The 72,089-nt window shown below is 37.3% G+C and overlaps 1 long non-coding RNA gene across 1 annotated transcript; it reads left to right on the top strand.

Moving 5' to 3' along the window:
- Positions 1–12,878: 12,878 nt before the first annotated feature.
- LOC134484756 (uncharacterized) lies at positions 12,879–69,124 on the top strand. The gene is made up of 5 exons (XR_015647311.1): positions 12,879–12,976; positions 57,031–57,222; positions 57,858–58,432; positions 67,417–67,518; positions 68,262–69,124. It is a non-coding gene; the product is annotated as an uncharacterized LOC134484756 (long non-coding RNA).
- The last annotated feature ends 2,965 nt before the right edge of the window (positions 69,125–72,089 follow it).

The raw sequence follows: 72,089 nt of genomic DNA, 5'->3' as shown, positions 1-72,089 counted from the left end.
CAGCATTCGACTATTGTAAGTAAGGCTGCTGTGAACCTGTTCAACCACAAGTCTTTGTTGTATGTGGATCAAGTTTGTGTATATGTGTTGAAGTGAGTAGTAAAGCCCGGTCTTCAGGTAAAGCTATTTGCAATTTTCTCTGAACCTCCCCATTGATATATAAAGTGGCTATCAGCTACTAATCCCACCAGCAGTGGTGGAGTGATCCCCTTTGTCTACATCCTAGTCTACTCTGCTACTGGATCTGTTTTTTATCTTAGCTATTCTGATTCGTGTAATGTAGAACCATTGGTTCATTTTGATTTGTCTTTCTCTGATAACTATGGATGTTGAACATTTCTTGATGTGTTTCTCAGCTATTTAGATACCTCAGTTGAGAATTCTTGGTTTGGCTCTCTAACCAATTTTAAAACTTTGATATTTGTTTGTCTGGGGCAGTAAGGAAGGGGATATCAATGTAGAGGGGACAACCACTATAAAAGGTGATGGAAGAGGTTAGAGGTGATGGTCAGGAAAGATAAAAACAATTGAAATGCAAATAAATACCCAATTTAATAAAAATGGAAAAAAGGAACCTTCCACTTCTAAAATCTTACTATTAATAAATATAGCTTTTGAGATTTTAAAAAATTCATTTCCTATGGAAATTAAAATTGCATATGCACAAGGAAGTCAAGTGCTCATAACTATGTGAGCTGGTTATCTGGAGCCTGAGAATTATACTTGTTTTCTAGATCTACCTTTTAGAATATTTTAGGAGTGTTTTTTTAAATCATTTCTATAAAATATCTGAGACTGACACTTCTATGTTGAATATGTCCAATTGTTTTACAAAGATACAGAAAAGTTACTTAATCTTTTCACAAAAATTGTCACATATATTTCAACACTGACTCAATATGAATTAGGGTGGATGTATATTATTAACTTATTTTTTCCATATTAAAGCAAATTCTGTACCTAGTTATTTATTGGCTCTTTTTATTTATTTTATTGTATGAAATATCAAAATTTACATTTGCATCCCATTAACATTTAAATAAAATATTAATTTCATTGAATGTAATATGGCGCAGATGCAGTGGAAAATGGGAGAAATATGAGGTAGGCTGAGAAGCGTACAGTCTCCTCTTTGTGAAGCTTGGCATTTATCAAAATCAGAAAAGTAGAGTGACTGAAAGTCACATGTAAAAACGAAGTAATTACAAATAGTGTATATGTTGTGAAAATGATAAGGAAGCTTCATATTTAAGATTTTTAGTATTTAAAGGGGAAAGTTACTTTAGATTGCTTTTATTGGATGTCTTTCTGAGGAGATTATTAGGTCTTTATAACAAATGCCCAAAGTACGATAAACTGCTATGTTTATTATTTTAAATTAGTAACACCTGGATTAGGCAAACGTTGGAAGAAGTTTCATCCACTATACTCCTGTCTGTTTAGAGATTGGATATGCCAAAATGAAAAGGGTTACCTTCTGTTACTTATTGAATTTTATTTAATTAAATGAGTGTTTTCAAAAAGAAATATTAAAGAATATAACCATAACTGAACAGATTTTTGTCACAGATTATTGTTGTGTTCTCAGTATAGAGTAATTTCATTAGTCATGCAATATTGTTAGTTTATCTGAGTCATTCATCAGATTAAATCATCCAATAACCTTCAGCATGTTCAAGTCAACAACATCCATATGGTAACCTGTACCAAATTTCAACTTTATTTTCTTTTCTGCTCTATTACACTTTGATGCCATTTTTTCTAGTATTTACCATGGATTTATAAATAAACCCGATTATGTAATCCATTCAGAGTCACTTGTAAATATTCTTCAACAACTTTCCCTCATATGAAAGTTCAGGTCTTTTACACTTTTTGTTTAAAATCGCATGAAGCACTTCCTTGTATGAGATCTTCTTCTACAACTCTGCTTTCTATTCCAGAAGTGTTCCTCTTATGATTCCTGTCACATAGACAGCTTTCAGTTTTAGGACTGAGTAGAACTAACACATTGTAACAACTTTGTTTTTCTTGTCTAAAGTTTCAATTGAACAAACTGTTGGTACATAATTTACTAGGAAAAAAATAGATCATTTTGTGCTTGGGGATTTAACTTATTTGTAGAGCACTGCCCTAGCAAGCGCAAGGCACTGGGTTCGGTCCCCAGCTCCAAAAAAAAAAAAAAAAAAAGATCATTTTATTATCTCATATAATGAGCACTTATAAAATGATTGATGTTGAAAATAGTACTGAAAGATAGTGATCACATTTGTGACAGAGAAATAATAGTTACCTCTATGAGAGCAATGTTAATAAAGCTTAAAAGAGAATCATCATTAATAATTGTCATGATAGCATATGAGGATTTATTAAGACTTAAATATAGTGATAGGATTTGAGGTAGAATGCAGAGCAGGGTGGAAAGTGACTGAAGATTTGAACATGGATAAAGAGTTTGATGTTATGCATTTAAGGAACAAAGACAAAATGATGAAAGAAGTTGACATTTTAATGCAAAGGAGGTTAAGTATTTCATGTCTGTTATCGACCTTTGTGGAAGTGTCAAATAGACATTTTATTTTAAAGATTATGGCTGATAAATCTCCCTTTAGGTATTAAAATGTGATCACAATTCACATTTTAAATTTTATTATTTTAAAATTAAAAGATATTTTTACCATTCAATACTAATTATTTCGTGACTGATTATTTTGAGTACGTGCTTTGTCTACTTATCATCTGTAATCTTTCATCAATGTAACTATCCATGTATGAATGTATGTATGTATGTATCTATATATCTATATATCTTTCTATCTATCACTCTGATCTATCACATATTGAAGTCATTTGATATAGTTTCTACCTCACATAGGTCTAATAGTATCCTGAAATTATATCACATGCTGGAAAAGCTAATTAGTTATGTCTCATGCTAAAACCTATATACAGTCACATAACTAAAGTAAATATTTGTGATTTTATGAAAAAGATAAAAAATTTGATAGTAAAAAAATTAATGACCCATATTGAATCTATTTTCTGAGCAGTACTTTAAAATGAATCTAAATTAATGAAGCAGCTTTTAAAATTCTTGAGTCCTGATAAATATATGAGAAAAATTTCATAAAATTAGAAAAGAGAGTGCATTTGTATGTTACATATATATACACATATACACATACAAATATATATATATATACACATACAAATATATATATATATATATATATATATATATATATATATATATACTCATGTGGCCACATACACATATATACATATACACATATATAAACATGTATACAAAATATAAACATGTCTTTATGTACACATACAAATATATACAAATATACACATACATACATACATACATACACACATACATACATGCTTTTATAAAGCAAAATACTTGGTTTTAAAAGAATTTGTCTAGGCATGATGTTTATGGTTTAGCCAAGTAAGAGAAAAATGATGTTTTTGCTAAATGGCTCTGTCTGAGGAATCATTTCTGCTGGTTTAACATGATGATGGTTCTACCAATCTGAATTCTATGTATTTGGGGATTGAAATGATGTCCTTTGCTTCTCTAACTCACTCATACACTTTCTACAAAAATAAGTAATCCCTTATCACCACAACTAGATGGCATGTGCCTTTAGCCACACATAATAGGAAAATAAACGGAGGAGCTTCATGTCCTACAAACATTATTTTATAAACTTGCTTGAAATCATAGTTTTGATAAATATCATCTTGACCAAAGGAACCATCAGAAATACACATTCACCTTTTTTTAACTAACTGTACTTTCTTTCATACAAGAGTAAGAATAAGTAACTGCAAATGAGGTGCTTTTAAGAGTTTGCAGTACCATTACAGCTCACAGGTTGTTTTTAAACTTTTTATATTGGAAACATGTTCAAAGGATCTACTCTGTCTTGATTTTTCTTCTCTGAGCACATACTGGAATTCCCATTTCAACATTAGCTGCAATAGTTGTAAATGATTGGAATAGACGCTATCCCTCTGAGGAGAAAATGATGTACAGGACTAATCAGCTACAATAATATGTTTATAGCAGCAGGAAACCTTTCAAACATCTTATATTTTTCAAAGAGAAATCTGGCTATATAGACTATGACAAACAAATAAAGCAAAAGCAACAATGTTTGTGCATCTTGAGTCACTAATAAACTTCAATTCCCTGAGAGAAGCACAGCATAGAACTTCTATCTGTCTAGGCTACTGACAGAAGCCTTGGCTGTTCTTCTATGTTGTGCCACTGCTGCTCTTCCCAGTTTGTTATGACAACTCTACAGACCTGAACTACTAGTGTATTCATGAAATGTTTGTTAATGGAACAAGCTGCCTATTCCAACTTGAGAACTGAAATTCTGGGATTTCCTCCGATGAACCTTTCTAAACAGGGCCAGCACCCCCACTCCCATTGCCCCACATCCTTTCTTTTACCTCTGGTGCCTGGTGGGCTACAAGGGAGGTTAAATCTTTTAAGAGTCATTAGCTAATATTTATATTTGGAGAAAATATAATTTTAGTTTGAAGAGCTATCAGCTGTGGGCTCTTCTTGGGCTGTAATATCACTCAGGCATGTGAGGTATGCTGAATGAAGGGACCCTCAGGATGCCAAGTTAATATCAAAGGACAGGTATTTTCTGGTCCTGCATATATCAGTGTATATAAAGTTTTTATCAACAGTGGTAAGAAGCAGGAGGTTTGGGGTCTGGAAGGAGAGAGAAGGAATATGGTTACTATGTTTAAAATGCATGGCTTCTCAGCTCTATGAATTCAAAGAGACCTGGGTCATTGAGGGAGTGACATACACACACCAGAGATGCTGAGCACTATACCAAAAATGGTAAAGTGCTATGTTTTGTGCTGTATATATTTTAATACCAAACCAAACCAAAGAAAACAAAAAGCAAATAAAGAATCATGAGTGTGTATAAAGATCTGCTGGAAGAACTTTGTCTGAGGCCCTCAATATTCAACACTAAATAAATAATGTAAAATAAATTATGAACACTCACTCATGGAGCTGGCCACCAAGTAATATTGGCAATACTATTGTGAAACAGCATTGAATCCCATGGCAAGTGTTCATTGCACAATATGTGGAAAATATTTGCATGCTTTTTTTTTTCAGTGGGAACCAAGCTCTGGTTACATGTGTTCATGCATTTGTGTGAATCTTCAGCTTCCTGAGGTCCAGGCTCACTGATCATTGATTTCCTGCTGCAAGGACAGCATTGACAGCAGTGAATCATAATAAGCTGTTGTCCAGTGAATGAAGAAGGAAGTTAGGGACTAAATACCAATCAAAGAGTACACATGGAGGCATCCATGTCTCATATATAGAAGATGAAGGCATTGTCCAGAATCAATAGGATGAAAAGCCTTTGTCCTGTGAAGTCTAGTTTCTCTAGTGTAGGGAATGCCAGAGTGTTGAAGTGTGAGTGGGCAGGCAGTATTTGTAGCAAACTCACAGAAACATGGAAGGGTGGATGGGAGAGAGGGGAACCAGGAAAGTGTATAACATTTGATTTATAAATACTTAAAATATTCCATTAAAAATGAAGATAGTGGGGGAGAAAGGAAGAGGAGGCTATCCTCAAAGGAATGAAAGAGCTTCTAGATGGTGGTTTAAGTTAGAAGATTCAAGAATCTTTGTTATGTACAAAAGGTAAGGGTCAGCAGACTATAGTGATTTATGTTTTTTTAAAAAGTTATTGAAATAATATTTCCATTTTTTATATGAACACACAGTCATTGGAAAGAAAAATAGACAGCTGGTATTGGGTTTATTGGTTCAGGAATCATTGGCATATCTTCCAACATAGCTTAAACCACTCTCAGAAAGATTTTTATGGGATAAGACAGGAATAGAGAGTATTGATTCAGTGTTGGGATACAAGTATCTTCCATGTATTTTCAGTCACATACAAACATCTTTTTAAACTGTGAAAATATAAAATTATTAATTGATTGAATGAAATCATACGGTTTTAATTACTTACATGAAGCAGTTCTGTCTGTGTATATGACTTTCACAATTAGAATAATTTTAGGAGATGAATTCATTTAAGAAATTGTTAAAGGTGCTGTGGTATAGTGGTGGAATACAGCATCTAAAGTCTTACTGTTTGGGATGGAATACTGGCTCTCCATTATCTAATCATGAAGCAAATAAGAATGTAAAGAGACAAGTGCCTCTGAAAAAACACTCACTATAAATATAAAATGCCCGTATACATTCAAAAGAATACTATAAATATTTTAGATCTTCTAAAAGGACATAAGGATGATCATTTTAGACTGGGTTCATATTGCCATACAATATAGTTTATTTAAAATTTAAAGCTCACACGTGTGAAGTTTTGTTTTATCAGAACTGTTTTCCAGCTAGCATGCTTTAATTTTCTACCTGACATACTACTTTAATTCTAACCGATTGATTTTTATTGCAACATTTTATGTTGCCAAATATTTGTCTGCTCTGTGATAGCAACAACAATTTGTGTGCAGGTGTATTTGTCAAACATGTAGAACCAGAATAAATCTGATTCGTCTTGGTGAATGGAATTACAATAGGAAAAGTTTACATGATATATTTGGATATTAAGTACATGCATAAAGGAAACTCTGTAGTACATATATTTTTGCAAATTTGTTTGTAAATATTTTGAGATAAATATGTAGAAGCATGCTATTTGAGAAAATGAGAATACCCAATTGGTAAAATGCAAGAAAATATAAGATAATTATTCTGAATTGCAAGGGAATGTAAAATCAAAATTAATAAGAGTAATTTAATGGGATGGCTATTCTTTATGCAATATTTCTATGTCACAGAATTATTCCTTTACATTAGTACTGACCAAACTGAATTTTATTTCTTGTATGACAGTTAAAAAATAAGAAATAACACAAATGTTATCCTTTTAAATTACTTTAAAACTTAGTTACCATTAGATACATATCTCCTTTAATTAGGGTAGAATGACTTTTTTCTAAAATGCTTTTGCTAACTTGAGACATTCAAAAATGAATTTTGCTTTCTTTTTCCAAAAGCCAATACCAGTGTACATGAAGAAAGTCCATCAGTAGTGAGAAAGATAATTCCAGTAGTTATTCAATAATGATTTCCTTTGGTAAGTGAAATTTTATCCAAGTGTTTGAGAATTAATCTAACTATTGTCATTTCCATCAGTAGAGGTAGAAGAAACAATGATATAAACAAATGGAATTCCCTGCTACAGTAAACTCATTAAAGGTAAACCATACCTGCAAGCTATAGAAACTTTTCCAAGCAATTCCAATTGAAATTCTTACACAAATTCTTTTTATAATAAATGTAGTAAGCAAAATACTCCCATACAAACAGTAATATCTTTGGAGTAAAGTTCACATTAAATACAAACTTTCACTCTAGATATAGAGTCTTATTAATTAATCTATTATTACGTTGGAAGGAATAAAAGAGAATATGGATTGTGTTGGGTAGCAGGCAGCAATCAGAAGTCTCAACCTCTTTGTGGTAATCTAATAGATATGAATTTCATTTCTTCCATGAATATTTCAACAAGATTCTTCCCTTTTAATATTCCCAGTCTTTTGAATTGTTTCAAGATATCACGGATCCCAAAATTGTTGGATTAAAAAGGGTTCACTGTGTCATGATAATAAACTTAGTCTTAGAAATTCCCTGTTAGTTGCTACCTCTGAATAAGGACGTTTGAATCAGATCATGCAACTTGACTCCACAGAGATGTCATCCTTCTCTAATTAGCATTTGCCCACTTTTGTCCAAAATACCATGTCTTAGCCAGAGTTTCTATTGCTGTTATGAAATACCGTGACCAAAAGGGAAAACAGAAAGTTGGGAAAGAAAGTGTTTATTTTAGTTTACATCTTCTTTTTTAAAATTTTATTTAATAGAAATTTATAATCCAGATCTCATCCCTCTCCCAGCCCATTCTCTGACTGTTCTACATCCCATACCTACACCCCACATGCCCATCTGAATGATGCTGACTCCCACACTGCCCCCAATCTCCCAGCCCTCTCCACTCTCTGGGAACTCAAGTCTTTTGAATATTAAGTGCATCTTGTGTTGTGTCCAGAACCAGCACTCCAGTCTTCGAGGCCTCATATCAGCTGGTGCATGATGCCTCATTGATGACTCAGTGTCTGAAAAAAAAACTGGGGTCCAGCTTAGTTAACACTGCTGGTCCTCCTGCAGGGTTGCTCTCCTCCTCAGCTTCCTCCAGCTTTTCCCCAGTTCGACCACAGGGCTTAGCAGCTTCTGTACATTAGCTGAGTGTAATTATCTGCATCTGATTCTTTCAGCTGCTTGTTGGGTCTTTCAGAAGGCAGTCATAACAGGTCCCTTTGTGAACATGACAAAGCATGAGTAATAGTGTCAGGGCTTGGGGGCCTTTATTTAATCTGGTTCCCAGATATGGCTGGTCACTGGAATTCCTTTTAATCAGGCTCTTCACTGGTTTTGCCCTGAAGGTCTTTCAGACAGGAACACATATGGGTCAGAGTATTGATTTATGCATGGCAACCTTATCCCTCACTTGATGCTCTCTCTTCCTCATGGAGGTAGTCTCTACAAGTTCCCTCTACCCACTCCCGGACATTTCACTGAGTCCGGATAGTCTCTTACCTCTCAGGTCTCTGGAATATTCTAGAGCCACCACCCACCGCCAACATTTTAGCTCCAGAAGTTGCCTCTTTTCATTCATTCTGCTGACACTCAGGGTTTCAGTCCTACTCCCCACCAATAACTCTGTCCCTCTGTCCCTACTGTCTCCTTTCTCACCCAGGTCCCTCACACTTCCCTCCTGTGGTTCATTTCTTCTCTCTCTCAAGTGGAATTGAGATTCTGCACTTTGGCTGTTCAGCTTGTTAAACTTTTATTTTTCCTTTTAGAAAAATTGGATATTTTTGTTTATGTTTCCAATATTATTCACTTTCCAAGTTTTCCAGTAGTAAGCGTCCTATCCCTTCCCCCACCAGTTCTTCTATAAAGGTGTGCCCCCTCACCAACCACTCCCTTTCCCATCACCCCCTGACATTCCCCTACGCTGGGGGTCCAGCTTTGGTAGGCCTAAGAGCTTCTCCTCCCATTGATGTCCAACAAGGCTACATATGCACCTGCAGCCATAGTTCTGTCCATGTACAGTCTTTGAATATTGTTTTAGTACCAGAAAGCTATGGGTCATTGGTATCGTTGTTCTTATGGGATTGAAAGCCCATTCAGTCCTGGTAATCCTTTCTCCAAATTTACTAACAAGAGATTCGTTTACATTCCACTGGTTTGCCAATAACCTTCATTTCAATAATTGGCATGCTCTATCTGTGTCTCTCAGTAAAGATCTATATTGGTTTCCTGGCAGCATGCACTTCTTAGCGTCACCAATCTTATGAAGTTTGTGGCAGATCTATCTATCTATCTATCTATCTATCTATCTATCTATCTATCTATCTATCTACCTATCTCTTTCTATCTCTATCTATCTCTATCTATCATATATATATTTATATTTATATATATATATACATATACATATACATATATACATACTCACACATTAACACACACACATATATATATATGTACATATATATGTATGTACATATATATATATATATATATATATATATATATATATATATATATATAATTTCGTGGCTCCTACAACTATGTGGTAGGTTGGAACTTTAGGATAGATTCTGTGCAACTAGTTCAAAAATGTAGAATCAGCAAAGGCCAATGCCAATCAGACTCCCTCTTGTTATTTTGAACCTATTGAAGTTGAGGTTTCTCTGGACATCAAGTCATTCCTCTTCCTGCCCATCCTCCTGAGTCTTGTGCTTGGCCTGAATAAAGAATCATGGTAAAACCTCCAAAACCCTTAAGTCTGTCCCTGGGAACAGGAAGGTAGATATTATAGAACTGATATCTAATTGGACTAGACATCCACATTCTATAGTCCATGATGTCCTTTGCTTTACTGCTATCTCCTATTTTTGGATAAAATAAGGATTTTGGACTTCATTATTTCAAGTAGGTACAAAAAATTTACACTGTTATATTCACTCTATAGATTGGCATGCTTTATTGCTTATTAATTGCAAAAAATGGAATTGTAAAACATAATTTTTGAGTACACATTCAGGAATGACATATATATATATATGTATATATATATATGTATATATATATATATATATTCTCCTATAAGGATAGTAAAATATGAAAATGAAATACAATATTCAGTCAATTAAAGGTCTGTAGGGAAAATACTGGCCTTTGGGAAACAAAGAAAACCTAGGAAATTGAAGTGTATGTCACAGGAACAGACCTGAGTGTAGAATTGTTATCCAGAATAAACTCCTCCACTCCATGTTCCTAGACCTTTTCTACCCATGCCAAGTGCCTGATTAACTTTCTCCATTCAGAGCATGAAACCATTAATGAAGGAAAAAGTCACTACGTTTAGAGTGATGGAGTACATAAAGGTTTCCCCTGAGTCACAGGAGAGATACCTGGAAAAGGCACTCTCAAATCTGGACAAGGAAAGGAAAGCTGTTCAGCAGGTAGGCCATGGCAGTTCTCAGAGACATCATCATTAGGCCCTATCTGAAAAATATCTTGTACCTGGAGATACCTATCTTCTGTGATGTCACATTTGATGTCGTGACTGCAACTGCCTCTCATATATTCCTTCAGTACCTCTAGGTTTTACTAATTGACTTCTAATTCATAATAAACAGCCATTTGGGAGGGAGAACAAAGAGGATGAAAAGATCAGATATGTGGGGAATGAAGGAGGCTGGCCATCTGTCTTGGTATAAAAAAGGAAGGAATACATGGTCCTCGGTATAGCTCAGTGAGTACCTGGTAGGGATTTAGTGGGAATGCTAAAGAGATAGCCTAGATCTGAGCCTCCAACCTATGGAAATCAGGATATGGGAGCCTCTCAGAAGCATCTGGACTTCCCTGTTTTTATGTTTCCGAAATCTGAGAGTTTATATCATTAATTTCTTTATTCTAAAAGTCAAATGTTGGTAAGGGCACAGTTGTTTTTCTGAGAGCTCATAGCCTTTACTCTTTTTGATAAGAAGAAAAAGGTCCTAAGGAAAAAGGGAGAGACAGGTATTGTGTCCTACCTCAGAGTAAACTCCTCCATGTTTTGGATATCTATAGTGCAGTCTGGGAAGCAGCAGTGCTATTAGTTGAGATTTCATCATCTCAGTCTTTCCACTAATATTTCCACTGACTACCACTTTACTTCTCTGTGTCACTAGGTATGATTAACTGTCAGTTTTCTCTTCCTTTATTCCTTTGTTTTTTTTTAATGTTTTAGCAATTTGTATTGCTTTTTTAACTTGATTTTTCTATATTTACATTCAATGTTATTTCGTTTCCCATTTTCCTGCCCATAAGATTCCTACCCGTACCCTTCCCCTTCTTCTCTAACACCACTGACTGTGCCTTCACATTCCCTTGAACTGGGAGACAAACCTAGAGAGGACCAATAGCTTCTGCTTCCATTCGTGATGAACAAGGTCCACTGCCACATGCAGTTAGAGCAATAGCTCTGTCCATGTACATTCATTGAATATTGGTCTAGTACCAGAAAGCTCTGGGTCATTGACATTTTTGTTCTTATGGGATTGAAAGCTCCTTTACCTCTTGAAATCCTTTCTCAAAATTTGCCAACAAGAGGTCTGTTTCAGTTCACTGATTTCCCACTAGCATTAATTTCTGTAGTTGGTATGATCTATCTGTGTCTCTCAGGAAATTATACACACACACACATATATATATATATATATATATATATATATATATATATATATATATATATATATATACGGTTGCTGGCAGAAGGCACTTTTTAGCTACATCAATCTCATCTAGTTTTGGTGGCTGACTTATATATATATACTTTTGGTGGATCCTAAACGTATGTGGTTAGGTGGAATTGTAACATGGATTCTGAGCAACTAGGTCAAGAATGTAGACTTCAGAAATGACAGTGCCAAATAGACTCCCTCAACTTCTTATGAACCTATTGAAGTAGAGGTTTCACTGGTCCTCAAGCCATCCTTCTTTCTGCCCATCCTCCAGTATCGTATGTTTGGCCTTCAGAGAGAATCACGGTAAAACATCCAACCCTAATTCTAGCAATAGGAACACAGGAAAGTAGATAGTGTAGTACTGCTATCAAATAGGACTAGAGAACTGAATTCTATAGTCATTATGTCATTTGCTTTGCTGAAAATGGAATTGGAAACAGAATTTTTGAGTGCACATACAGGAATATTAATAAAGTCTCATCGTGGAATGTACAATGAGAAAGTGAAATACAATATTCATTCAATTAAGTTCTGTAGGCAAAATATTGTCCTTTGGGATATAGAGAAAACCTGGGATATTGAACTGTATGTCACAGGAATGAACCTGGGGAAAAATATTATCTAGAAGAATCTCCTCCACTCTATGTTGCTAAATCTTTTCTAGCCATGCTCAGCCCCTAACTTTGTCCATTCAGAGCAAGTAACCCCTAATGAAACAAAGAGAAATCTCTACCTTTAGAGAGATGTAGTGTGTAAAGGTTTCCACCCTTAAACAGGAGACTCTCCTGAAAGTGTCACCCTCAAATTTGGTCAATGTAAGGAAAGCTGTTTAGCAGGTAGACCATGGCAGTTTTCAGTGACTTCATTAGGCCTCCCTGAAATAACTCTTGTATCCTGGAAAGCCTTAGCTTCTTCTGTGATGTCACAAGTGTCCTGACTGCAACCGCCTCTCAGATATCCCTTCAGGACCTCTAGGGTTCACTAATTGTCCTTTAATGCATTGTATACAGCCATTTGAGAGGGAGAACACAGAGGATGAAGTGATCAGACATGGGGAATATGAAGCTGGCCTTCTGTCTTGGTATGATAAGGGAAGAAATACGTGGTCAATGGGAAATCCCCTTGAGTCTTGGGTAGGGGTTGAGTTGATCCATTGAAGAGATAGCCCTGATCTGAGATTTCCACATATGGAATCAGGAGCTGGGGGCCTCTCAGAAGCATCTCAACTTCCATGCTTGTTATTTTTCTTGGTAGTCAGATAGTTTATATAATTCATTTCTTTATCCCAAAATCCACGTGTTGGGAAGGGCACTATAATTTTTCCTGAGAGCTCATAGCTTTTACCATTTTACCAAGAAGGAAAAGGTCCTAAGGAAGAAAGATAAGGCAAGTATTGTGTCCTCAGTACAGAGAAAACTCCTCCATGCATTGAATTCTAATGATGTAGTTTGTGTCTGGCATTGATATCTGGGAGGGACAAGTGCTTCTTGATGAGACTACATCATATCAGTCTTTCCACTAGTATTACTCTGAATACCATTCCCTGACAGTGACCCTTTAAAATTCTGAGTCAATAGTTGTGATTAACTGGAAGATTTCTTTTCTTTTATTTCTTTCATTTTTTTAAAATTTTTAACAAATTGTATTGCTTTTTTAATTGGAAATTTCTAAATTTACATTTAAAATATTATTTCCTTTCCCAGTTTCCTGACTATAATATCCCTTACCAGTCCCCTTACTCTTTTCATTATAACCTCTCTTACTGCCCCTGGACATTCACTTGAACTGGGAGTCAAACGTAGGCAGTACCAAGGATTCTCCTTCCATTGTAACCCAACAAGGCCATCCTCTACAACATATGCATTGGAGACATAGGTCTGTTCATGTATATTCTTTGAATATTGGTCAACTACCAGAAAGCTCTGTTTCATTGGCATTGTTGTTCTTATGGGGTTGAAAGCACCTTCATCTCTTCTAATCCTTTCTCAAAATCTGCAAACAAGTAGTTCATTTTCAGTTCACTGGTTTGACACTAGGGTTCATGTTGTGGTTTGCCCTGAAGTTATCTGTGGTAGAAGCTAATTCCCCGGCCCCAAGGTCAGCTGCATAGTCCTGTACTCAGAATTCAGGTTTCTTCACCAGAACCAAGACCCCATTGAATTTGTAAAGTATATGTGAGTGGCAGGAACAGGACAGAAGGAAAGTTATCATGGGAAGAGAAGGAAGAATGTGCGGAAGAGAAGTTTGAAGGAAGAGGAGGAGACTAGAGGAAAAAAGAGAGAAAGGAAGATGACAGATTGAGAAGCCATGGTATGTGAATTTAAGATTCTGCTCTGTGTATTTACAGGTCGTTGTTAATGTTCTTAAGGGATGTATGGTACCTGGCTTTGTATGTTTAAGTGGGCTATTATATCTAACCAACTGGATCAAAGATTATTGTGTTGTATGTTTTTTATGTGAGGGTTTGAGTATAGGAAAGTGTGTAATGTCATGAAACACTGCGCAGCAGGAGAGGGATTGTGTTTCTGCCAAGAAACTAAGTCAAGAATGTAGAATACACAAAGGACAATGCCAAATAAACTCTCTCCTGTACTAATGAACATATTGAGTTGAGGTTTAAATGGACCTCAAGCCATTCCTCTCCCTGTTTTTACTCCTGTATCTTATTCTTCCTGAAGAATAAATCATGGTAAAATATACACAACACTCAAGTCTGACCATGGGAACACAGTAAGTTAGATAGTGCAGAATTGAATTCAAATGGGACTAGAGAACCAAATTCTATAGTCCATGTTCTCCTCTGATTTACTGATGTCTGGTAATTTTGGGATAAAATAAGGATTTGGGTGTTTATCATTTGAAGTAGGTCCACAATATTTACACTGTTATACTGATTCTATAGCTAGGCCACTTTTGTAGCCAAAATTATTACAGAAAATGGATTTGGAAAACAATCATGTACACAATTAAGACAATGAATTAGGGAAGATCCCAGCAGGCAGTACTCAGTGAACCATTGGATTATAAAGAAAATAAAACAGGAAAATATAAAGGACATGTAGCTGGAAAGGGAATGAATCCAGAGAGAGTAGAACAAAGTTAAGGATTGGTGTGATCAAGGTAAATTGCAAACATGTGTGAAGAATAAATAAAAATTCTAAAATAAGAATAAAAGTTCTGAAAATATATTGAGGATTTTTATATCCTATGGAAGTCATTTTTCCGTAAAAGTAGAATAGAGTATCCTAACTTTTGTTAAGTTGCAGAAAAGTCAGTGAAAAAACATAGTTACACTGGTTTAGTGCATGCTGTCTGCATTATTGAAATATCAAACTGAGGCTCATTAATCTGTACAGTTAATTTATATCACCTGTTCAAATAAAATAAAATGAAACACTGTGTAATGATCCACAAAACCAAACTGCACACTATAGAAGTAAATGCAAACCAAAAAAATGTCCCGTTCCTAACCTCAACAATTTTACTCTTTGAAACTCTGAATAAATATGAATATAAAGGTTCTAACCTGATACATAGCATATATTATGGTGTCTTTGTGACTTATATGGTAAGATTTTTAGAGTTGCACATTGCCATCAATTATGTCATTCATTTTTAAACACCTAGGACAACAAAATTTAAAATCCTTGGGCTTTGGTCCTGACAGCCAGGGATTGTACTCTGTACATGATCACTTTATATTAATTAGCTAAACTCTGAAAGGGAATTAGGTGCTTCACAAAATTATATTGTTTCATTGCTATGGTTATGATAAGTGTTTCTTGTGAGAATATATATATATATATATATATATATATATATATATATATTTCTCATGACAAATTTTGCTTTCTCTTCTGGTGTTTTGTGAGCTATTGATGAGCTTAAACCTAGCTTCCTTACCAACCTAGCACTTACAATAGATTATGTTTCAGTGTTGAACATAGACACACTAAAGATAGGGAAAACACTGAAAATAGTATGGGCTTTGTTCACTGTTCCAAAATATCGTTTTCTGACTTCTTCTTCATCATCTTCACCACCACCACTATCACCACCACCACCACCACCACCACCACCACCACCACCACCACCATCATCAACATCATCATCACCATCATCATCCAATTTACATGAAATTGAATTTGGAATTTTGTTACACCAAAGATGAAATGAGAAGTATTCTGCTTGAAGAAGAGATACTGATGAACACTAACTGCTGTGCAGTCATTTTAATGTCATAAAGACATTGCCAAAGTTGCTTCAGATGATTGAATGAAATGGTAGCATTCTATACAACAGGGTTTGAGAGTCCCTTAGTAATAGAATGGTCTTTTACAGTAAGGTCTTCATTATCAGACTTTGATTTAACCCATCTACCAACAAAATGAAATTGTCCCAGAAATATTATAGTGCCTCTACAGAAAGAGATTTTATCCACTGATACACATCTACTTCTATTTCTTAATTGTCATGTTGACATGGGCATAGGATACAATATGTTCTGATTTACTTATGGCATTTTAGTATTATTTGGGTTAATTTTGAAAATTTCAAAGGAAAAAACCTATGCCATGATTGTATCCCATACAACTTTTAATTCGATCTTGAAGAGTTTCATGAAAACTGAATGTATATCTTCCATTTAAAAAATTGTAACATCCATCATGTGAAACTCCCACTGAACCTCAGTGGATTGATGTCTCTGGAAGCATTTAAAGACTCTCCTACTGCATTATTGCAACTCTATAGAGGCTTCACTCCCATAGTGGCAGTCCCAGATTGGCTGTAAAAAAATCATTGTCTGTGCCTTGGAAAGGGTTTAAAATTTGTGAAAATTGCGCAGACAGGCCCTAGAAAGTATGTTTTTAAAATTATTTTCTTAAAATTAGACTTATTCATGCAATATATTTGAGTTATGACTTGCCTTCCCTCTATTCCCTCCTTCTTCTATTCCTCTCCTGTCATCTGTATCTACATTCTTCCGACTCTCACTAGAAAACAAACAGTCATCTCAGCGATAAAAATAAAATGCAAGTTAATGAACTGGAGTAGAACAAAACAAGCAGATAGAAAAGAACCAGTACAAGGTACAAGAATCAGGTACAGACACAGGGACCCAGACTTCTAATCACACACTCAGGAATTCCATGGAAACATAAAACCAGGAAAATATATACACAAAACATACAGAGTAACAATTAATAGATACATAAACAAATAACATAAGGAAGAAGAAATCATGAAGAAAAAGTCCTGACCCATTATGAGACAAGGAACCTCCAAAGATAAGGTTGAGTTCCCTTAGTGCTTTATACACAGTCTAAACTTAAATTTAATTTTTGTACCCAGTGAGATTCCCTTGGAGAAAATTCAGTTTTCATTTTCAAATGATTACTCATTGGAGATAACTTCTGGTTTAGAGATAATATGAAGTGCAGGGCTTGGATTCTTTCAAGGGCTAATTAAGAGATAAGGAGATCTGTGAGTTGCTGTCTTCTGAACATCATGCAGTTGTGACACTCAAGAAGTCACAATCTATCTGAACAGACCCTAAATAATATTGACCCTGCCTATTCAAAGTAACTAAGGACAGTGCTGGAGAAAAAAAATGATGTAGCCACTGGTGTCTTACTAGTGGTTAAATGTATAGCTTCACACCCATGTTCACCGAAATGGCTCAGGTTAAATCCAGGGGTTTATGAAACAAATAATAAAGATATGCAAGTGCTATCAGGGTTTAGTCCAAAGAGGGTATGTTGCTTGGGGAGGATGAGGTTGAGAGTGTAGAGGGCTTCCATACATGTGTTGTGCATCTACGGAATTGTCAAAGAATAACTTGCTTTCTTAAAACTTCTAAATGTAACCACCAAGAAAGTTTGGGAGATATTCTCTCAAGTCTGCTCTATTTGTTTTAAAAATTGGGTCTCATTGCATAGCTAAAATTGACCTAAAACTCCCAGTGTTCTGTCACCTGCCTCCCCTGCCCTTATTGGAGGTTTACTATACATGGACAAAATTAAAGGATATATGTAAATCTTCTGTTTATGAAATTTGACTACATAATGCAATATTCTGTTATTTGTTTTTCATTTAACAATATATCTTGAATACATGTACATGGGGAAATTCTTCATGTAACATCAGGCAATTAAGAAATGGTAGTATACTCTTTTGTTTAAATAATAGCCTACCTATGTAATTCAGATTATTTTCAATTTCATTAACTAAAGTTCGTTACTGTAAATCAGCATGAACACTGACTCAGTCACTGTACTCAATGTTGATTATTTACATTGTATTTTGTATAAATTACAAAACACGTTGTTGGAATGATGTCAAGGCTGTTAAGTAATGTAATACTTGTATAAATACTGCCAAATTGCCATCTCAGAAGACTATAATAAATACATTTTGTAATCAATTTTATATGATAGAACCCATAGTATACCATTCAAAATTAATCATGCACATATTTTAAAAACGGTATCAGTCTCTGATTTCTGTCACTTGTTGAATTAGGGTATGGACTGAAGAAACTGAAGGGGAGGGCAGCCTCTATAGGAAGAACAACAGTCTCGAATCATCCCCACCCCTGAGATCTCCCAGACACTAAGCCACCAACCAGGTATCATACACGAGCTGGTCCAAGACCCTGACACATGTATAGCAGAGGACTGCCTGGTCTGGCCTAATCCTGGAGCGACGTGAGCCCCCAGGGACCAGGGATGACTGGCAGGATTTGGGGAGCATCCTCTTGGAGTAGGGGAGGAGGAAGTGGAATGGAATGAGGAACTGTGGAAGAGGACCTGGAGAGGGAGCAATGGCAGGAATGTAAATAAATAAAATAATTTTTATAATACTTTTAGTCATAAATTCAAATGCTCGTTTCTTTTAAGCATCTACATTGCAATACAATCGTGAAGTTTAGCGTTTTATGCTTACTGAACTGTGTAAGAATTAATCCTTAATTTTCTCTATTCTTATTACTTTGCATCAATTGTGTTTGCCTATGTAGAATGCTTACTATTCATAATTTGTGCAGAAAATACATTCATGATTTTTTTTTTATTTTAATGATCTGTTATGTGTGAATGTCTGTGTATAAACTTGTGCACATGAACACAGGCACCTGGGGAGACCAGAAGATGTCAGATACCCTGCAGCAGCTTTTACAGCTGGTTGCAAGTGGCTTCATGTGTGTTGGAAACTGAACATGTTTGCTCTAGAGAGTAGTAAGTGCTCTTAACCTCTAAGCTAATACTACAACACTTATTACATAATAAAAACAAACCTATTTATAATTTTCTCATGTATTTCAGGGTATCTTTGAACTTGGGACATCTTGCCTCATTCTAGGTGCTGAGACTACATTCAGGCAATTTCCAGCTTTCTTTCCTTTATCTTAGTAAGATGTGTTAGATCAAATATGTTAATATTATGCAGTAAATCCTCCATATGTTTACTTATAGAACCTTGGCTTAGTGTCTGTTTCATTCCTCTGCAATGACTATATTAATTTTAGAGTTCGCAGTTCTCTCTTTCTTTACACAATTGATCAGATGTGTTTTTCTTTCATATAGAATGAATAATAGCCTTTTAGTTTTTCTTTGAATAGTTAATGTACTAAGAAAATGTGTTGAAATTCCCATTTTAAGGCCAATCCAAAACATTATTTCTTTAAAATGTTCCTAGAGTTATGTGTTTCTTTTTCTTCTTCTTATTATTATTCTCATTAGTCTCATTATTAATATTCTGTGTAAGCTTTTATGTGTTCAAGTCATGTAGTGAATATGGAAATCTTCCAAACATATATGTGTAGGTATCAAATTTAGGTTCTTGGTTTTTCATGGCATAAAATTTTATCTGCTCAGGGACCTCACTAGAACACACTGTAAAACATTAAGGTGACATATAGCTCCAGGCTGCTTTTATATATACAATGTTTCCATCATTTTGTTTTAAAAAATATTTTTGATTATTCTAATATATTTTGTTTTCAATGTCCAGTTGGTAAGTCTAGTGTGCTTATTTTATTATTTAGGAAATAATTTAATCATAATTATTATGCACTTGATACATAGCTAATAGGAAATTATCTTATAAAATTGAATAAATGTAATTAGTTTCCTTCAGCATGAACCTTGGTACATAATTTTGTTCATTATTACTATGTATTTGCATAAAACAGAGAATATTTCATTGTCCCAATACTGATGCGAATTTTATACAGTATGACAGCTACCAACTACATGTGACTTTTAATCATTTAAAAGGAGTTAAGATTATATTGTTAAATGATATTTCCATAACATCAAGTAAATAGATTTTTTGCTTCAATTAATTAAACGTGCTACAGCAGGAAAAAATTTAATTTCCTTTGATATGTTAAAATGAAATTTATCTTTACCATTCTCCTGCCTATCAGAAAACCAATATTCTTATACAGGAAGATTTGCCAAGGACATGGCAGGATAGCCACAAAGGCAGTGCAGTGGCATGAATAGCTTGGTGATAGCCAACAGCTCTCTAATTTTGCTTAAGTCCTGTTCGGTGAACACGGATGGTACTGGTAGTTTATCCACATATATAAGGTTATTGAAGCTGTGGTTATGGGGGAGAATGTACAGCCCCTTCCATACTAAAGCCAGTATCATACCTAACAACAATCATAGCCATGTGTCCTTATATACAGAATTAATTACAGTCTCTGCAGCAAAGATCACAGTAAAAATCCCAGCCAATCATATACCCAAAAGATGCCTCAACATATAAAAGAGACACGTGCTCCACTATGTTCATCGCAGCCTTATTTATAATAGCCAGAAAATGGAAAGAACCCAGATGCCCTTCAACAGAGGAATGGATACAGAAAATGTGGTACATCTACACAATGGAATATTACTCAGCTATCAAAAACAACGAGTTTATGAAATTCGTAGGCAAATGGTTAGAACTGGAAAATATCATCCTGAGTGAGCTAACCCAATCACAGAAAGACATACATGGTGTGCACTCATTGATAAGTGGCTATTAGCCCAAATGCTTGAATTACCCTAGATCCCTAGAACAAACGAAACTCAAGACGGATGATCAAAATGTGAATGCTTCACTCCTTCTTTAAATGAGGAAAAAGAATACCCTTGGCAGGGAAGGGAGAGGCAAAGATTAAAACAGAGACTGAAGGAACACCCCTTCAGAGCCTGCCCCATATGTGGACCATACATATACAGCCACCCAATTAGACAAGATGGATGAAGCAAAGAAGTGCAGACCGACAGGAGCCGGATGTAGATCGCTCCTGAGAGACACAGCCAGAATACAGCATATACAGAGGTGAATGCCAGCAGCAAACCACTGACCTGAGAATAGGTCCCCCGTTGAAGGAATCAGAGAAAGAACTGGAAGAGCTTGAAGGGGCTCGAGACCCCAAAAGTACAACAATGTCAAGCAACCAGAGCTTCCAGGGACTAAGCCACTACTTAAGTACTATACATGGACTGACCCTGGACTCTGACCCCATAGGTAGCAATGAATAACCTAGTAAGAGCACCAGTGGAAGGGGAAGCCCTGGGTCCTGCTAAGACTGAACCCCCAGTGAACTAGACTATGGGGGGAGGGAGGCAATGGGGGGAGGGTTGGGAGGGGGACACTCATAAGGAAGGGGAGGGGGGAGGGGGATGTTTGCCCGGAAACCGGGAAAGGGAAAAACACTTGAAATGTATATAAGAAATACTCAAGTTAATAAAAAATAAAAATAAAAAAATAAAAAAAACAAAAAAAATAAAATAAAATGGGGGTAAAGGGGGTAAGAAAAAAAATCCCAGCCAATCAAAAAGCAGGAGAGAAACTTCAAATCCAGTCTCAAGGCTCTATTTTACAAAATGTCACTTGATTCAAGGCTGAGGAACATTACAGAAGAGGGGGCGAGAAGATTGTAAGAGACTAATTTTACTATGAGATGGTGTCTCAAAGTAACACGAGAAATTACACTCATAACCTCTCACTAACATGATCGACTAAACAACACCTGAGGAAGAGAGGGAATGGGGAAGAATGAAAGTTTAGTTTTCTTTCTTTTTCAACTCCTCCTCCTCCTCCTCCTCCTCCTCCTCCTCCTCCTTCTCCTCTCCCTTTCCCCCTACCCTTCTCCCTCACCCACCTCCTCTTTCCCCTCCCTGATCTCCCTCCCTCTCTCTCTCTCTCTCTCTCTCTCTCTCTCTCTCTCTCTCTCTCTCTCTCTCTCTCCTTGTTGGCTATTTCCTACTTACATTTTGAATGTTATTCCCTTCCCTGTTTTTCAGTCCATAAGCCCCTTAACCTTTCCCCCTACCCTTCTATAAGGGGTTCACATTCCCACCCACGCCCTCCCATGCCTCCCCACATTCCCCTACAGTGGGGCTCCAACTTTGGCAGAAACAAGACTTTCTCATTCCATTGTATCCAGCAAGGCCTTCCTTTTCTACATCCATTTGGAACCATGGATCAGTCCATGTATAGTGGTTTGGTACCAGGAAGATCTGGTTGGTTAGCATGGTAATTATAATGGGGTTGCAAATCCCTTCAGATCTTTCAATCCTTTCTTTAATTCCAACAACACAGGTCTGGTACTTGATTCACTAGTTTGCAGATGGCATTTGCCTCTGTATTTGACATATACTGTCTATGTCTCTCAGGAGGTATCAATATCCAGTTATTGTCAGCCTGCACTTCTTAGCTTCATCCATCTTATCTAGTTTTTGTGTCTGAATATGCATGGGCTACATGTGGGACAGGCTCTGAAAAGCAGGTCCTTCAATCTCTGTAATAAACTTTGCCTCCTTATCCCCTCCCATGGGTATTTTGGTTGCCCTTTTAAAGAAGGAGTGAAGCATCTGCATTTGGTCATCCTTCCTGAGTTTCATGTGGTCTGTGTATTGCATGATGGGTAATTCAAGCTTTTTGGATAATATCTACTTATCAATGAATGCATACCAAGTGTGTTTTTCTGTGATTGAGTAACCTCACTCAAGATGATATTTTCTAGTTTATAACATTTGCCTATGAATTTCATGAAGTCATTGTTTTGATAGCTGAGTAATATTCTGTACTGCAGATGTACCAATTTTTGTATCCATTCCTCTGTTGAAGTGCATCTGGGTTCTTTCCAGCTTCTGGCTCTTTTAAATAAGTCTGCTATGACCATAGTCGAATATATTTCTCTGTTGTATGTTGGACCAACTTTGGGTATATGCCCAAGAGAGGTATAGCTGGGTCCTCAGGTCATGGAATGTCCAATTTTCTGTGGAACCTCAAAAGAGTTGTACCAGTCTTCAATCCCACCAACAAAGGTGGAGTCTTCCTCTTTATCCACATCCTCACCAGCATCTCCTGTCACATGAGATTTATATCTTAGCCATTCTGACTGATGTGAGGTGGAATCTCAGATTTGTTTTGATTTTAATTTCCCTGATGACTAAGGATGTTGAACATTTATTTAGTTGTTTTTTGGCCATTTGATAACCTTCAGCTGAGAATGTTTTGTAATTCACTGTACCCCATTTTCTATAGGGAATTTTTGCTTTCTAGTGCCTTACTTCTTAAGTTCTTTGTATATTTTGGATATTACCAGCTACCAGATATAGGATTGGTAAAAATCTTATCCCAATCTGTTGATTATAGATTTGTCCTAATGACAGTATCTTTTGCTGTACAGAAGCTTTGCTATTTTTTGAGGTCCTATTTGTCAATTCTTGATCTTAAATCATAAGTCACTGGTGTTTTGTCCAGGAAATGTTCTCCAGTGCCCATGAGTTCAAGACTCTTTGGGACCTTTTCTTCTATTAGTTTGAGTGTATTTGGTTTGATGTGGAGGTCCTTGATTCACTTGAACTTTAGCTTAGTACATGGTCATAAAAATGGGATAATTTCCATTCTTCTACATGCTGACTTCCAGTTGAACCACCACTCTTTTTGGAAAATGCTATGTTACTTCTTTGAATGGTTTTATCTACTTTGCCAAATATCAAATGATAGGTGTGTGGGTTTATTTCTGGGTCTTCAATTCTATTCCACTGGTCTATCCATCTGTCTCTTTACCAATACCGTGCAGTAATTATCACTATTGCTCTGTTATACTGCTTGAGTTCAAGGGTGATGATTACGCCAGTTCTTTTATTGTGAAGTTCTTTTATTGTTGAGGATAGTTTTAAATATCCTGGCTTTTTCTTATTCCACATGAATTTGCAAATGCTGTTTCTATCTCTATTAAAGAAGTACGTAGGAATTTTGATGGATATTGCATTGAATGTGTACATTGCTTTTGGTAAAATTGTCATCTTTACTATATTAATCCTGTCAATCCATGAGCATGGAAGCTCTTTCTGTCTTCTGAGATTGTCCTCAATTTCCTTCTTCAGATACTTGAATTTCTTATCATACAGATCATTCACTTTCTTGGTTAAATTTACACCAAGATATTTTATATTATTTGGGACTATTGTGAAGTGTGTGATTTCATTTTTTCCTTTCTAAGCCTGTTTATTCATTGAGGAGAGGAAGGCTACTGTTATGTGTGAGTTAATTTTATACCCTGTCACTTTGCTGAAGTTATTTATCAGGTTAAGAAGTTCTCTGGTGGAACTTTTGGGGTCATTTAAGTGTATACTATCATATCATCTGCCAATAGTGATATTTTGATATGTTCCCTTCCAATTTGAATCCCTTTGTCCCCCTTTTGCTGTCTGAATTCTCTGGCTCTGACATGGAGTCCTGTTTTGAATAAGTAGGGAGAGAGTTGGGCAGCCTTGTCTAGTCCCTGATTTAGTGGGATTGCTTCAAGTTTCTTTCCATTTAGTTTGTTGTTAGCTACAGGTTTGCTGTATATTTCTTACACTATGTTTTTATATGAGCCTTCAATTCGTGATTTTTTCCAGGACTTTTATCCACAAGGGTTGTTGAATTTTGTCAAATGCTTTCTCACTATCTAATGAAATTACTATGTTCTCCTTATCTTTGAGTTTGTTTACATGTTGGATTACATTTATGAATTATCCTATATTAAACCATCCTTCCATCCCTGGTTTCAAGTCTACTTGATCATGATGGATGATTTTTTTGATGTGTTGTAATATTCAGATTGCAAGAATTTTATTGAGTATTTTATCATCAATATCCATAAGGGAAATTGGTCTGAAGTCCTCTTTCTGTGCTGAGTCTTTTTGTGGGTTAGGTATAAGAGTAATTCTGGATTCATATAAGGAATGTGGTAGTGCGCTGTCTGTTTCAATTTTGTGGAAGAGTTTGGACAGTTTTAGTATGATGTCTTCTAAGAAGGTCTGATAGAATTCTACACTGAACCCATCTCGACCTGGGCTCTGTTTGGTTGGGAGACTTTTAATAACTGCTTCTATTTCTTTAGGAGTTATGGGGTTGTTTAGATAGTTTATTTATTCCGGATTTTCTTTGCTACCTGTTATCTGTCTACTAAATTGTTCATTTCCTCCAGATTTTGCAGTTTTGTTGAATATAGGCTTTTATAGTAGAATCTGATGATTTTTTTTAATTACTTCAGATTCTGTTCTTGTGTTTCCGTTTTCCTTTCTGATTTTGTTAATTTGGGTACAATCACTTTGAACTCTGATTAGTTTGGCTAAGGGTTTATCTATCTTATTGCTTTTCTCAAAGAAAAAGTTCCTGCTTTTGTATCGTCCTTTTCATTTCTACTTTGTTGATTTCAGCTCTGAGTTTGATAATTTCCTGCTTTCTACCCCCCTTGGCTTTACTTAGTTCTTTTTGTTCTAGAGCTTTTACATGTGCTATCAAGCTCCTGACATATTCTCTCTCTTGTTTCTTTTCACAAGCACTCAGAGCTATAAGTTTCCCTCTTAGCTCTTCTTTCAATCAATCACATATGTTTGGGAATGTTGTATCTTCATTATTCATTAAGTTCTAAGAAGTCTTTAATTTCTTTCTTTATTTCTTCCTTGATCATGTTGTCATGGAGTAAAGCATTTTTAAATTTCAGTGTATATGTGGGCTTTCTGTCAATATTGTTATTGTTGAAGACCAGTCTTAGTGTGTGGTGATCTGATAGAATGCCTGGGATTATTTCTATTTCCCTGTATCTGTTAAGGTCTGTTGAAGGACCAATTATGTGGTCAATTTTGAAGAAAGTTCCCTGAGCCTATGAGAAGAATGTATATTCTTATTTTTTAGGATGGAATGTTCTATAAATATCTGTTAAATCCATATGTTTTATAACTTCTATTACTTTCCCCACATCTCTGTTTAATTTCTGTTTCTAGGATCTCTCCAGTGATGAGGGTGGGGTGTTGCAATCTCCTACTATTATCATGTCAGGTGCAATGTGTGCTTTTAGCTTTAGTAAGATTTCTTTTATGAATCCTCAGGATCTCTCATTAATCATTTTTATCGAACAAATCCAAATGTAAATATAACATTCTGGTTCTTGAGTTGATATTCTGGAAATTTAACTGGAAGAGGCAAGGACTCACTCTCTAACTAGAGAGCTACCTATACAAATAAAGAAACTACTAATGAAAAGGAAGTTGCTTTAAAATACTTCAAATTAAAAAATGTAGTCATTTTCTGTGTTGGCTGTGGGAAGGTTGTTTATTTGTTTTTGTTTGTTTGTTTTAATTTAATGTGGAGAAATATTTAAAGTACATCAAAATAAGTGTGAAATGCATCACAATAGGATCCTATGCATTCCAGCATTTTTTTTACAAGAGCAGAGTCCACTGAGAGGTCAAGTATGTACAACACCATTCCTGCTTCATAATTGTCAGAGCTTTAAGTCTAACCCTATCTTCTCTACATTTAGATTTTTATAAATTTTGCTTGATTGGGTCAGATCTAATCTAATAGATCTAATAAGCTCTTATAACTGACTATGTCCCCTGCACTCCTGAGAAAACCATTTATTGTTTTAATTTTTTTTTGTTCTTGTTTTGGGGAGCTGTGTTTTTCATTAAGATCAATAGAAAATTAATCTACTGATCAATTAGTGAATAGAAAGGAAAATTATGTATTATGGAGAAAAATTTCCCAAAATGCAGTGTACACAAGTGTAAAACTAAATGTTTGTGTGTAGACATGCATACATGCTCATGAACCATGTAGCTTACAAGCATTCCACACCCGATCAACTTAAGTGATTTGGGAAATTAACTTATTCACACAGAAGAAAACTCATGGGGAATACATTTTTTTCTTAGCCATGTTTATAAGTGACCAAATGGTGAAGCAGGATGTAAACAAATACTATTATCCTTCATTGTTTTAATTCATGTACAATCTCTACATGCTCTTATTCTATTGTGTTTCTCTGTGTCTCAGTCTCTGCATGAATATATAGGAACATTTGTGTATGTGGCATAAGAGTGTGTGTGTGTGTGTTGTGTGTGTGTGTGAGTGTGTGTGTGTCTTATATTGTATTTATGTTCATAGGTGTAATGTTTATTTATTTATAATTTGGAAATACTGAAACCCACATTTGATTTGTGGATCAACTATGTGCAATCTACTCACATAGCTCAGACATTTCATTATACAGGTGAATAGAGAGAGAGCCTAAGAGGATGGAGATATCTCCTAAACTACTCTTGTCAGAAAAAAAGTGGTTTATCTTTTGGCAAGAAAACGAAAACTTCCACAAAGACATATACACTCCATAAAACAGAAATGGACATCTCATGTGAAAGGAAAAGTTATCAGACTGGGAGAAAAATGAGTTTGCCACATTCCAATATTTGAGGGACATGAGACTGATCTTCAGAAGATATAATGGGAAGGGACAGGCAGAATCCCCAAGGAACCAAACTATGCTAAACACTGGAGCTTCTCATTACATGAGAGGTCAGAGATTAATAAGGATGGTAAACATAATGATAAGAACTTTGCAGTCCATATTCAGTCTCCGTATAAGGCTACAATGTGAAAAAGATGAAAAGTAGTCACCACCAAAGTGCTAACAGAGCTACTTTAGCAGTTACATTGTGAATAACAAAGTGTAACTATACAAGTGTGTGTGTGTGTGTGTGTGTGTGTGTGTGTGTGTGTGTGTCTTATATGGTATTTATGTCCATAGGTAACATGTTTATTTATTAATAATTTGGAAATACTGAAACCCACATTTGATTTTGGAAGCGAAGAATTATATTTGAAAACAAACAAGGCTGTACTGGAACTGAACAATTTTCCATGTAAGTAAGCACACAGCAGGTGCCATATGCAAAAGTGAGCAAAGAAGAAGGAACTGTATACATACTATGTGTACAGAAATACAGGTAGTTTGGTGGAATTCTAAGATGTTTAGATGAAAGAATAGGACGGAATTCTTATCAAGCCAGGCATCATGTTTGCTCTTAGAATACTCACATTCAAGAGTCTGAGGGACGAAATTAGGAATTTCAGGTTAGCGTAGACTACATATGAAGACAACACATATTTTATTATTTTTTATTTATTTAAATCAATAGTTTGATTGATAGAATATCATGAACAATATTAAGAAAACAGAAATTTCATGCCTACACAGTGATACTCCTGCTAAGATAACATGTTCAATAAAGAGACAGGAACTATTCAGTTACAAATACCAGCTGTCATATTGAAGGTTGTGACATGAGTGGTATGGTGTTGTTTGCTTGATCCTTCTTCACTTTCAAGGCTCATTTTACACACCTTAAAAAGCTTCTCTGACTACCTCGTTACTGTGCAGACATCGAGATGTGCCTTGCCTTTTCTATGTATTAAAACCAGTAATCATTTATTTATCAAATGATTATTTGATTTTACTTTATCTTCAAAAATAATGAGTCTTGAAGAAATGATACCTTTACTGTGTGAGTTTGAATATTCATCATAGCAATCAGAGAATAATCGGGGCCCAACACACACACAGGGTGGTTGGAGAGACTATAACTGTGGCAACAAGTAAGCATAGTAACGAGTGGGTTGATCTGTTTTTCTGCATAACATTGATAACTAGTTAATGATAAGAATGGGTAAAAAAATGAGATAAAGTAAAGGTTTTCTTTACCTTAATTTGAATGATTGCCTATACAGCATGTGAAACTGAACTCAGACCCATGGTAAAGCTTCTGCCTGAGCTTCATTAGTGCCACAACTACAAGTGTGCACCATCTTTGTAAATATTTTGACACTTGGCTCAATGCTTAGCACACTTTGGAAAATCCCCTGGTGTTAAGAAAGAAAGTATTAGATATGAAAATCTATGATAATAAATCACTTCTAAGCTTTGATTTTTGTGACTACAGAGAAAGACTTTGACTCTGATGTAAGTGAGTGTCTAAAAGTATTAAAAAATTAATATCTTTTATCTGCAAGAATCCTTCTAATGGCTTACTGCTATCTTCCAGGAGATGAGTTTCAATTGTGTCAATTGCTCTTTGTGGCAGGAGAAGGGCTTGTCTGTCAAATACTTTGAGATTCCTGGAGAATGCTTCATCCTGTTCACCCTCATTCTGCTCCCATATCCTTTGCTATCTACATTAGTCCATCTCTACACACTGCCATGTACTTCTTTCTGGCGAACTTATGTATCCTGGAAATTGTTTACACTGTCTCTGTCATACACAATTTATGGAGAGCCTTGTAAGTGAGATCTGAGTAATCTCTCTGGAGGGATGTGTCACACAGATGTTGTTCTTCACAATTTTAGGTATAACAAAGTGCTGCCTATTGGCAGCCATGGCCTTTGGCCACTGTATGGCCCCACTTCACTATTCAACCCAAATGAGTCATGAGTTATGTGTCCATTTGGCATTTTTTTCATGGGGAATAGGTTGCCTTGTAGGGTTGGGACAAAACTACTTGAGACCCAAATCTAACCACCCACAAGGAGTTGATGAATTCTTGCTCATCTTCCATACCACTGTGACATCCATGCTGAACCCCATCACATATACCTTAATGAACCAAGAAGTCAAGGCAGCACTGAGAAGAACTCTGGGTCTGATGAAAGTTCTGATAATAAGAAGGTAATTAAAGATCCCAAAGTGCTTTTTAAAAAGGTGCAAAGTCTGTGAAAACAAAACAAAACAAAATCCCTTTGGTCTTTCTTTCTGTCTTGAAACAAACTTTTAGAAACATAACTTTGTTTTAGTGTGTTCCCTTTGTTCCCCACCATGCTTAATTGCAAACAATTGTAATATATGTTTGCTACTAAATTACTTTAGTAGATTAGTCCAGTACTTAAATGTTTTCATCCGGGCAGCGTTTAAACCACATGCTAATGTCTCAGGGTCCTTGAAAATTCTCTGTACCCATTCTTAGCTATTTGGAAATCTTCCACAAATTGTTTGCAAATGATCTCAACTCATTGTGCTACAATTCCATATTCCTCAGTACATGTAAATTCATTGCATTGGACTGGAACTGCTAAGTAGTTCTCGGGACAGTGAATTGTTAGGCTCTGCTTTGTGTAACATTTGGTCAGTCCCTACTTCAGTTCTGGGCACCCAGGCCCTATGATCTTAGAACAGGAGTAGTCTTTCCCCCACTTTTTGATCTATAGGGCAGTGGTAAAGAATTTCAGCCAGATGTTTCTCAACATAAATATCATAGTTTCAGATAAACACACACATACACACATGCACAGACTCACACACAAACACACACACACGCACACACACACACACACACACACACACACAAACAAGCATGCATGAACACATTATACAAGAATTGATGTGGGTTTAAAAGTGACAGAATACAAATAGAAAAGCCGGCTAGTGTCAGATAATTAGATTCAGGTTGCTATTAAACAAGAAAATGAAATAACGTAAAATTAGAATTTGAGTCTTTAGAAATATATTGAAACAAAAATAAAATTCCATTTAAGTGTGCTGAAAATATGGAACACATTAAAAAAATCACCATGACACTAAAACTACAGTATTGTTTTAGGCATGAGTCACCCAACCAGAAAGACAATAATTATATTCTCCTCGGACTCATTGTTCTGAGTGTACTTATAAGCAGTAAGGACCATTCAGGTCAAAATGTTGGTTAAAAAAATGACTGAGATGCTACAAACAAGTCCTAAAATTTTGAAGAGACATACAGTCTTTCCACAGGCATTAAGTAATTCTCCTATTATTTCTATTACTTTAAAAAGAATTACAAAAGAAAATACATTAAAATATTTTAACTATGAAAGGAAAATAATTTAAAATAATTTCATTGCTACATAATTGGGTGTTGTTAAGATGACAGGCATCCTCCTAATGTATAACTGCGATAAGTAAAGCAAAAAACACTTTTTGGTATCTGTGTCAAATACATATAATCTCAACCTATAAGAGAAAAACAACTGGACAAATCCAAATTCAGAGACATTTCAGCAAAGTATTTTTCTTCAAAGGTGTAGTCACATAAGATAAAAATAGTAATGAATTATCACAGAATAGAATAACATAAGATATGTAATAACTAAATGTCAACTGGATTTCTGGATTGAAAATGGGCATAGATAGTGTACAGTTCTAGAAACATTGTTATTATGATTTGATCAACCTACAAAATTACTTTTAACATTTTTTTCAATTTTCTAATTTTTTGAGAATTAGTCATTAGATTGATTAAAGTATATAAAATTTAGTAATTAGGTTACGATATAAAACCATACTGTTTCCTATCAATTAAATCTCCTTTTCCTGTATTGTTTGAATTCTGCTTTATTTTTTGTATTGATTCATATTATTAATTTATTTATGTCTCAAATGCTGTCATTTTTCCTGTTTTCCCCCACAGATTCCCTTAACCCAATCACCTCCTTTTCTGATTTCTTCTTTCAAAGAGTCAAAACAACAGGAGTTATAAGGCATGTTCAGTCCCTGAATAGCTGTTCATATGGCCATGCATTTGAAAATCTACAACATTGATAATGCAGACATCAGGAAATATCATTCAAAAATGATCTTCAAATATTAAATAATCTCCACTTATCAGCTAACAACTATCAGCTTTACAAAACAGGAAGAATCCAAGAGGAAAAATATCCTTGTAATGTACGTAGATAAAATTGATCAGATAAGAAGAAAATCAGAGAGCAACCTTCCTGGATTCAACACAAGAGAGCCTCAGTTCCTGTAGTGTATTCGGTATGAGTTTATAGAGTTTATGGGTTAATACCTGGAAATGAACTCCTACAAAAACCAACAACAAACAGACCACAAACTGAAATATTTATAAAAGCCAAACAAATATGTGGAAAGTATTATTTTCAGCTCTATATGAGAATACTAATGTTTAATTGTATATTAATAAAATTTTAATTTAATAACTGCATATTTTATTGCAAATTTTTAAATAAATAGATTTTAAGTGACTCATGTGATCATTAACCTTAGTGGCTTTGATTGCATTATAGATCAATAAAGTGTTTATTTGACTGTGTTTATCACTATGAATATTCACCAAAATCAAATTATGTGAACCAGGAACTGCTCTTCTGTTTTCAGTTTTTGTTGTACATATGTTAGAGTTTTATCTGCTTATTCGTGTGTGCAATACATTCATGCCTAGTGTCCAGGAGGTTTAAGAGGGTGTGAGATTCCATGATGCTGAAATTACAGCCACTTGTGAACTGTCACTTGGGAGCTAGGGTTCGGTCCTGAATTCTCTTGAAGAACACATAATGTTATTAATCATCAAATCATTTCTTCATCTTAAGCAAATGCCACTTCTTTGTAAATATAGTTCCTAAGCTGTCCTGTCTTCACCATAGACCACTGTTTTCTCAAATGTGATAATTTATTAAACACACACCCACCTGCTTCTTACCTTCATATATATTCACACAAACACACATACAAACAGAAACACACACACTCACACACAGAGACACATGCACAACTGCTCTTACTTTCAAGTTTACTTACATACTTACTTACACACACACACACACACACACACACACACCTGCTTCTTACCTTCAAGTAGACTTAGTTATTTTCACATTAATTTGTTTATTTATTCACTTTACATGCTGCACCCTGCCCCCCTCCAGTTCACCCCTCTCACAATCCTTTGCCCATCCCTTTCTCTTTAGAGCAGGAGGGGAACCCTCGGGTAGCTCCTCCCCTTGCATATCCAGTCTCTATGATCACATCTGCTGATACTGAGGCCAGACACAGCATCCTAGATGGATTGGGGTGGGGAGCTAGAAGTGATTTCCAGAAAGAGGCAGAGAGCTGGGGTAAGAGATGCCCATTAATCAATGGGTGTTTCCTTAGCTGAGAATCACAGTCTCAGTGATATGGACCTAAAGAAACCATCTGCTGTCGCCAGAGAGCAACCCAAATGGAATGATAAAGAGACACCAACTTTAGACACAAAATTCATTCTGACCACAAGAAATGAAAGGGCTGTGCATAGAGAAGATAGTGAAAAATGATCAACCAATGGTTAGTGCAGATTGAGACCCACCCCATGGATGAGCACCGATCCCTTACACTATTAATATGACTCTGTTATGCTTGCAGACAGCAGTCTAGCATGGCTTCCCTCTGTGAGATTCCACTAAGCTGCTGACTCAGACAGAAGCAGGCATCATCTAGTCAAACCACGGTGGAGCTTGGGGACTCTGATGGAAGAAGAGAATGAAAAGGATTATGGCCTCTAAGGATATAGGCACTCCACAGGCTTTGTCTTCATGCAGGTACCGAACAGCTAGTATTGGGCCTTCCCAAAACATGCTGTCTGTAGATGGGATATTTGTTTTTAAAATTCATTTATTTATTTACTCACTTTACATCCCAAAATGGGTGCTCCATCTTCATGGGATGCCAACACTCATTGTCCGGGGCACTTATAAAAAGACAAAGCTACACATTTGTTACCTATGTCCTGGGAGCTCAGGTTCAGTCTATGTTCACTCTCTGGTTGGTGGTTCAGTCTTTGGCAGACCCCAAGTGTCACTGTGAGTTGACTCTACTGGTCTTGCTGTGGAGTCCCACATATCATCTGGGCCTTGATTCTTCACCTTATTTGTTAAAGACTCCCCAACCTCCAGCTCTTGTTTGGTGGTGAATCTTTACACTTATTTCTCTCAGCTGTTGGGGGGTGGAGTCACAGAGAGGTCAGTTATGCTAGGATTGTGTCTGCAAGCACGGTAGAGTATCTTTAATAGTGTCAGGTATCGGTGATTGCCCACGGGTAGGGCTCAATCTGAGCTAAACATTGGTTGGAAGTTCCTTCCATGTCTGCTCTATCTATCTTCGTATCTGAAGATCTTGTAGGCTGTGTTCATTTTGATTGAAGGTTTTGTGGGTAGGTTTTTGTCCTTGTCACATCACTGGGAGTCATTCCTGGCTACAGAAGTGGCAAATTAAAGATCTGTATCCCCACTGCTACAGTCCCCCAAATAGACACCATGTACCCTCGCCTTTCCCAGGTCTCTGGCACCTCCTAGAGATGTGCACCCCACACTTGTGATTTCCATTCTCTTTTCCCTGCTTTCCCTATAACTAATTCCTCCAAAGGCCACTCCATTCCCCACCTCCCCTCCCATTCAGTTTCCTCCCACCCTCCACCCTTCTCAATATCTATTATGCTAAATACATTTTAAAGTCAATATTTAGGAAAAAACACTGAGTAAGTGTAAGAAGTATCCCATAAGTAATTGTGGTGGATGTTTAGGGAAGACATGAACATGTTAATTTTTATAGAGGTCAAAATTACTACATATATTGTTAGAAGAGACACTGTCTTCATTACATTCAACATGAAGGAAACCATTTATATATTCTTTTAAGTTATACAAGGGAATCTGTTAAAAGAGTTACACACATCACACAAATTTATTACCTTAAAGCTCCCTTTATTGCAAATATTTACACAATGTAAAGTACAAAGGCTTACACTCATGTGAGTGTACTTTGTTTCAAAGTTAACGTTTAGAAATACAGGTTGATGAGAACAGTCATCTCAGACTCAGAGGGGATAAATACATCAGGGAGTCATGTATTACCTTACCTGTGTTCTTTCCTTTATTCCTGCTGAAGACAAATCTCATTTGCAGCCCCTACTGTGTGAGATGGATTAGAAAATGCCTGAGAGTCTACAACCCAGAAAGAAAAAAGACAACATCTCCAAATAGTACACACAGTCAAAACTTTCTTGTAGATCTTAACACTTGAAACAAAATGCAAAGAGAAAATCCATTTCCTAGGATATTACAATAAACAGGAAAGGGTACCTGTAGGAAACATTCTCAGGGGATTTTAAACTTCTGTACCTAAGAACGAAACTGCCTCCATTTACGTGAAGATTTGTTTCTTTGGCAAGAAAGTCAGTTTGTCTCTTGACGGTTGTGCTGTCTGTTCAATACTAATGCAACGGTGATGCTTTATGAATGTGAACAGATAAACATACCAGTTTTCACTTCTTCAAAGAATTTCAAGAAGAACCTGAAAGAGAATGTATAATGTTTTAGAAATGAAATATGTGAATTTAAATTAGCCAGCAAAAATATGTTGTTAAAAGTTTCTGCCTTCTATTAATAATTTTGACTATTCTTGCTATGAATAAAAAGACGGTTATGTAATGTCTACCAATCCCCAAAGCCTGAAACATTGTGGAAAACTGTCTTATTCCTCCCTAACTTGATGTCTCTCTCATGTTGAAGAGCAAGAAACTTTCTGTACTTGCATGTATTTGCTCTTGGGAGCATGCAAATTAATCTTTCAGTTCCAAGAACAAAGACATGGCCGTCCAATGGGACCCATATGAAATAAAATCTTTCTTCCTGACGTCAATGAACTTTAGCACACCAGTAACAATGCAGATAGCAATATAATGGAATAATCCTGTAATAATAATAATAATAATAATAATAATAATAATAATAATAATAATAATAACAACAACAATAATAATGGACTAAACCCCTCAAGGGATCACGGAGTAAGGATAGTAAAAGTTGAGATGTGTTTTTCAGGTGATATTATATCCAGGAAAGCAAGTTTCAATAGGACAGACTCCTCACACATGAAAATTACTCAACCTGTCAGGGCCTCACAGAGAGAGTTGAGAACCAGAGTGGTCTTTTAGGACAAGAGAAAGATTCGCCAACCTCCTAAAAAGAAAAGGAATCCAGACAGTCTGTGTGAGGATGGTTAGCTTATGCATGATAAACACACACACACACACACACACACACACACACACCCATACACACACACACACATGCTCTCACACACACACAGATTCACAGAGAAACACAGAAAGAGATATAGACAGTTAGACAAACAGACATACACACAGAGAGACACAGACAGACACAGACAAACACACAGACACAGACACAGACACAGACACAGACACACACACACACACACACACACACACACACACACACTCTTCTCTTGTCTCCTTCCTAGAGTGTCCAGGGGCACAACATGTGTGAAAGGATGAAGTGGGACCAGGAAATAGTCAGTCAGCAGAAGATTTGTCTGCCTGCAAGTGAATTTTGGTTTCTTCCAAGGATTTCAGTGTCACAGCTCTGTTAGAAGGTATTCAGGGACACGCTATGGCTGTGTGCATATATTTTACTCAGGATGAACAAGGGCTAAATAAACCTTGGAGAGGAGGAAGGGGTTTTCGTTTGCATTTACATCAGTTGCAGGTTTAAGGTACCAGGAAGTCCTCATTTGCTATATCGTTATAATCTCTGTCCCCGCATCGGTCTCTTGTTCAAGGATCTCAACTTTATCTCCTCAGAAATTGACTCCACTGAATGTGCCCCATCCCCACCCCTGATGTCCTACTTGCTCGATTTCAAAAGATTACAGGTTCGTACTCTGTATCTCTGTCAGATTAAATTCTCAGGAACGTGGCCCTCTAGACACGATGAATTAACCAGTGCTTCCATCGAGTTTTCACATTAAACCGTATCCCCTATTTCTGGCCAGTTCTCTCAGCACCGCGCTATTACTCCATCGTCCCCGCTGACCCTCCACTCCTGTCCTCACTCGCCCTCACTCACTCACAGAACCTGTTCCAGTTTTCCTTTCAGAGAGGTCGATGCTTTTCCCCTCACGGGCCTTCTTCTTTCCTGTGTTCTCTCTGCATTTGTAGATTGTAGATAGAATATGATTTATCTCACAGCCGATACAATGCATACGTAAACGCCTGCCATGTTTGTGTATCTAGATCTCAGTTCCCTCCTGTGCTGACTTTTTTTAGTTTCATCTATTTCCTCTTAAACTTCATGATATCATGCCTTGATCACTATGCTGTCATTCCTCCACCCCAATGATGTCATGCCCAACCACCATGATGTCATGCTCCACACCCATGATGTCATGCCTTTGCCCCTTGCTAGAATGGTTGCATCTATTCACCAGGTAACATTCTGAATGCTGCCCTGTCACCACACTCCTCCAGTCCCCCACCAATTACAGTCCCTCCTTGTACCCTCTCCCCTTCTCCTCTGAGAGAGTGGAGGGAAACCTATGGGTGTAACCTCTCCTCTTTCACATCAAGTCTCTGCAGGCCTAGACTCATCGTCTCCCACCAGGTCCTGAAAACGCAGCCTGGGTAGGAAAACAGAATACACAGACAGGCGATGGGTTTAGTGAACCCACATGAAGACCATTGTGCTCCTCTGCCTCTCTCAGTCCTTCCCTCAGTTCTTCAGTGAGACTCACTGAGCTCCATCCGAAATTTGGCCATGCATCTGTGCACCAGTGTCAGTCGGCTGCTCGGTGGAGCCCTGCAGAGGACAAAAACTCTACCCTCCTGTCTGCAAACACAAGAAAGGACCATAAATAATGTAAGTGTTTGCCGTCTGCCCATAGGATAAGTCTCACATCCGGCCACTTATCCTTTTGCCATTCCCTCATTTCCTCTTCCATCTCTGTCCCTGTGTCTTTAATAGAAAGTGCAAATTCTTGGTAAATATTTTGGGGGTGGATTTGTGTCCTTATCATTCCACCTTAGGTCCTCTGTGGCTACGAAAAGTGACCATTTCAGTCTCCGTATCCCCACTGTTATGAGTCTCAGCTAAAGTCACACTCCTGGATGCAGGGATAGCCTCACGCATCCTAGACTGCAGAAAAATCATACAGATAGCACCCACCCTGGACAGTCACTGATTTCAGTTTATTTCCTTGGCCCTCTGTCCCTCTTGCCCATCTGTCCCAAGAAATGATTCTCAAACCTCATTTCCCTTCCCATACACTCAGCCACCCAATCCTTTTCTTCCACCTGCCTCCTCTCATTATTTTATTCCTCATTTTGTGTGAAATTCAAGCATTTTTCTTGGGTCTTTATTCATGTTTACCCTATTTGGTTCCATAGATCATAGTGTGTGAATTCTGTACTTTATGGCTAATACCCTCTTTTACATGAGTATGTACATGCTATTTTGGGTCTCAGTTACCTCATTCAGAATAATAATTTCTCATTCCATCTACTTGACCGAATCTTCACAATGTCCATATTTTTCATTAGCTGTGTAGTATAGCATAGTGTAAATGAACCATATTTTCTGTAGCCAGTATTTGTTTGAGGCGCATCTGGCTTATTTCTCTTTTCTGTTCATTATGAAAAAAGCAGTTAGGAACCTTATGGAGCACATGTCCTTGGGGTATGGCAGAGGTCTTTTCAGATATAAGACCAGGTGTAGTATAGCTGTGTCTTTAGGAAGAATATTCCCCATTTTCTCAGAATCTACTGGAAAGATATGCAAAGCATTATACGGATTTGCTCTTCCACCAGCAAAAGCAAGTTGTATCCTGATATTTATCTGCTTCATCAAAGGAGGTTCGCCACTGACTATCCCCCTATCTTGGACTCAGGTGATCACATATGAACCTTCTTCAAATTTTAACTGGTCAGTAAATACTAGAGCTTATTACTGATAGCCAGAGGGGAAAGTTGGTACTGGAGGTTTGATGGTGGTGTTAGGTAAAGAGGCAGAAGAGGGTAAGAGGGGAAGGGAGAGGGCTGAAGATAAAGAGGAGGAAGTAATGTTGGAAACAATCCATATGGCCTGGAGAATGCACATTTAGCAAGGGGTTTTATGATTGGGGTATAAGTTATGATAATATTAGATCTACCCAATACACGTTTATAGATTATAATTATAATAAACAGATTGTGTGTTTTCTTTATAGGCTCATTGGTTTCTGAAATGCCAACAAGCTTTCCTCTACAGTATTTGTGGATCAAATACTCTGTTAATAGATATCTCCCCTTTTAGGGGCTCTAACCATTGATCCATAGTCCAGTAGACACAGCTGTCTCTTCCTCAGTCATGTCTCTTGTATTTTCTGTGGATATCTGTTTCTTCAGTGATCCATGCCCAGTGTTCCTTTTACTCAAGGACTTCAATGATCTCACCCAGAGGAGTTTCAATTTTCTCAACTCATTCCATCTAGTTGACCACAACTTCACAATGTCCTTATTTTTCATAGCTGTATAGTATTCCACTTCAAATATTTCCTGTTAACAGTGAACCATTGCGAACAGGCTAAAATTTCCCAAGGAAACTTTAAACATTCATTCTCTAAAGCTAGATCTCTTCATCCCATAATGCTTGGGTTGACTGAATGGCATAGCATGAGCAGATTTTTCTAATGGACATCAAAGCCATTTCCTTCTCCAGTAATGGCTGCCATCCCTCTGTAAGAGATTTTTACCCAGGTTATTTTCGGTGACTGATGTGATTTGAAATTGTGACAACATCTGCTTGCTAGAGTGACAGAGATGTTTGAGGTTGACCATGCTTCCACAGCCAGATGCCCTTCACCAGACGAATGGATACAGAAAATGGCCTATATTTACACAATGGACTACTACTCAGCTATCAAAATCAATGTGTATGAAATTCATAAGCATAATGGATGGACCTAGAAAATATCATCCTGAGTGAGGTTACCTAATAACAGAAAAACACACAGTATGCACTCATTGAAAATTGGATATCAGCCCAAATTCTCTAATTACTTATGATACAATGCCCAGACCACATGAGACTCAAGAAGGAAGACCAAAATGCAAATGTTTCAGTCCTTCCTTTAAAGGGTAAATAAAATATCTATATGAGGGGTAGGGAGGCATTATTTTTAGGAGACTGAAAGAATGGCCATTCAGAGACTGCTGGACATGTGTCACACACACACACACACACACACACACACACACACACACACACACACACACACATATATATGCACCAAAACTATTATGGATAAAATAAGGATTTGAGAGTTTATCATTTGAATTCGCTACAAAATATTTACACTGTTATATTCACTCTATAGCTGGGCCCCCTTTGTTGACAAATTCATTGCAAAAATGGAATTGTAAAACAGAATTTTTGAGTACACATTAAGGAATATTTATAAAGTCCCCTATCAAGGAATGTACAATAAGAAAGTGAAATACAATATTCATTCAATTAAATATCTGTAGGGAGAATACTGGCCTTTGGGATACAAAGAAAATGTAGAAAATTGAACTATATATCACAGGAATGAACCTGGGAATTAATTATTATCTAGAAGAATTCCTCCACTCCATATTCCTAAATCTTTTCTACCAATGCCAAACCTTGACTACCTTTCTCCATTCATAGCATGTAACCACTAATGAAGCAAAGAGATTTCTCAAGCTTTAGAGAGATGGACTACCTAAAGGTTTCCACTGTGTCACAGGAGACATACCTGGAAAGGGCACTCCAAATCTGGTCAATGTAGGGAAATCTGTTTAGCAGGTGGGACATGGCATGTCTCAGTGACATCATCATTAGGCCCTCCCGTAAGTATCTCTTGTAACCTGGAAGCCTCTAGCTGCTTCTGTGATGTCACAAGTGTTGTCCTGGCTGCAACTGCCTCTCAGATACTCCTGCTGTACCTCTAGGGTTTACTAATTGACCTCTAATTCAGAGTAAATTGCCATAGGGGAGGGAGAAAAAAGAGGATTAAGATATCAGTGATGGGGAAAAGGAAGCTGCCTTTCTGTCTTTGTATAAAAAAAGGAAGAAATATGTGATTCTTGGGATAGCTCAGAGAGTCCTTAGTATTGATGAAGTGGGATATCTGAACAGTTAGCCTTGATGTGAGCCTTCCGCATATGGGAATCAGAAGCTGGGAGCCTCTCATAAGCAACTGGAGTTTCCTGTTCGTATCATTCCTGAAAGTCAGAGAGTTTATAACATTATTTTTTTTCTATTCAAAAACCAAGTGATGGGCAGGGCACAGTTGTTTTCCTGAGAGCTCATAGCCTTTATTCTTTTTGTCAAGAAGAAAAAGGTCCAAAGGAAGAAGGGAAAGACAAATATTGAGTCCTCAGCTCAGAGTAAACTCCTCCATGCTTTGGATACCTATAGTGCAGTTTTTGTCTGACACTGATATCTGAGAGAGAGAACTTTTTGTAGTTGAGTCTTCATCATCTCAGTCTTTTCACTAGTATTACTCTGACTATCATTCCATTACAATGACGTTTACATTTCTGAGTCAATAGCTGTGAATACTTCACAGTGTTCTTTAATTTCTTTCATTTTTTTTATTTTTTAGCAAATTGTATTCCTTTTTAAATTTGGTATATCTATATTTACATTTCAAATCTTATGTCCCTTCCCAATTTCCTTCCCATAAGATCTCTGACCGGTCCCCCTCCTCTTTTATAACCCCCATTATTGTCTGCTTTCAGTTCACTGGTTTGCCACTAGAATGCACTTCTGTATTTGATATGCTCTAGCTGTGTCTCACATGGAAGATCTATGTACAGTTCCTGTCATCATTCACTTCTTAGCTTCATCAATCTTATCTATTTTGGTGAGTGATATATATATTTCTGCCACAAGTTCGGCATGATCTGAATGGGATTCCATCAGTCTCTGCTCTAAATTCATAGATAGTATTGTTCCACCTTTTAAAAAGCAGTGAAGCATGCACATTTTGTGTGTTCTTTTCTTGAGCTTCCAGTTGTCTGTGGACTGCATCTTGGGTACCTTGAGCTTTTTTGCCAATATTCACTTATGATGATTTCATACCATATGTGTTTTCCTGTAATTGGGTTACCTCAATCAGTGTGATATTTTCTAGTTCATTCCATTTGTCTATAACTTTTTTGAGATCATTGATTTTGATACCCTAGTAGTACACCATTGTATAGATATACCATATTTTCTGTATTCATCCCTCTGATGAATGCCATTAGGGTTCCTTCTAGCTCCTGGGTATTATAAATAAGGCTGCTATGACCACAGTTGAGGATGTGTCCTTTAAGTATATTGGAGCATCTTTGGATTATATGCCAAGTAGAGTTCTATCTGGATTCTCAGGTAGTGAAATTTCCAATTTTCTGAGGAATCTCCAGACTGATATTCAGAGTGGTTAACCAGTTTGTAATCCCACCAACAAAGAAGGAGCAATCCTCTTTCTTGACATCCTTATAAAGATCTGCTGTCTCCTGAGTTTTTATTTTAGCCATTCTTACATGTGTGAGGAGGAATCTCAGAGTTGTTTTCATTTACATTTCCTTGATGACTAAAAATGATGAACATTTCTTTAGATGGTTGTCAGATATTTGATATTCCTCAGTTGAGAAATCTTTGTTTATTTCTGGACCACAATTTTAATAGGGTTATTTGTCTCTCTGTAGAGTTACTTCTTGAACTCTTTGTATGTATTAGGTAATAGCCCTCTGTCACATGTAGGATTGGTGATATATATATATATATATATATATATATATATATATATATATATATATAATCTCAAAGTGGTTCTGTTCCTTGATACCCACTAGCAAGTTGCTCAATAAGGGGTACAACAACAAGGAGTTGGTGAGCAAAGTTCCTCTATTAGGGGCTTTAGCAAGCTGAATGAATCCTCAGGCCTCCATATTTGTTAGGACAGGAATCTATATGGATGTCACACTGTCATTTAGACAGAGTACACCAAAAACATCATATTATTTCCACAGTACAGTATTGAAGCTACTCCATATCACACACATGGCATGCTGAGGTTATTGTTAAACAGAGATGACAGCAATCTCTCCCTCCTCTTGTCAGGAATTTATTCTTCCATAAGGAAAATCAGTGTTTATTGTTATGTTTCAAAGCCTATATAAAGGTCTGATCCTGAAAAAGGGTTTATAAAGTTCATCCTGGTTTTATATGAGAAATTTGGAAAGCCAGATGTATCCCCATAGTGTTTGTGACATCTAATAAGCACACAGTGGCATGTGTTGGCTGAAAGAATAACATAGTGTACAACAAGGTACACGATCAGCCTGCTGTAAAGGTTATTCTTTTTCACAGGTGAAAGGCTATGTATCATAGGATTTGTGTATTACAACAGCAGCTGATGACAAGTTTGAAGAAGCATTCCTGAGGGCTCCAATAGATTTTCAACACAGTGATATGCCATGGCAAGTAGGGCCTAGCAATCACTTGACTTGGAAACATCATATAATGTGATGTTTGACAGCTAGGTTGGATGATTCTGGATTATTGCTAAATTAGCACAAAAGAATGTAAATACAAGAGGCCATTCCAGAGCAATGCAGAGTCATTGTGAGGACCTTCACCCAGAACAAAGAAACTTGATCATGTACTGCAATTAAAGGCACGAGTCAGCACTATCAGGCATCTGAGGACTCTTAAAAATATCTAAGCAACCATACAACTTGTATTTAGACAGATAGTATCTGAATCTGTAACTAACACATCAGTAAACCTAAGAAGCTTATAAAATGTAATTGTAAGGTGTTTGGATGATGTCATAGTTGGTGATTTCATTGTCATGCAAATATGAGGTCTTGAGTTTGCATTCCCAACAAGTACCACCAGTTGCGAAAATAATTTTTTTTTTATGATGGCTAAACTCATCTAAGAATGCTGGTTCAAATGAGTTATGAGTTTTCTTTTTATGTTCAAAAAATGTTTATGTTTTAATCATGTGAATGTGTGCATGCATGTACACACACACACACACACACACACACAGACCCTCACATGCACATGCATAATCCCATGCACACACACAGGTATTTGTGATGTTTGTAGGAGCCAAAACGGATTATTGGAAGTCTTGAGGGTGAATTTACTGTCAGGGTGGGGTAGGAAGGCAGATGAGACCCAGAAGAGAGAACAGAGTGAAAAGAAGAGGAACGTGCAATGGTTTTTGGTTCAAAAAGGCATGGACATACCATCTGGTCAATTGGAATCAAGAGAAGGCCAGATAAAACATAGTAATAGTGTGGAATTATAGATAGAAAATAGATTTTAATGAGATAAAGTGTAAATATCTGGGCATTTCGATTTCTCAAAATGGCTTATCTTAATATAAAATGTGTGTGTGTGTGTGTGTGTGTGTGTGTGTGTGTGTGTGTTTTATCAGGGAATAAAATGGACAAAGGCAGGGTAAAAACACCAGAAAGGGAGTAAATTATTTTTTACAACAAACTACCTCCTTGTTTTTTGTTTTTGTTTGTTTGTTTGTTTGTTGTTGTTTTTGTTGTTGTTGGTGGTGGTGGTGGTGCTAGTGGTGGTGTGTGTTTGTGTGTGTGTGTGTGTGTGCATGCGTGTGTTTGTGTGTGTGTGTGTGTGTGTATGTGTGTGTCTTTTAACAGGGAATTAAATGGACAAAGGCAGGATAAAAATACCATATTGGGATTAAATTATTTTCTACAACAAATTACCTCTTTGTTGTTTTTTGTTTGTTTGTTTCTTTGTTTATTTTTTGTTGATTTTGTAGTTGTTGTTGGTAGTGGTGGTGTTTGTGTGTGTGTGTTCTTGTGTGTGTGTTTTGTGCTATGTCTTCCTATTGTCTCAAAGCTCCAAGGTCACCTTACAGAGATCAGGGTTAGCGTAAAAAGAATCATATGTCCTAGAGGTCCTGTGGACAGTCAGTGTGCCACAATTGCCTCATATAGCCAGGCTCCCACTGTGACATAAAAAGAGGCATAGATGCTGCTATGCATTATGCATTAGTCAGACATACTTCCAAGGACAATGCACTCTTACAAGGCTCTTTGGTGATTTCTTGCCTTCCTAACCATCATTTCTCCTGGTGGCCCTGTTGCATACAATCTGGATTACAGTGTTCTAGTACACCAGGAAAGCACCCTTTTGTCTGGTTCTTCCCTGATTTACCAGAAAGCAAGTAGAGGAACTACACACAAAACTTGCACTCAGGATTCAGCAGCTTTTCCCACCCACTCCCAGCTTTGCATTTTCTCCCCGTTAAAGGACTGAAGAAAAGATTCTGTCATCCACAATTGGTAGAAATCAGCTTCGAAAAGTGTCCTAGAAGGTTTCTAGACAGCGAAAATCAAAATATGACAGGAGGTGTGTTCTACAGCTGGCCTCCTCAGCAGACAATCAACAAATATTTCTCCAGGCTCTTCAGTGTCACAGCTCTGTGCCCATGTCTGGGGGGCCCACAGGTGTGTGAGACAAGGGACATAAGTTAGGGATAGGAAGACTGCTACACAGTAAGAAAATCTGTGGGAGAAGTAAGTCATATGGCCAGTAATTCCTTTGTTTTAATTCCCTTCATCTGTTCCCTTTGCATCTGGATTACAGCCTTTCCCAAGTCCTCTCATCCCATTCCCACACTCACATGCTCCTCTTCCATTGCTCCTTATCCTTCACCTTAGAGAAGGGGGATTCCCACATGTGTTCTAACCTGCCATGCTATGCACCTTTTTTTTTTTAGTTGGGAGACTTTTAATGATTGTATTTCCTTAGGGGCTTTACCTTTATTCAAGTTGTTTACCTGATCTTGATTTAAATTTGAAATTGACTATTTTGTTCTGATTTTCCAATGTTAAGGAGTATATGCTTTTTTTTTTTTTTTTTTTTTTTTTTTTTGAGCTGGGGACCGAACCCAGGGCTTTGCGCTTCCTAGGTAAGCGCTCTACCACTGAGCTAAATCCCCAGCCTGAGTATATGCTTTTGAAGTAAAACCTAAGGATTCTTTGAATTATCTCATTGTTCCTCGTTATGTCTTCCTTCATTTTTGTTAGTTAGGAGAATGTTCCTCCACGTTTGAATTAGATTGGCTAAGTTGCTAATTTTCTCAACTCTTGGGACCCTTTTTAATATTACTGTCTTCTTTTTTCTTATTTATTGATTCCAGCCTTGAGTTTGATAACTGCCTTCTGATAACTGCCCCTGTGGCATGTTTGTTTGTTTGTTTGTTTGATTGATTGTTTTCTTGTAGAGGTCTTCCCTGTGTTTTTAAGTTACTGGTATGTGATCTCTCTGATTGCATTGGAAAGGCCATTTTTGTAGTGATCTTTCCTCCCTGCAATTCTCTCATTGTTTCTCATGAGATTGTGTATGCTACTCCTTCATTTTCACTGAATTTTAGAATGTCTTTAATTTCTGTATGTCCTCTCGTGGCCATCAGTCATTCGGTAAAAAGTTGTTTAATTTACATGAGTTTGTAGAGACTTTTCCTTGATTTTTAATGCCAGCTTTAGTCCATGGTGATCTTTTCCTATATCTGTGTTCTCTTAATGTATGTAAGATATCTGCCTAGGCCCTTCTGACTTTTAGACTTTCTGTTAAAAATTAATATAGTTTTGTTAAGTTTGCCTATGTTTGTTACTTGGGCTTTTTTCTTTGTACCGTTTAATATCATTTTTCTGTATATTAAGATTTGATTATTATGTGGACACATTTGTTTGTTTTCTTTTCTTTTAATCCAACATATTTCTTGTTCTGTAAACTTCATGTACATTCATGGACATCTCTTCCATTGGTTTAGGGGAGTTTTCTTCTATTACTTGGTTGAAAATAGTTCCTGGACTTTCAAACTGAGAATCTTCTCCTTGTATTCCTATTGCACTTAGGTTTGTTTGTTTGTTAGTTTGTTTTTTTCTTTTTTCATAGTGTCCCATATTTCCCGGAGGTTTTATATTTAATATTTATCTTTGCTGATAGATTAATTCCATCTGTCTTATATGCCTGTGATTGCTGCTCCCATCTCTTGTATTCTCTTGTTGATGTTTGCATCTATAGTTTCTGTTCTCTTACCTAGGGTTTCCATCTCCAGGGTTTCTTTATTTTATGTTTTTCTTATTTCTTCTATTTTTCTTTTCAGGCCTTGAACAATCTTATTCATTTTCTTCACCCATTTGATTTTATTTTCCTATATTTATTTACAGGGATTATTCATTACTTCTTTAAAGTTAGCTAGAATCTTCATAAGATTAGATTTAAGGTCATTTTCTGCTGCAGCTGTGATTTAATATTCAACAGGCTGCTTTAGTATAGTTAGAACATGGTTATACCAATTGCCCTGGGTGTTATTGATTGTGATCTTATGTTGCCCTTTAGCCCTCTTGGTTTTGCAGTTATTATGTATTTACATGATGATTTCTGAGATTATCATTGTTGGAAAAGTGCTTTTGGATGCCCCACTCCATTGATTCCTGTTTTCTTTCTGACTTCTGCTCTGAGTGTCCAGAGCACAGGTTACTTGCAAAAGTTCAAACCCAGTAGGGGTCTAACCACAGGCTTTTACGGCCTATGCGGCCTCTTGGGTTTTGGGTCCTAAAATTGTTTCTATGTTACCTAGTATAGGTTTTGTTTGGGAACCCAGTTACCACATTAATCTAGAGCAAAGAAGGTGGAAGTTGTTCTCCAGATAATTGACCCTAGGGAATGGGGTGATATTTAAGGTTCCTGAGTGTGCTTTAAGGGGTCTTGTTACACAAGGAATTGGGGCAGGATCTTTCTTGGTTAGTCCTTGTCAGAGCTGGTCTCCATGAAAGCAGTCAGAGTTGTGCATCAGAAAATGGAGTGCAAGATTCAGGGTGTAGTTTACTCCTGCAGAGTGTGCTTTCAGGGGATTTGCTGGCAAGTGCTTGAAGCAGTGTCTTCCTGGTTGTCCATTGTGCCGGTAGGCCTCAGGGAACACAAGCGTCGTTTAAGCCTTGAAATGTAGTGCTAAAGACAGAGTCTAAATGCATGAAGCTTAATTGAAACCCAAATACTTTACTGGCATTCTTTAACTTTATTCTTAAGATACCTATAAACTCACACACAGTTTTGTTTATGTCCTGTGTAAGTGAGGACTAATTTGTGGAGTAAGTTTGCTTCCACAGCAGTAACAGATATCTTGGATTGAGAAGAATTAAGCACCAAGTACCTGTGACATGATTGGAGGCACCTACTCTATCCTGGGTCTATACTGATTTCACACAACCTAATATTAATCTATGTGTCTACTTATATGTCTAGGTATCTAGGTATCATGGTAGGTAGATAAACAGACAGAGAAGTATTGATCTGAGATATGCATATATATATATACATAGATATACATATATATACATATATAGATATACACATATATGTGTGTGTGTGTTTGTGTGTGTGTGTGTGTGTGTGCCTGTATGTGTTTGTGCACATATGGGGAGAGGAGAGATTATTTGAGTGACTTACAGGCTCTGGTACAGCTAATCCAACAATGGCTGGCTGTGAAAGTTAAGGTCAAGAATCTTCCAGTTGCTGTGTCACCAAGAATGATGTCTTAAGTTGTCTTCAGTGGTTTTGGCATTCTTTCGAATTAAGATTTAATGCCAGTAATGAAATAAACTTGCTATCAAGACAGACCAAGCAGGATAAGAACAAGCATTTCTTTCTTCCTTGTCCTCCTATAGGCTTCCAATAGAAGGAATTGACCACATTGTAGCAGGATTAAATATCTGGATTCATGGTGTGTTTTTGTATTTTACATATTCAGACTAGAAGTAGATCTTGTCACTTTGAATGAAACCAGAAGTCCTTCAAAGATATGCCAATTATTTTATGGTTTTAGATAATTCCTGTTGCATTCACGTAGGCAACCGAAAATAGCCATCACGAGTCTACTTCTTGTCAACTTGAGACAACATCATATTTTCCTATATTGTGAATAATTTGTAAATGAAAATAATAACCAGATTATAATGGTGCCTTGATAAAATAGAATGATCCTACTTACAAATAGAAATGCATTATATATTTAACCAGGTCATAGTTATACTGAATGTGATATAATTATCAATTCCACAATGTCAAACACGTTATACATTTAGAATAGGTGCAAGGGGTTTCATGGCACATTCTTTTAGTATCTCAAATTTGAAATGAATATGAAAATGATTGTATTGTCTTAATTGATATTATATTGCATGATAAATAAATGGAGGAAAGAAAACACAAAAATCTATAGAAACACTTTATTAACAAAATATGAAGGAATTATTGATTTCAATTATTAAACATTTTCTACTCTAGTTATGGTTATATAGACAACCATGTGTAAATACAACCTTAGGTTGTATTTATAAATACCTTCTTCACTACCCTGTTTTATTTTCTTCCCCCAACAGAAGCACCTCATTAGATACCAATCTCCATGCCTGACGGGTTTGCACCCTTTGTCATTCTGCACGAGTTTGACTATTTTCTTTTTACATTGGCTATGAGGACAAACATCTCTCCATCTTTTCCAAGTGCAAGCTGTCTCTCATTTCTACCAACTGGCCTGATAATGTTTCTGGCAGAGAACCCAACTCTTTTCTAGAAACTGAGAAATTGAAGTTGACCTAGCTGACCGCATGTTCTTGACTCTTGTTAAACTTTCTTGTTTCCCCCAGCATTAGCCAAATAGGATGCATTTTTGTTCTTGTATACTTTTTCTTTAAAACTGAATCTGGTAATTTGCATTTAGAGTTAGTCTTCCTAAAATATTTCCCTCCAAGCCTTGGTCATTCTGAGTGGTCTTTCGATTTTACCCTGTAATATCGTGAAGCCATAGATTTATCTTTTTGAAATTGTAACCAGTTTGAGCAAATTATACATTTCATCATGTACTATGACCCTGATGTGTGTAGGTTTTTTTCAAGGTGCTACCTGAGGCATTCCACAGGGAACCAAGATAAAGAAACTCAACAGAGTGATTGAGGGACCTGTGATACCCTGGTCTACATTTCCTATAGAAATTTTCATGTATTTTGTTACTTTTAGAAGTAATACTGGATCTAAAACCTTCTGTTGAACACATAGTGATGGCCATTTTTACTGCCTCTAACAGACATCAAGATTCTAGGGAGATGTCTCCAAATGACACTTTTCCCAAGTGCATGATTTTGTTGTAACCACCATTTATTGTCTCCTTATATTCATTTATTTGTTTATGTGTTGTCTATCTCTGTCTCTTCTGACCATTCCGTTATTTGTCACTGTGAATTGAATTTTTTTTATTAAAACTAATAAGCCATTCACTCCTTGGGGATATTATCTTTATTATTTCCTGAAAACCACAAGGAGGTGTGTATGGATCTTTTAGAATGGCCTTCCTTTAAGGTTAAATGGCTGAGTTCAGGGGAAAAAAAACACTGGAAATCTGGAAAAGTATGGCAGGGCATCATAAGAACTCCTGGCCATTCTAATTAGTTTCCTTTTATAGATGTGTGCTTAGGTTTATAAGAACACATTCCTCTCTCGTTTGCACTTGATTCCTTAAAATTATATCTGTGACAACTTTAAAAATAACCTTCCCACAGGAAATAACAGGAACCAAACCAACATCCCAAGAGTACACAGGGATTGACCTATAACTCTTGTCACATATGTAGCAGAGGATCGACCTGGAAGGAGAGGTCCCTTATCCTGTCAAGGCTCAATGTCCCAGGGTAGGGGAATGTCAGGAAATGGAGGCGGGAGGGAGTAGGTGGGTAGGTGGGTAAGGAGCTCGCTCATAGAATCAGGGGAAGAAGGATGAGATACTTGGTTCCTGGAGGTGAAACAGGGAAATGGAACAACAATTATAATGTAAATAAAAATTAATAAATTATATCAATCTTCCAGTAACCAAGCTTGGAGAGAAAAAACATTAAAAAGATTCTACACATTTTTTAAGATGAGGAACTACATCTCTCCTCTTTCTTTTTAGGATTGGTGAACTCATGCTGTGCATCAGTCAGGCCCAAGTTCCCTTTCCTCTTCTTCTCCTGAAGTATCTCCTTGCATACCTATGATTAATCAAATTAATTTCCTTGTGTCCTGAATACCGGAATATGGCCACAGTATGTGCAGTTTCTGCAATTATTTAATACCCCTTAAGGCCACTTGGCATGCCCATGAACTGAGAGAGAAACTTAGGTAGGACCAAGGGCTTCTCCTTCCATTGGTGCACAACAAGGCCATCCTCTGCCACATATGCAGTTGGAGCCTTAGGTCTGTCAATGCACATTCTTTGAATATTGGTCTAGTAATAGAAAGATCTAATTCATTGTAATTGTTGTTTTCATGGTGTTGAAAGCACCTTCAGCTCTAGTAATCCTCTCTCAAAATGTTCCAACAAGAGGTCCGTCTTCAGTTCACTGGTTTGCCACTAGCATTCATGTATATAGTTGACCTGCTCTAGCTGTGTCTTTCAGGCAATATCTACACCCGGTTCCTGGCAGAATGCATTTCTTAACTTCATCAATCTTCTCTAGTTTTGGTAGCATGCATATATATATATATATATATATATATATATATATATATATATATATATATATATATACACACACACACACACACACACACACACACACACTTTTGTTGTCTCCTAACGCTATGAGGGTACATGGAATGTTAACGTGGATTCTGTGCCACTTGGTCAAGAATATAGAATCCACAAATGACAATGCCAAATAGACTACCTATTGTTCTTTTGAACCTATTGAAGTTGAGGTTTCACTGGACCTCAAGCAATTCCTCTCCCAGCACATCCTCCTGAATCTTATATTTGCCCTGAAGAAAGATCATGGTAGAACATCCAAAACCCTCAAGTCTGGCCGTGGGAAGATATTTGAGAACTGATATCTAATGTGACTACAGAACCACGTTAGGTAGTCCATATTGTCCTTTGCTTTACTGATGTCAGATAAATTTTGGATAAAATGAGGATTTGGGAGTTTATCATTTCGAAGAGGTAAACAATATTAATCTTATATTCACTCTATAGCTGGGCATTCTTTGTTGCCAAAATCATTGCAAAATATTGAATTGGAAAACAGAATGTTTGAATACACATTCAGGAATCTATGTAAAGTCCACTATGAAGGAATGTACAGTAAGAAAATGTCATACAATATTCTTTCAATTAAAGGTCTGTTGGGAAAATACTGTCCTTTAAGAAACAGAAAACACCTAGGAAATTGAACTGTATTTCACAGGAATGATCCAATGAATAAAATTATTATCCAGAAGATTCTCCTCCACTCCAAGTTCCTAGATCTTTTCTACCCATGCCAAGTCCCTAACTAACTTTCGCCATTCAGAGCATGTAACCACTAATGATGCAAAGAGAAGTCACTTTCTTTATTGAGATGTAGTATGTAATATTTCCACTGTGTCAAAGGACACACTCCTGGAAAGGGCACCCTCTAATCTTGTCAATGTAAGGAAAGCTGTTCTGCAGGAAGGCCATGGCAGTTCTCAGTGACATCACCATTAGGCTTTTCCTGAAAAATCTCTTTATCCAGAAGAGTCTTAGGTTCTTCGGTGATGTCACAGGTGTTGTTGTGACTGCTCTGCCTCTCAGATATTCCTTCAGTACCTCTACGGTTTACTAATTGTCTTCTAATTCAGAGTAAACAGCCATTTGGGAGGTGAACATAGAAGAAGAAGAGATCAGAGATGGAGAGAATGAAGCTGGCCTTTTGTTTTAGTTTAAAAAATAGACGAAATATGTAGTCCATGGGAACGCTCACTGAATGCTCTCTCAGAATAGTTATGGTTCATTGAAGAGATGGTGTTGATCTCAGCCTTCCACACGTGGGAAGCTGGAGCCTGGATCCACTCAGTAGCATCTAGATTTACTTGCTGGCTATGGTTCCTGGAAATCAGTGATGTTTATATCATTAATATCTATATTCCTAATGTCAGGTACTGGGATGGACAGAGTTGATTTTCTAAGAGCTCATGGATTCTATTCTTTCTGCCCAGAAGGAAAAGTTCCTAAGGAAGATGGAAACAACAAGTATTGTGTCCTCAGCTCAATTTAAACTCCTCCAGGCTTTGGATTCCTAGAGTGCAGTTTGTGTCTGAAACTGATATCTGGGAGAGAAAATTGCTTCTAGTTGAGACTTCATTACATCAGACTTTCGACTGTATTACTCTGATTATCATTCCCTGACAAGACCATTTAGATTTCTGAGTCAATAAGTGTGATTAGTTGGCACTTTTCTTTTCTTTTATTTCTTTCATTTTTTTTATTTTTTAGCAAATTTTATTCTTTTCTTATTGAATATTTCTATATTTACATTTCAAATATTATTTCCTTTTTCAATTTCCTGGCCATAAAATCCCTTATCAGTTCCCCTCCCCTTGTTGTATTACACCACTTACTATACCTTGAAAATCATTTGAACAGGCAGTCAATCCCAGGGAAGACCAATGGCCTCTCCTTCCATTGGTGCCCAATAAGGTCATCCTCTGCTACATACGCTTTTGGAGCCATAGGTCTGTCCATGTACAGTCTTTGAATATTGGTTTGGTAAGAGAAAGCTCTGGTTCATTGGCATTGTTGTTCTTATGGGATTGAAAGCCCCTTCAGCTCTTGTAATCCTTTCTCAAAATCTACCAAAATGAGGTCCGTTTTCAGTTAACTGGTTTGCCACTAGCATTCAATTCTGTATTTGGCATGCTCTAGCTGGGTCACTGTGTAAAGTTCTATACCTGGTTCCTCTCAGCATGCACTTCTAAGCTTAATCATTCTTATCTAATTTTGTTGGATGAAATTATATATATATATATATATATATATATATATATATATATATATATATACATATATTCTTGATGGTCCTTACAGCTATGAGGTTATTTGGAAATTTAGCATGAATGAGCAGATCTAGGTCAAGAATTTAGAATCCAAAAATTACAGTGTCAAATATACTCCCTCCTGTTCTTATGAACCTATTGAAGTTGATGTTTCCATGGACCTAAAGCCATCCCTCTCCTTGCCTATCTTCCTGAATCTTAGGGTTGGACTGAAAAAAGAATCATGGTAAAATATCCAAAACCCTCAAGTCTGTACCTGGTAACACAGGAAGGTAGATATTAGAGAACTGATGTCTAATGGGACTACAGAAACACATTCAATAGTTCATGTTGTCCTTTGCTTTCCTGATGTCTGGTAATTTTTGGATAAAATGTGGATTTGGGAGTTTATCATTGAAATGGGAACACAATACTTACACCGTTATAATGACTCTATAACTGGGCCCACTTTTGTTCCAAAACAATTGCAAAATAATGAAATTGGAAAACGGAATTGTTGAGTAAACATTCAGAAATATATATAAAGTTCACTATCAAGGAATGTAAAATTGGAAAATGTAGTAAAATATTCATTCATTTAAAGGTCTGTAGGAAAAACACTGGCCATAGGAAACAGAGAAAACCTAGAAAATTGATTTGTATGTCACAGAAATTGACTGGGATTAAAAATATTATCTAGAAGAATCTCTTCCCCTCCATGTTCCTAATTTTTTCTACCAGTAACAAGCCCCTGACTATCTCCATTCAGAATATGTAACCACTAATGAAGCAAAGAGATGTCTCTAGGTTTAGAGAGATGTATGTAAAGGTTTCCACTGTGTCACAGGAGACACTCCTGGAAAGGGCACCCTCTAATCTGGTCAATGTAAGGAAAGCTGTTTAGAAGGTAGGACAAGGCAGTTCTCAGTCACATCACCATTAAGACCTCAACGAAAAATCTCTTGTAACCTGGAGAGTAGTAGATTCTTCTGTGATGTCACAAGTGTTGTCGTGACATTAACTGCCTCTCAGATATTCCTTAAGTACCTCTACCTCTAGGGTTTACTAATTGGCCTATAATTCAAAGTAAACAGCCATTTGTGAGAGAGAAGATCAAGGAGGAGGGATAGGGAGAAGGAAGCTGGCCTTCTGTCTTGGTATAAAAAGAACAAATATGTGCTCCTTGGTAAAGCTCAGTGAGTCCTGCTTAGGGGTTGAGTGGGTTCCTCAAAGAGATAGCCTAAATCATAGCCTTCCACATATAGGAATCAGTAGCTGGGAGCCTCTCAAAGTATGTAGACTTCCCTGCCTATTATGGTTCCTGGAAGTTATTGAGTTTATATCATTAATTTCTTTATTCAAAAAGCTAAGTCTTGGGAAGGACAAAGTAGTTTTCCTGAGAGCTCAAGACTTTTCTTTGTGCCCAGAACAAAAAGGTGCTAAGGATGAAGGCAAAGGCAAGTATTGTGTCCTCAGCTCAGTGTAAACTCCTCCATGCTTTGGATTCCTTTAGTGCAGTTTGTGTCTGAAACTGATATCTGGGAAGGAGAATTGCTTCTTGTTGAGACTTCATCATCTCACTCTTTTCACTACTATTACTCTGAGTAGCATTCCCTAACCGTTACCCTTAAGATTTCTGAGTCAGTAAGTTTTTATTCCTTTTCCTTCCTTTATTTTTTATTTTTTTTCAGGAAATTTTAATGAATTTTTAATCGGATATTTCCAGATTTACACTTCAAATGTTATTTCATTTCCCAAGTTCCTTTCCATAGAGCTTAACTAGTATCCTCCCCTTTTTCTATAAACTCCCCTTACTGCCCCTTGTCATTCTCTTTAACTGGAAGTCAAACCCATGGAGTACAATCGGCTTCTCCTTACATTGGTGCCCAACAAGGCCATCCTCTGCCACAGATGCAGTTGGATCTTTAGGTCTTTCCATGTACAGATTTGAATATTGGTTTGAATGAACCAGAAAGCTCTGGTTCATTGGCATTGTAGTTCTTATGGGATTTGAAATCTCCTTCAGTTCTTGTAAACCTTTCTCAAAATCTACCAACAGGAGGTCTGGATCAGTGCACTGGTTTGCCACTGGAATTCACTTCTGTATTTGACATGCTCTAGCTATGTCTCTCAGGGAAGATCTAAATCTGTTTCCTGTCAGCATGTACTTCTTAGCTTCATCAATCCTATATTCATATCAATCTTATATTCTTATATTCCTTCAGTATCTGCTGTAAACTCATAGATATTTTTCCCCCTTCTAAAACGGACTGAAGCAAGCATAAGTTGGGTTCCTTTTCTTGACCTTCTAGTGGTCTGTGGATGGTACCATGAGTAATTTGACCTTTTGGGTCAATACACACGTTTGGTGATTGCATACCATGTGTGTTTTTCTGTGATTTGTTTGCTTCACACAGGATGATATTTTCTTGTTCAATCCATTTGTCTATGTCTTTCTTGTAATCATTGTTTTATAGCTGATTAGTAGTCCATTGTGTAGATGTACCATATTTTCTGTATCCATTTCTCTGATGAATGCCATCTGGGTTCTTTCCAGCCTATGGGTATTTTAAATAAGGTTGCTATGAACATTCTTCTGTATGTGTCTTTTTTTATGTCTTCTTTTCGGTATATGCCCAGGAGTGGTATGGCTTGGACCTCAGTTATTGCAATGTCCAATTTTCTAAGGATCCTGCAGACTGATTTCCAGAATGTTTGAACCAGTTTGTAATCCAACCAACAAAGAAGGAGTGTTCCTCTTTCTTCACATCCTTATCATCATCTTCTGTCTCCTGATTTTTTTTATTACAGTCATTCTGACTTGTGTGAGGTGGAAACTCAGAGTTGTTTTCATTTACATTTCTATGATGACCATTTCTTTACGTTCTTTTCAGATAATTGATTTCCTTCAGTTTAGAAATCTTTGTTTAGTTCTGGAACATAATTTTAATAGGGTTATTTGTCTCTCTGAAGTCTAAATTTTGAGTTCTTTGTATGTATTGGTTATGGCCTTCTATCAGATGGAGGATTGGTATAGACCTTTCCAAATCTGTTCCTTGCGGTTTTGTCCTAAAAGTGTCCTTTGGCAGGCAGTTTTCTACTACAGTGAAGAACTGTCAGTTAGTAAACTAAAACAAGGACTGGCTCCTTACTGACTTCCCTACGTGTTCTGAACAGTAGATGGGGAAACTAAACAACCATGTTATACCCCTACAAGGCATGCCTATCTATAGTCGTGGATCTAGAGAGACCTAGCAGAGATTCTGGGCATCTGTCAAAGAAATGTAGGCTGGTGAAGTTTGCAGTTTTCATCCTGGTTTCTGTATCGACAGGGTATGGTGTTGTGAAGACAAGATACCACATGTGCAGCTGTGAATAAGTCTGAGAAGGCTGACTTCTTGGATTTCTGAAGCATTATTAAGTGATCCAGAGGAAATCAGCACGCCCTGCTCAGCAGAGCTCTGGGAATGCTGACACTCTTGCTTCATGTTTATATTAACCTAGGTCAAAAGATCACCTGTCAGGTATGTTCTTGAATATCCTTCAGTGTGCTAGCATTGGATTGAAATGAAATACTCTTCAGGAGAGGTGTGGGAAACAACTGAACTCTTCCATTAGAATCAGAGAGATGAGCTGTATTGACCTTCAATTGACTATGTATGCTTCTGGTCTTTGGCTTTGACTATGCAGATCTATTGTCTCATACATCATTGTTCATGTGGCCAAGTTGCGGGGAAAGTGCGACACACAATTCTTTCCCATTTTCACATCCTCCATTCTAGGGTAATAGATTTTAGAAAAGCCCTTCCTATTTTATATAGTAGACCAACTGACCTAACTTTTCTTCAATACGCTCTTCTCTATTATCTGTATACCGTGTTTTTGTTTGTGTTTGTGTGTGTGTGTGTGTGTGTGTGTTTCAGTTTGTGCGCTTAAATGGTTAGTTTGTATGCAAGATTAGAGAAGGATTCTATGTAAGAAATCTCTAAACTGTGGATGGGGCAGCATCCAAATGTTCTCCCACATCATGACTTTCTAGAAAGAGTAGCATAATCTGCAAAAAATAATACAGTTGAAAGTAAAACTTGGAGGAAATGCCCTGGGATGGCTACATTATCACTGTTGACTGTGACATTTTTCTCTTGGCTTCTGTGGCCAGACATGAAGGCTCTGAAGCAAAGTTGCATCCTGTTGATCTGTGAATAAGATGAAGGAGGCTATCAACTGGGTCACATGAAGCATATGAAAAGCGGGACAGCAGCAGCTCTCTGCTCCCAGACCCCGTGAGAGAGAGACCCAACCGCCTGGTCAGGTGGGCACTCCTGAGGCTGCAGAGCAGAAGAGACCACCAGCGCTCACCCCTGCCCACATCCCTGGCCCAAGAGGAAACTGTATAAGGCCTCTGGGCTCCCGTGGAGTAGGGCCCAGGAGCGGCAGGACCCCTGCCTGAGACACCCCGGAACCTGAAGGAAACAGACCTGATAAACAGTTCTCTGCACCCAAATCCCGTGGGAGGGAGAGCTAAACCTTCAGAGAGGCAGACAAGCCTGGGAAACCAGAAGAGACTGCTCTCTGCACACACATCTTGGACGCCAGAGGAAAAAGCCAAAGACCATCTGGAACCCTGGTGCACTGAAGCTCCCGGAAGGGGCGGCACATGTCTTCCTGGTTGCTGCCGCTGCAGAGAGCCCATGGGCAGCACCCCATGAGCGAACTTGAGCCTCTGGACCACAGGTAAGACCAAATTTTCTGCTGCAAGAAAGCTGCCTGGTGAACTCAAGACACAGGCCCACAGGAACAGCTGAAGACCTGTAGAGAGGAAAAACTACACGCCCAAAAGCAGAACATTCTGTCCCCATAACTGACTGAAAGAGAGGAAAACAGGTCTACAGCACTCCTGACACAGGCTTATAGGACAGTCTAGCTACTGTCGGAAATAGTAGAACAAAGTAACACTAGAGATAATCTGATGGCGTGAGGCAAGCGCAGGAACCCAAGGAACAGAAACCAAGACTACATGGCACCATCGGAGCCCAATTCTCCCATCAAAACAAACATAGAATATGCAAACAAATCAGAAAAGCAAGATCTAGTTTCAAAATCATTTTTGATCATGATGCTGGAGGACTTCAAGAAAGATGTGAAGAACTCCCTTAGAGAACAAGTAGAAGCCTACAGAGAGGAATCGCAAAAATGCCTGAAAGAATTCCAGGAAAACATAAATAAACAAGTAGAAGCCCATAGAGAGGAGACACATAAATCCCTGAAAGAATTCCAGGAAAACATAAATAAACAAGTAGAAGCCCATAGAGAGGAGACACAAAAATCCCTGAAAGAATTCCAGGAAAACACAATCAAACAGTTGAAGGAATTAAAAATGGAAATAGAAGCCATCAAGAAAGAACACATGGAAACAACCCTGGATATAGAAAACCAAAAGAGGAGACAAGGAGCTGTAGATACAAGCTTCACCAACAGAATACAAGAGATGGAAGAGAGAATCTCAGGAGCAGAAGATTCCATATAAATCATTGGCTCAACTGTCAAAGATAATGTAAAGCGGAAAAAGCTACTGGTCCAAAACATACAGGAAATCCAGGACTCAATGAGAAGATCAAACCTAAGGATAATAGGTATAGAAGAGAGTGAAGACTCCCAGCTCAAAGGAACAGTAAATATCTTCAACAAAATCATAGAAGAAACTTCCCTAACCTAAAAAAAGAGATACCCATAGACATTCAAGAAGCCTACAGAACTCCAAATAGATTGGACCAGAAAAGAAACACCTCCCGTCACATAATTGTCAAAACACCAAACGCACAAAATAAAGAAAGAATATTAAAAGCAGTAAGGGAAAAAGGTCAAGTAACATATAAAGGGAGACCTATCAGAATCACACCAGACTTCTCGCCAGAAACTATGAAGGCCAGAAGATCCTGGACTGATGTCATACAGACCCTAAGAGAACACAAATGCCAGCCCAGGTTACTGTATCCAGCAAAACTCTCAATTAACATTGATGGAGAAACCAAGATATTCCATGACAAAACCAAATTTACACAATATCTTTCTACAAATCCAGCACTACAAAGGATAATAAATAGTAAAGCCCAACATAAGGAGGCAAGCAATACCCTAAAAGAAGCAAGAAACTAATCGTCTTGGCAACAAAACAAAGAGAATGAAAGCACACAAACATAACCTCACATCCAAATATGAATAGAAAGGGAAACAATAATCACTATTCCTTAACATCTCTCAGTATCAATGGCCTCAACTCCCCAATAAAAAGACATAGATTAACAAACTGGATACGCAATGAGGACCCTGCATTCTGCTTCCTACAGGAAACACACCTCAGACACAAAGACAGACACTACCTCAGAGTGAAAGGCTGGAAAACAACTTTCCAAGCAAATGGTCAGAAGTAGCAAGCTGGAGTTGCCATTCTAATATCAAATAAAATCAATTTCCAGCAAAAAGTCATCAAAAAAGATAAAGAAGGACACTTCATATTCATCAAAGGAAAAATCCACCAAGATGAACTCTCAATCCTAAATATCTATGCCCCAAATACAAGGGCACCTACTTATGTAAAAGAACCCTTAATAAGCTCAAAACACACATTACACCTCACACAATAATAGTAGGAGATTTCAGCGCTCCACTCTCATCAATGGACAGATCATGGAAACAGAAATAAAACAGTGATGTCGACAGACTAAGAGAAGTCATGAGCCAAATGGACTTAACGGATATTTATAAAACATTCTATCCTAAAGCAAAAGGATATACCTTCTTCTCAGCACCTCATGGTACTTTCTCCAAAATTGACCATATAATTGGTCAAAAAACGGGCCTCAACAGGTACAGAAAGATAGAAATAATCCCATGCGTGCTATCAGACCACCACGGCCTAAAACTGGTCTTCAATAACAATCGAAAAATGCCCACATATACTTGGAAATTGAACAATGCTCTACTCAATGATAACCTGGTCAAGGAAGAAATAAAGAAAGAAATTAAAACCTTTTAAAAATTAATGAAAATGAAGGTACAACATACCCAAATTATGGGACACAATGAAAGCTGTGCTAAGAGGAAAACTCATAGCACTGAGTGTCTGCAGAAAGAAACAGGAAAGAGCATATGTCAGCAGCTTGACAGCACACCCAAAAGCTCTAGAACAAAAAGAAGCAAATACACCCAGGAGGAGTAGAAGGCAGGAAATAATCAAACTCAGAGCTGAAATCAACCAAGTAGAAACAAAAAGGACTATAGAAAGAATCAACAGAACCAAAAGCTGGTTCTTTGAGAAAATCAACATAATAGATAAACCCTTAGTCAGACTAACGAGAGGACACAGAGAGTGTGTCCAAATTAACAAAATCAGAAATGAAAAGGGAGACATAACTACAGATTCAGAGGAAATTCAAAAAATCATCAGATCTTACTTTAAAAACCTATATTCAACAAAACTTGAAAATCTTCAGGAAATGGACAATTTCCTAGACAGATACCAGGTATCGAAGTTAAATCAGGAACAGATAAACCAGTTAAACAACCCAATAACTCCTAAGGAAATAGAAGCAGCCATTAAAGGTCTCCCAACCAAAAAGATTCCAGGTCCAGACAGGTTTAGTGCAGAATTCTATCAAATCTTCATAGAAGACCTCATACCAATATTATCCAAACTATTCCACAAAATTGAAACAGATGGAGCCCTACCGAATACCTTCTACAAAGCCACAATTACTCCTATACCTAAACCACACAAAGACACAACAAAAAGAGAGAACTTCAGACCAATTTCCGTTATGAATATCGACGCAAAATATTCAATAAAATTCTGGCAAACCGAATTCAAGAGCACATCAAAACAATGATCCACCATGATCAAGTAGGCTTCATCCCAGGCATGCAGGGATGGATTAATATACGGAAAACCATCAAGGTGATCCATTATATAAACTAACTGAAAGAACAGAACCACATGATTATTTCATTACATGCTGAGAAAGCATTTGAGAAAATTTAACACCCCTTCATGATAAAAGTTCTGGAAAGAATAGGAATTCAAGCCCCATACCTAAACATAGTAAAAGCCATATACAGCAAACCAGTTGCTAACATTAAACTAAATGGAGAGAAACTTGAAGCAATCCCACTAAAATCAGGGACTAGACAAGGCTGCCCACTCTCTCCCTACTTATTCCATATAGTTCTTGAAGTTCTAGCCAGAGCAATCAGACAACAAAAGGAGATCAAGGGGATACATATCGGAAAAGAAGAGGTCAAAATATCACTATTTGCAGATGACATGATAGTATATTTAAGTGATCCCAAAAGTTCCACCAGAGAACTACTAAAGCAGATAAACAACTTCAGCAAAGTGGCCGGGTATAAAATTAACTCTAATAAATCAGTTGACTTCCTCTATACAAAAGAGAAAGAAGCCGAGGAAGAAATTAGGGAAACAACACCATTCATAATAGACCCAAATAATATAAAGTACCTCGGTGTGACTTTAACCAAGCAAGTAAAAGATCTGTACAATAAGAACTTCAAGACACTGAGGAAAGAAATTGAAGAAGACCTCAGAAGATGGAAAGATCTCCCATGCTCATGGATTGGCAGGATTAATATAGTAAAAATGGCCATTTTACCAAAAGCAATCTACAGATTCAATTCAATCCCCATTAAAATACCAATCAAATTCTTCAAAGAGTTAGACAGAACAATTTGCAAATTCATCTGGAATAACAAAAAACCCAGGATAGCTAAAGCTATCCTCAACAATAAAAGGACTTTAGGGGGAATCACTATCCCTGAACTCAAGCAGTATTACAGAGCAATAGTGATAAAAACTGCATGGTATTGCTACAGAGACAGACAGATAGACCAATGGAATAGAATTGAAGACCCAGAAATGAACCCACACACCTATGGTCACTTGATTTTTGACAAAGGAGCCAAAACCATCCAATGGAAAAAAGATAGCATTTTCAGCAAATGGTGCTGGTTCAACTGGAGGGCAATATGTAGAAGAATGCAGATCGATACATGCTTATCACCCTGTACAAAGCTTAAGTCCAAGTGGATCAAGGACCTCCACATCAAACCAGACACACTCAAACTAATAGAAGAAAAACTAGGGAAGCATCTGGAACACATGGGCACTGGAAAAATTTTCCTGAACAAAACTCCAATGGCTTATGCTCTAAGATCAAGAATCGACAAATGGGATCTCATAAAACTGCAAAGCTTCTGTAAGGCAAAGGACACTGTGGTTAGGACAAAACGGCAACCAAAAGATTGGGAAAAGATCTTTACCAATCCTACAACAGATAGAAGCCTTATATCCAAAATATACAAAGAACTCAAGAAGTTAGACCGCAGGGAGACAAATAACCCTATTAAAAAATGGGGTCAGAGCTAAACAAAGAATTCACAGCTGAGGAATGCCAAATGGCTGAGAAACACCTAAAGAAATGTTCAACATCTTTAGTCATAAGGGAAATGCAAATCAAAACAACCCTGCGATTTCACCTCACACCAGTGAGAATGGCTAAGATCAAAAACTCAGGTGACAGCAGATGCTGGCAAGGATGTGGAGAAAGAGGAACACTCCTCCATTGTTGGTGGGATTGCAGACTGGTGAAACCATTCTGGAAATCAGTCTGGAGGTTCCTCAGAAATTTGGACCTTGTACTGCCTGAGGATCCAGGTATTCCTCTCTTGGGCATATACCCAAAAGATGCCTCAACATATAAAAGAGACACGTGCTCCACTAAGTTCATCGCAGCCTTATTTATAATAGCCAGAAAATGGAAAGAACCCAGATGCCCTTCAACAGAGGAATGGATACAGAAAATGTGGTACATCTACACAATGGAATATTACTCAGCTATCAAAAACAATGAGTTTATGAAATTCGTAGGCAAATGGTTGGAACTGGAAAATATAATCCTGAGGGAGCTAACCCAATCACAGAAAGACACACATGGTATGCACTCATTGATAAGTGGCTATTAGCCCAAATGCTTGAATAACCAGATCCCTAGAACAAAGGAAACTCAAGAAGGATGTTCAAAATGTGAATGCTTCACTCCTTCTTTAAATGAGGAAAAAGAATACCCTTGGCAGGGAAGGGAGAGGCAAAGATTAAAACAGAGACTGAAGGAATACCCATTCAGAGCCTGCCCCACATGTGGCCCACACATATACAGCCACCCAATTAGACAAGATGGATGAAGCAAAGAAGTGCAGACCGAAAGGAGCTGGATGTAGATCACTCCTGAGAGACAGAGCCAGAATACAGCAAATACAGAGGCAAATGCCAGCAGCATACCACTGAACTGAGAATAGGTCCCCTATTGAAGGAATCAGAGAAAGAACTGGAAGAGCTTGAAGGGGCTCTAGACCACAAAAGTACAACAATCTTAAGCAACCAGAGCTTCCAGGGACTAAGCCAATACCTAAATACTATACATGGACTGACCCTGGACTCTGACCCCATAGGTAGCAATGAATATCCTAGTAAGAGCACCAGTGGAAGGGGAAGCCCTGGGTCCTGCTAAGACTGAACCCCCAGTGAACTAGACTATGGGGGCCGGCAATGGGGCAGGTTTGGTAGGGGAACACCCATAAGGAAGGGGAGGGGGGAGCGGGATGTTTGCCCGGAAACCGGGAAAGGGAATAACACTTGAAATGTATATAAGAAATACTCAAGTTAATTAAAAAAAAAAGCGTAACAAGAGAGTATCAGGATATTGTGACACTGTCCTCCCATTAGAAACATGGAAGTGTTGACAATCACAGGTTGTGGTATCATGGCTGAAATTTGACACCCAGCTAGGCAAAGGTTAACCTGTCAGTTAGCTTCCTGAGTACCATCCACAAGACAAGGGTAGGCTCAGATGATGGAATGTTGAAGATAGCTGCTATTCATTGTGAGCTAATTTTCAGGGTAAGTGGAAGACCATTTATCCTCTTGTGACATTGGAGATCAGAGTAATGAATGGGGACAGAGAGGACAAATCTGTGTTTTGTTTTGTTTTGTTTTCTGGACAACCATAACTACATTTTCTAGGCTAAGGATTTGCACATGGAAGTCTAGTGTCTCACATTGGTATATACCAATCTTGTATGATCTCAATAGCACAACTGGTTCCAGGCTTCTTTCTTAGTTACTGGGATTTACAGGCAGTCATTTATGTCTTGTCTCCTAGATTCACAAATTATTTTCTGGCTTCATATACACAAGGCATATTTTTACACTCTGTCTCTCTGTGTATGTGTCTTTCTCTGTCTTTCAGTCTCATCTCTCTTTCTCCTTCTGTCTGCCTCTCTTTCCTGTTTGTCAGCTTTCCTACAACAATCTTTACTAATGATAATATATTTCATTTCAGTTCATGCACTTTATTCTCTCATAAACTCCAGTGTGATCTAAAATTGCTGTCTACTGCAGAACCACAATTAAAAATATAACTGTTGTCCAAATCTACTAGACTAGAATTTTAACCACTGAGAAGATGTAGAATATCAACAGCTCCCAACAAACCTAGGATCATGTATGGAAGGAAATTTTCAGAGATAAAAGAAATGCATGCCAGGATGACCATGGCTTCTCTTTACAGGGACTACCAGCATCTGGAGAAAGGTAACATGGGGCTTTAATAAACATGCATCGTGTAACAATACCTAGTCTCTTCCCTTATGTTACACTTCCCTGTCTGTATTTTCCTAATGGCTGTTGTATATAAATGTAGTAGTTACTGCCTTTCAGGAGTATAGACGTTGTCACATGTGGCCCCCAAATGAAGAATTTGATTTTTCTTCCCTGGCTGAAGCTCCTTGCCAATGATCTACAACAACATTTCCCCCTATGACTTCTGCTTTCTTTTGTGTGTGAGTGTCTGTGTGTGTGTGTGTGTGTGTGTGTGTGTGTGTGTATCTGTCTGTCTGTCTGTCTGTCTTTCTGTCTTTGTCTCTGTCAGTCTGTTTCTTCCAGATGATACCTCTCTATACTTCAGTTTCACTTCTTAATTGCTCATTCCAAGATTGACCCATCATGCTTTCTCTGAGTGTTTGCTTTTGATGACTCAAATTACACATATGTTAATCAGTGCACCTGTTGCCACAACTGTGTACCATTGATCACATCATAACCACCCTCACGGCTAAGAAAAGCTATTTTTGAGCCTCTGAGGGAAGTTTTTATAAGAATTTAAAACTTTTCTGTATTTTTTACTCCCCTATCCAAACTGTTGTAGTTTGTGGATCTTCCCCAAGTCTTTGCTTAATTGTATTTATCTATGTTCCTGGCCTACTGGGAAGACATCATCCCAACCCTCCAATATTACTAATCAGGAGGAATAGATGAAGAAATTGGAGAAATTGGTCATTTATCTACAGAAGATGTCCCTGAGATGGATTAACTGTGTCGAATCATCGCATCACTGACAAGCATTCTGAACTATGTTCTCAGTTTATTTTCTTCTTTGTCATTTTGATTGTGCTACCTAAGGTGGTGAGGACCATTTGTGGGCTGTGTTTGAGAATTGACTCTTCACTATTCATGCATGAAGGTGGTAAAAAATACAATAGATCAGTGATATCTCTGGGTTAGAAGGATAGTGATAGAATGTCTTCCTTTGTGTCTCAGGCAAATATCCTTGAAAGGGCAACTTGGCTTGTTGATTTGGAGAAGAGTTAGTTAATGGGTAGGTATGTGCTGTTGAAGGGGACTCTCTTCTGGATACTCTAGAGTATGCTGGAATTTCCATGGTATTCTCTGTGATGTCACTAGTTTTATGGAAACAGAAACTGCCCTTGTGGTATTTAGTTAGTACTTATTGGTTTACGCACACATATATTTTTGAGGATGATCAAGCTATTTACAGAGAAAACAGAAAGCATGGAGAGACAAAAGAAAGAGAAAGAAAAAATTAAAATACTTTCTTGTTACAGAAATGGAAAGAATAATTATCTTGTGGTAAATGGCGAGTTAGGGCACTTGGCTGGTTCTGAGGAGCTTCCTAGAGGAGGTGCTCTTGGCTCTGGCCTTGTAGGAGTACGACTTATGATCTGAGGGCTCTGGATTCCTAATGAAGAGAACCAGTTTCAGGAATATCTGATCATTTTTTGGCAGAGAACCAGGAATTGTCAAGCATGCAGCTGGTCTACTATGAGTTTCTTACTTTCATTCTGAATGAGCAAGAATTCCAACAAGAGCCACAGGAATAAAAATTTTGACTCTCAGTGTAGAGTATTGAATTTTATCTTCAGAGGTATCCTGGACATGCCATTGGAATTTTATGACAAGGGCTTCTACCCTTGACATGCATCAATATCTCTGACTCTTTGTCTTGGACATACATGATTAAGGATTGGGGGTCCTAAACACTAATGACTCCAGGACTTACCTGCATCCCATCAGATATGTACTGAAAATGTCCTCCATTTCTTCATGTCTTGGCCAGATTTTGTTGTTAAGGGCCAGGGGGACTGCAGAAGGAAGTGAGGCGTATGTCTATCGATCATGGTTGGGAGAAAGAAAATAGCTAATAGATCCAGCTTGACTAGAGCTTTCCTCCTCTATCAGTGCTTCCACGTGTCTGTAGACTTCGCCTTTTGTCATGCTTTATTGGGGGATTTGCATTTTTTTTCCTGTGTCTGGGCTACTACTATGCATGTTCCCTTGTTTTTATCTACAGGGTCTCCGGGTAAGGCATCATCCCAACCTTCCAGCATCAGTGAGCAAGTGCAACAGATTAAGAAGTTGGAGAAATTGACTAAGGAGCTCCAGAAGATGACATGTGAGTTGGAAAATTCTCGTGCATAGGTAACCATTGCACCAACAGCATTTGAAGAGAAGTACTCATTGTATGCACTTCTTTGTAGATAGTCCTGACCCCTGTGTGATAACCTCAGTTTTCTCAGACCACAGGAAAATGCAACTGTAATGTCCTCATGTACAAATTAATTTTCTTATGTTCCTCTCAGAATCACGACATAAAGAAAGGATAGTAGTGTGATAGGAAGCTATTTTATTTCTCAGAAATGCAGAAGCAGTGGTTTGAATAACTGTCTTGGGTTACGGAAAGTAATGTGTGAGCTCTCATCATGGATTTTAATAGACAGAGAATGTTTTTCTGTCCTCAGACACACAGAAAGTTGGTAAGCTACAGAAGCATAGTAACTTAAACTTAGATAAGTAAACTTTTATTTTTTTTATTTAAAGTTTTATTTTATTTGTTTTCAATGAGTATCTGTAACTCTCAGACAGAACAGAAGTGGAAGTTTAATGCCATTATACATGGTTTTATGCCACTATGATTTTGCTGGTATTTGAACTCAGGACCTATGGAAAAACAGTTAGGGCTCTTAAATGCTGAATCATCTCACCAGTCTAAATTACTTTTGACGATGATGGTGATGATGATGATGATGATGATGATGATGATGATGATGATGATTACCATTATTATTATTATACTTAAACTCTAAAGGGATCAAGATTTCCCCTCCTCCAAAGCTCTTTCCCCTCTCCTGTCTCCAGATACCCTACAATAAAGAAGATACCATCACAGCTTCCCATCCTCCCCAGCACTGAAGAAAGAAAAGTTTTACTTTGTCATGGTTATGGACATATTCTTGTTTACTGGGCTCAGAGCTTCAGATCTGACGGAGGGAGACTATGGAAATGGAATCTCCTTTGGAGGAATCTGCTTACCTTGTAGGAATGGGGAAACAGAGAGCAAAAGTAAGATGTTGTTCCACGACTTCATCCCTTGCTAAGAAAAAAGTGTCCTTTTCACAGCTTGGGAACTGGGTAAGCAGTCTAAGCAAGCATGGCTAACAAGCCAAACCAGATGGGTAAACATTTGTCCATTGGATACGAAGGGGGAGCATTTAATTGACTATGCTGACTGTATCTCCTGTCCACTGTGTTCTAATCCCATGCAAGGAAAGTTCGGTGGATTTTGTCTGTCCTGTGTCAGAACAATAGTGTTTTCCATTCTGAATGCTTTTTCTTCACTGATATGAACCTTGAGAGAACAGTGGGAGCCACAGAAAGCCACAGCCAACAACATTCTACATTCTAGAATATCAAGGCCTTCTCATAAGAAACACTTTCTTGTAGTTGTGAATTCAGCAGGGAGGAAAATTACAACCAACCTCTGATCAAGCAGCATAAAAATTAGCATGAGATAAAGAAAGACTTAAAAATGAGTCAGATCTCTGATACATAACAATAAGTGGACCCTGGCTCTGTCACAAATAACATTAAGGTTATTTTGTTGAGCAAGAGTTACTCTCCTGGAGTCCTCAGATGTTCATATGTGGTTGAAAATCTGTCACGGAAGACTGTATTGATATCATACTCTAATCCAGAGAGACCATAAAAAAAGTATATTATTCCTTCTGGAGTATTGGTTGAAATTAATTCACATCACACATTTGTATGTGAGGCTTAAATTAATGTTCTACATAGACAAAAACATTATCTCAATCCTTGCCTTTGTAATTTGTTTTGTTTTGTTTTGTTTTTTAATTTTGAAAATGGCTTAGTATTCTTCAGTTAAACAATTGAACTGAAGTGACTGTTCCTCAGACTGTATACATAGAGAACATCTGAGTAGTAGTTGACATTTTTAGTCGGGGCGTCTCCCCATGGATCTGTTTGTGCCTGAATAAGCATGCATAGACTTATTTCAGTTAAGGGAATCATGTAGTATACAAAAAATTAGAGGATCCATCTGCTGTAAATATTTTCTTTTACTCAGGTGAAGGAAGGTTTATCAAAGCCTGTGTATCAAAGGTTGTAGATATTACACCATCCATAGGAGATAATATATCAAGAAAGATTCTGCAGGGATACAGAGATTGACCTAAATATCCCCACACAATTCTAAGCCAGAACGGACAAGATATCACTTCACGTGGAAATTTAAAATAATCTGATGCTATGGTATGTGGAGTGTTTTAAAGAAAAACCACCTAAAAAGCATATGCATATATAGCAGATGCTATTCAAAAATATCCAGAGGCAGTTTGGAACCTACATTTAGCACAAAGAGATTGAATCCCCACTTCACAGATACTGAATAGAACCACTGAGTATTAAGAAATCTATATTAGAAATCACTTGCCTATCACATGTCTGTATAACTAGGTAGTCACAGCAAACATGACATTCTGAAAGCATAACTTGAACTTGTCAACAATGGAGGGAGTGCATGTAGTGAATGAGGTTTGGGCATGAAACTCAAAAGTCGAAAATAATACTGAGATTTGAGTTTTGAGGACAATAAATACTTAATGACTTTTGGGACAAAATTTGAATCTAAAGACTCCAAAAATTATTTATCAATCAGCTCTGAATCCCTATGGAGATTGGTGGATATTATGAATTTAGTCTGTGCCCCAGAGGTATAGGTAAATGGTGTAATTTGAAGTGATTAGGTATGCTAAAGAGGCATACAAAACTGAGGAGGCCATGGTATCATTGAATAAGTGTGCTTCTCCAAAACGTAGCATGATTTTTTGTGGAGTGACCTAGACACTATACACACACGCGCATGCACACACATAAACACACAGATACACACATACACACATACACACAAAAACACACAAACACACACACACACACACACACACACAAAACCCACAAATAATTGACTTCCTCTGTGCTGTGTGTGGCATGCTGGAATTATCCAAGATATGAAGAGTATTCTCCACAAGTAAGTTAAACCCAAACTCAATGAAAAATTTAGAATTCCACCTCCTTTCTTGAGAAAGCATTCTGTGCATGAGTAATGCTTACATTTTAAAGTTTAAGAGGGATGACTTGAAAACAGTAACTACTTAATCCACGTTGAAACAGCATTTCAGAGATGTGTAGTGATTTAATTTTGATTTTATGAAACTGCAATTGCTCAGGTCTCATGATTGCAGTATTGAACCACGTCATTCCTAAACATAACTGTAGGGACAGTAAGAGTTTGGAGATTTCTTCAAGTTGAAAAACCTCAGAAATCGTATTAGCAACAACTTAATTCAAAAATGGAGAAACTTGTGCTTGGCTAAGGTCCTAAGACTGAGCAGCTGGTTCAAAGCCAAGGACAAACATTGCATGTAACCAAGGACTGCTGGGTACAGAACCTGTTACTAAAATGGAGAAAGCTAAAGTCTTCAGGAAATATGGATAAGGAAGACTTGAAATGGTAGAAATATATGCTATATATTTAGTGGTACACACTGAGAGGATGAATTTTTGAAATGTTTATCTCCTTAGGAGTGTAAACATTTGAGCTAAGTAAATGCTGTAGCCTAGGTACGAAAGGGAAGTGAGTTTCCATTCAGACACTGGAATTACCTTCATGCTGAACATGAACATGGGAGGGTTTCAAAGAAATGTTGAAGCACATCAAGAGCTTCTGAGCATCCAGGAGGAGTCTGAGAGGATTAATTTGTTCTTGTTATGAGGGATTTTCTAGTTTATTGTTGGAAATCCATCAAGAGAAGTTCAAAGTCTAGAAACCAAATTCTATACAAGTCTCATATTAGCTTTGGTAGACTGTGACCTGTAAAGGCCTCAAAAAGGCATAGCTAGATTCACCTGTTAAAATGTATTACAATTGGTGACTGACTGCCTTTCCACTATGTTCCCAAGGCCAGCCGCAAGGTACGACTGTGGTTCTAAACCTTCGGCTGGAGAATTCTGCTTAGCTTAATTACTGTGTTTTGTTTTTGGTTTGAGTTGTGTTTGCTTCAGGTATTAGTACTGTTGGTTTGGTTGGAAGTTTTGTTATTCATTCTTAATAAATTTTTGTTCTTTTGGTGAATTTGCAGTTTTGATAACATCATGCACATTGGGTTATGATTGTATCATTAAACCCTTTTTGAAAAAAATTAATATATATTTTTCAGAATAAAATGTGTTTTTCAACTCATAAGAAACAAGTTTTTTCTTGTGTCATGTTGCACCCTGTAATCCCAGAAACCATATGTAGAGATAGATGACTAAAATTTGCAGGGTCTTGGGATTCACAAATGTTCCCAGTAAGCCAGAGGTACACATGTGGATTGGCCTTTCGATGTGTCTAGTGTGGCCTAATCTGTATACCAATTTCATGATGGAAAAGGTATCCATACTCTATCCTTGTGGTCATATATTTAGCTACTCCTAAAACATAGTACTTTAGGAATGATCTCATAGAACAAGTTAATGAGAAAATCAACAGTATTTGTCTAATGACTACCAGAAAATGAAAACATTCACCAATGTATTGGAAATTAAACTCCGGAATATCTGACGTATTCTGTCTCTGCTTTATTGAGATATAGTCTCAGTGCGAACCACATAGAAGAGATAATGAAT

This window comes from Rattus norvegicus, chromosome Y (genome assembly GCF_021556685.1).
Source record: "Rattus norvegicus strain SHRSP/BbbUtx chromosome Y, alternate assembly SHRSP_T2T, whole genome shotgun sequence".
Classification (NCBI taxonomy): Eukaryota; Metazoa; Chordata; class Mammalia; order Rodentia; family Muridae; genus Rattus; species Rattus norvegicus.
Note: the sequence above shows the minus strand (reverse complement) of the source record. Positions and strands in the feature narration are given on the sequence as shown.